Source organism: Borostomias antarcticus (genome assembly GCF_949987555.1).
Source record: "Borostomias antarcticus genome assembly, chromosome: 21".
Lineage (NCBI taxonomy): Eukaryota > Metazoa > Chordata > Actinopteri > Stomiiformes > Stomiidae > Borostomias > Borostomias antarcticus.
In genome coordinates this window covers 19,402,627-19,464,286 of record NC_140254.1, presented here as the reverse complement: position 1 = coordinate 19,464,286, position 61,660 = coordinate 19,402,627, and the positions used below count along the sequence as shown (strand labels likewise).

The 61,660-nt window shown below is 47.1% G+C and overlaps 2 protein-coding genes across 3 annotated transcripts; both read right to left on the bottom strand.

Moving 5' to 3' along the window:
- Window positions 1-12,191: 12,191 nt before the first annotated feature.
- rp9 (RP9 pre-mRNA splicing factor) lies at window positions 12,192-18,954 on the bottom strand. Of its 2 annotated transcripts, none has more exons than XM_084455416.1 (6): window positions 18,801-18,954; window positions 18,269-18,299; window positions 17,477-17,606; window positions 15,824-15,915; window positions 15,273-15,361; window positions 12,192-12,718 (listed from the first exon to the last, which is right to left on the bottom strand). In XM_084455416.1, exons 1-6 carry the CDS (start codon window positions 18,944-18,946, stop codon window positions 12,493-12,495), a joined length of 714 nt encoding a protein of 237 aa, XP_084311542.1. In that variant the 5' UTR covers window positions 18,947-18,954; the 3' UTR covers window positions 12,192-12,492. The 2 variants fall into 2 exon arrangements, with proteins under 2 accessions (XP_084311542.1, XP_084311543.1); XM_084455417.1 differs by having other exon boundaries at window positions 15,273-15,334.
- Window positions 18,955-21,233: 2,279 nt separating this feature from the next.
- rmp24 (ribonuclease MRP subunit p24) lies at window positions 21,234-42,402 on the bottom strand (the record flags this gene model as incomplete). The annotated part of the gene is made up of 5 exons (XM_084455038.1): window positions 21,234-21,404; window positions 22,308-22,495; window positions 36,619-36,842; window positions 37,174-37,196; window positions 42,308-42,402. The coding sequence occupies 5 exons, from the start codon at window positions 42,400-42,402 to the stop codon at window positions 21,242-21,244; spliced, it is 693 nt and encodes a 230-aa protein (XP_084311164.1). The 3' UTR covers window positions 21,234-21,241.
- Window positions 42,403-61,660: the final 19,258 nt, after the last annotated feature.

The following is a 61,660-nucleotide window of genomic DNA, read 5'->3' as shown; positions in this document are numbered from 1 at the left end:
GAGAGGTAGAGAAGGAGAGAGGGAGGTGCAGAGAGAGAGGGATAGGTACTGTAGGGAGAGATAGAGAGGTAGAGAAGGAGAGAGGGAGAGAAGGAGAGAGAGAGGTGCAGAGAGAGAGGGATAGGTACTGTAGGGAGAGATAGAGAGGTAGAGAAGGAGAGAGGGAGAGAGGAGCTGCTCATAAGTTAGCAAGGCTGCGCCTGACGAGGTGAGTGTGTGCAAAGCTGCAGGGTGTGTAATTTACTCACACCTCACCCCCCACCCCCCACGCCCCACACCTCACCCCCCACCCCCCACGCCCCACACCTCACCCCCCACCCCCCACCCCCCACCCCCCACGCCCATGGGTAATGCATCTGAGCCACACACACCACCCAAAAGTCAAACTACCAGTGGTGTCATAACACTAATCTGACACCGGCGGATTACAACATTCAAATCTCAATTCCAGTCATCGAGGAGGCTTATGAATTGAAATAAGAGCTTTCAGTGCTTTAAATACTTTTAAAATATAGTGTCAATTTCAGTTCGAGAGCCCTCGGGGTGGGGTTGGGGTATTTGGGTGAGGTACGGGGTGCGTGGAGGTTTGCTATGACCCACAAGGCCGCCTTTCCCCCGATGCGAGCATTCCTCCAACATGCCGTTCCTTAGGTGCTCATAAAGTTGGGATGATGACGTGTGGCCAACACGCCTAGCGGTCAGGGCCGCCCTAGACTACACACAGCGGTCTCCCAGGTGTGCTGGTCTGGAGCTGGTAATGGTTCATAACTCACCCTTGCCCAAGTGTTATATATTTATTCATATCCATATATAGCATGTACATCATCCATACAGACTGACATCAAACTTTCTTACCCTTATTTTATACGGTATAGAAATGGTACTTATTTAGTAATGTGTCAATTTGTACATTTGTATATTGAGTATTGGAGTCTATCTGTTATTGAGCATAATCTTGGAGTCGGCAGCAACATTTCACTGTGACCGTACATGTATGTTACATGTGACAAAGGAATCTTGATCTTGAAATTTGGCATTATTTCTACTCCATCCAAATCTGGGATTCAAACCGATGACCACGAACACATACGTGTTACAGTATCCATCAGTCCGCCAGGCGGGTGTTGGTGTGGTGGGTTCAATTCCCTGTCACAGACCAACCTGGGATTCGAACCGGCGTCACGACCGGTCGCTGCGGCGACATGTGAAAGTGAAGCTGTCATTCAGTGGATGAGCATCAGCCAGTATCACAGCACCAACCCTGCTGGCCCAACGCCAGTCCTGAACACCGCACCACGTCATGGGTTTGAATCCCATTAGAGGTATCTCTATGACGCCTGCCCCTTCTCAAGTAGCAGGACTGTCAACTGAGAGAAAAATGAGAGCAGAGGGAAAAACCCAACATAACGGCTCCAGCGAGGGTAGTAGAGCTCCAGCGAGGGTAGTAGAATGTTCAGTAATGTTCAGAACTCGCACCCTGGCGTCCGTCGGCAGAACCCGCTACAGGAGCCTCTGCCACGCCGGCGCGGTGTTGATCTCTCTGCCGCTGACGTGATGACCCTGGCATGCGCGCCGCGCCGACATAAGGCGGACATCTCTTCTGGCTGACAGGCCGTGTGAAATGGCTCACAAGCCCGCAAACAGACCACGACATCATCAGAACCAGGGGTCATGTTGTTGCCGAGAAGTGGGGTGTGGCTTTAGGCGGTGTGTGTGTGTGTGTGTGTGTGTGTGTGTATGTGTTTACTTACTACTGTTGTTATGTCCAATTGGTGTTGCATGATGTAGGACTGAGCTCAAGTTAAGCATTTCTGGCAAAGCATTGTAGCCTATAGGGTAAAGCAGGCTATGCCTCACACAGACTGAGAACATGTCATATATGAATAACTGCTATAGCGCTAGATGGTTGACAGACATGTCAATTAAATATTGTAGCCTAGATAAATTTAACAGGGACAGTGCATATTAATAGACACTGCAGTGAATGTGTCAGAATCAGCCAAAAGACGGCTAGTTTCTATCTGCGGTGCCTGGATGAGCATGTCTTGATTACTTAATAACCTAGAGCCTATTAGGGATTCTACAGTAGCTGATGCCAGGACAGGGGTTAACGGCCATTCCTGGTTAAACTATTGCTATTACAGTTTCAGTAGGTTCAGACTACATTTGATGGAGGACAAAATCGCCTATTAGTCACCTAAATAGCCACTTGCAAGCGAAGCTGAGACCGTTTCTAACTCCAGCAGCACAGAAGAGAGGCTCTGTCCGATATCAAGACGAATCACTGTCGAAGTTCGCGCTCTTTAATTAGCTGGCAAACAGAACGAGGCTCCTGCCAAGTTATCTATGGATGCATTCAAACATAGAAAGTCTCCTTTTCACAAGCAACATGGTAAACAAACTGCTTTAGCCTCATTAAAAAGGGCAATTGCAGCATAAACTGCACTTGTTTAACAACAACCAACATACCGAGCCTATGCGGAGAGTTTGTATGAGGAATTCAGTCCAAAACATCACAAGCTGGACTCGCAAACACGCCAACTTCAGACTGATAAAGGAGTGTTTAGGGCTCAAGTCATCCAGAAAAACACAAAAACCCGCTGGGCACTTCTGCAAAGTAGCGCTACTGTCCACGGCTACAACCCGCTGGTACACGGCTGTCCGCACATTTACCAACCAAACAGCCCATTCACAATTCCTCCAGCAGCTCCATTTCACGGTGTAAACATGGACAAACAGATACATAATTCAATTCAGGAAAAGGCGTGAATGTGTCCACCAACCTGGGGGGAGAACGGGGACTTGCGACCAGGCGAGGCGCTGATGTGGGGAGTGAGTGTGTTTCCGACCTCTCCTGTCCTCCTCCGCAGATAGTGCTGATGGACTCACTTCCTCCTTCTCTCTGTCTGCTGGTTGGCTTCAGTGTGTTTCCGACCTCTCCTGTCCTCCGCAGATAGTGCTGATGGACTCACTTCCTCCTTCTCTCTGTCTGCTGGTTGGCTTCTCTCCGCCGAGCAGCGATACGATGCGATCCCGACAAATGAATGAGAAGACCCTCCCAACTGACTGACGGACGGTCGGAGTTCACTCGCTTCTGAGTCCGGGATGTTTGGTGCTATGCGCCTTTCTGCTGCTTGAGATCTTGAAATAGCCCACAGTCAACTTCTATTGACTTGAAAGTCGAGGGGGTTATAGCCTACGAACTGAACAATGGATTTAATAATTAATGGGTATCGATTTGTTCATGCATAGGCCTAGCTAGACAGATCAAGAGTCAGTTTAGGGGGCTGGGGGTTATGATCGTCCTTGTTCAACCATTTATGAGCATCTAGAACCGCTGAATTTGATCAAATTAAGGAGTTAAAAACGAATTTTCAGACCCAACGAATAGCGGTTACAACTTTAACTCAATCATCCTGAATGACTACTGTGCACAGCCAGCATGGTCCAGCATGCTCCAGGAAAATGAACAGTGAGTAACATTTGTAATCATGCCATGATCGTGCTGTACTCACTCCCCTGAGAAATACACGATACAGGGAGACTGTGTGTGTGTGTGTGTGTGTGTGTGTGTGTGTGTGTGTGTGTGTGTGTGTGAGAGAGAGAGAGTGTGTGTGAGCGTGTCTGTGGAGGGGGCAAGGGAGAGGAGACGAGGGAGAAAGAGAGAAAGATATTCATCTGAGTGCTTTGGATCAGAGCCAAGAGCTTTCATCTCCACGGTGAAGCAGCAGGATGAACTAATCCAGGGACCATGTGCATCCATCCCGTCTGTTCCGGGAATATAATCTGTCTGTAATGGAGGCCAATCACACCCTGACAGTATATTCTCTCTCATCATCTCTCTCTCTCTCTCACACACACACACACACACACACACACATACACACACACTTTATGTACATCTCTCTCACACACACAAACACGCGCACACACACACACACACACACACACACACACTTTATGTACATCTCTCTCTCACACACACACACACACACAAACACACACACTTTATGTACATCTCTCTCACACACACAAACGCGCGCACACACACACACACACACACACACACACACACTTTATGTATTGTGTGTCCCTGAAAGCAGTGGTATTCTCATCAGTGCTAGAATAGGCAAAACTAATTCTCTGATACAGTGGCATTGACATCACATGTCATTCGGGTCTTTGAGAGGCTGGTTCTGCAGCGCCTGAGGCCCATGGTGAGTGACTTCCTGGACCCCCTGCAGTTCACGTACCAGGTCCGGATCAGCGTGGACGATGCCATCGTCTACCTGCTCCACAGAGCTCACTCACACCTGGAGAGTCCAGGAGGCACAGTGAGAGTCCAGGGCTGTCTGTCCGTCTGCAGGGCTGGATGTCCGTCTGCACGGCTGGATGTCCGTCTTCAGGGCTGGATGTCCGTCTGCAGGGCTGGATGTCCGTCTGCAGGGCTGTCTGTCCGTCTGCAGGGCTGTCTGTCCGTCTGCAGGGCTGGATGTCCGTCTGCAGGGCTGGATGTCCGTCTGCAGGGCTGTCTGTCCGTCTGCAGGGCTGGATGTCCGTCTTCAGGGCTGGATGTCCGTCTGCAGGGCTGGATGTCCGTCTGCAGGGCTGGATGTCCGTCTGCAGGGCTGTCTGTCCGATGTCGGGATAAGCAACACCGGCGCCCCCCAAGGAACCGTCCTGTCACCTTTCCTGTTCACCCTCTACACCTCCGACTTCAGCCACAGCTCGGGAGCGCGCCACCTCCAGAAGATCTGGGTCGACTCCTCCATCGTGGGCAGCATCAGGGAAGATGATGAGGAGAGGAGGAGTACAGGGACGTGGTCACGAGATTCATCAGATGGTCTGAGGAGTAGGGCTGGGTTTAAAAAATCGATTCATCGATTCTGAATCGATTCTGAATCAAATGATTCAGAATCGATTCATGAATCCCAAAATCGATCTTTTATTTAATGAATGAATGAATAAATGAAGGAATGAATAGATCATTCATTCATTCAATGATTCATTCATTCATTCATTTTTGGAAATCAGTGTTGATACCCAGCCCTTGTATTGATGTGCTGCATAACTTGGCAGTCATGTAATTAAGGTTACAGCAAAAAAAAAAAAAAAGTTTTTAGTAACACTAACCGAATCGATATTGAATCGAATCGAATCGAATTGAATCGTGATAATCGATTCTGAACCTTGTGAATCGGAATCGATTCTTGAAATTCGACTCGATACCCAGCCCTACTGAGGAGAACCAGCTCCAACGCAACATCAGCAAGACCAAGGAGGCCAGAGAGAGAGAGGGACAGGGAGAGACCAGAGAGAGAGGGGGACAGGGGGAGAGACCAGAGAGAGAGGGACGGGGGGAGACCAGAGAGAGAGAGAGGGGGACAAGGGGAGAGACCAGAGAGAGAGAGAGGGACAGGGAGAGACCAGAGAGAGAGGGGGACAGGGGGAGAGACCAGAGAGAGAGAGAGAGAGGGACAGGGGGAGAGGAAGAGACCAGAGAGAGAGAGAGAGGGACAGGGGGAGAGGAAGAGACCAGAGAGAGAGAGAGAGGGACAGGGGGAGAGGAAGAGACCAGAGAGAGAGAGAGAGGGACAGGGGGAGAGGAAGAGACCAGAGAGAGAGAGAGAGGGACAGGGGGAGAGACCAGAGAGAGAGAGGGCCGGGGGGAGAGGGAGAGACCAGAGAGAGAGAGAGAGGGACAGGGGGAGAGGGAGAGACCAGAGAGAGAGGGACAGGGGGAGAGGGAGAGACCAGAGAGAGAGAGAGAGAGGGACAGGGGGAGAGGGAGAGACCAGAGAGAGAGAGAGAGGGACAGGGGGAGAGAGACCAGAGAGAGAGAGAGAGGGACAGGGGGAGAGGGAGAGACCAGAGAGAGAGAGGGACAGGGGGAGAGGGAGAGACCAGAGAGAGAGAGAGAGGACTTCATAAGGAACAATAGTTCCCTGTTGGTTCTAGCTTCTAGATATCTATGTGTCAGAAGATGATGTTTCACAAATTACAAAGTATCAAAATTAATAATTGTTTTAATTAATAAAATATAGATTAAATGTATCAAAGATGTCTGATTCAGTAGAAATCTGGTTCAGAGCTCGACGTCAGATCAGACCTCAGATCAGATCAGAGGACGTAGAGATTCTAGACACTTTATACTGTACATCAGACTCTATACAGTAACAGTGCCTGAGCCTTCCTGTGTGTTCCCGAGTGTTGTGTGTGTGTATGTATGTATGTATGTATGTATGTATGTATGTATGTATGTATGTATGTGTGTATGTGTGTATGTATGTATGTATGTGTGTATGTATGTATGTATGTATGTATGTATGTATGTATGTATGCATGATTGTATGTATGTATGTAGGTAGGTAGGTAGGTAGGTAGGTATGTTTTTGATATTTAATACATATTTGAGTATTATTATACATACAATATATCTTTACAGACTGTAGGTATGTGTATGTACTGTATGTATGTATGTATCCTATATATCTACAGTATGCATACTGTGTATATATATATATATATATATATATTTTTTTTTTTTCCCTTGTAATTTAATTGTATCTATGTATATTATCTATGCATGTTCTATATCTATTCCTCTGTACCTTGTCACACTGCTGCTGTACTTTTCCCACTGCTGAAACCCCAATTTCCCCCCACTGGGATTATTAAAGTATTTTATCACAGTAAATTGCTATGCATTGACAAGCTACTGTATCTCCAGTCAATCTGGGCTACACCCTGGCTACTATCAGCTGGAGAGATCATGGAGATGGTAATGGAGAGATCATAGAGATGGTAATGGTGAGATCATAGAGATTATAATCTCCTTTTTTACTGAAAGACCTTCAACAATCTCTGGAATGAAGCTAAGCAAGACCATGTGCTTCAAAACCACTGCATAATCCAAAGGATAATCTCAATACAATGAATCTGCCTGTTTCACTGTTCAATAGCCTTTTATGTATTCTACCAAAATGAACACCCATTGTATCCATCAACAGGCAATATTGCAGCTCAACTTCAACCTCAAACGTCAATGTCTTAACTCAAACCCTAGCTCTGTACTGTGAAGTATACGTACACATTGTGTAGCTATGAAATGGTATGAGAGCATACACACTAACTCTTGTAATCATATACTATACTGTAGGCTTAGTAATGACACACAAGACTGAACTTGAAGACTAGCAGTGCTCATATGAATCAAGCTCTTTCAGACCTACTGTATACGCACATGTCTAGGCCCACAGGGAATGCATGCGTACGTACGTACAGGGTTAGGAGTTGGTTTTGGACTAGGTCCGAGACAAACTGGTTAAATTTAGAGGCTTTCAAGGTGTTGCTCTGGTAGAGAAGTCTGTCTAGAGTGTGTGTGAGGTTCATGTGTGTGTCTAGAGTGTGTGTGAGGTTCATGTGTGTGTCTTCGTGTGTGAGGTTCATGTGTGTGTCTTCGTGTGTGAGGTTCATGTGTGTCTTCATGTGTGTGTGATGTTCATGTGTGTCTTCATGTGTGTGAGGTTCATGTGTGTGTCTTCATGTGTGTGTGAGGTTCATGTGTGTGTCTTCATGTGTGTGAGGTTCATGTGTGTGTCTTCATGTGTGTGAGGTTCATGTGTGTGTCTTCATGTGTGTGTGAGGTTCATGTGTGTGTCTTCATGTGTGTGTGAGGTTCATGTGTGTGTCTAGAGTGTGTGAGGTTCATGTGTGTCTTCATGTGTGTGTGAGGTTCATGTGTGTCTTCATGTGTGTGTGAGGTTCATGTGTGTGTCTTCATGTGTGTGAGGTTCATGTGTGTCTTCATGTGTGTGAGGTTCATGTGTGTCTTCATGTGTGTGTGAGGTTCATGTGTGTCTTCATGTGTGTGTGAGGTTCATGTGTGTGTCTTCATGTGTGTGAGGTTCATGTGTGTGTCTTCATGTGTGTGTCTTCATGTGTGTGTGAGGTTCATGTGTGTCTTCATGTGTGTGTGAGGTTCATGTGTGTGTCTTCATGTGTGTGAGGTTCATGTGTGTCTTCATGTGTGTGTGAGGTTCATGTGTGTCTTCATGTGTGTGTGAGGTTCATGTGTGTCTTCATGTGTGTGAGGTTCATGTGTGTGTCTTCATGTGTGTGAGGTTCATGTGTGTCTTCATGTGTGTGTGAGGTTCATATGTGTGTCTTCATGTGTGTGTGAGGTGCATGTGTGTGTCTTCGTGTGTGTGTGAGAGAGAGGGGAGGGAGCAGCAGAAACACTCGCTGTTTCAAAGCTGCTGATTCGCCGGAGGCCTTTGGCCGTGGCGCCTGGAGGGGGGGGGGGGGTGGGCGTTGCCATGGAAAGGAACAAGGGATGGGGGGGAGATGAGGAGATAGAATGACGCTTTTGGTTACCAGGAAACTCAAACACACACACACACACACACACACACACAGCCTTTGGGTTCAATTAGCCTACATAAAAAAAAAGACTAATCAAAATTTGAACAGACTCTTGTCCTCTTCTGGGGCTGCTGCTGTAAGAGCCCTCCTATCAAGATCATTACCAGAAGCATGAGATACTTCTGCTGTGCTTCTCGGGTCGTGTTTGAGGCCCGTGTCTAATGGCCCACTCATTAGGGAGGGGCCACTCACTCTGGAGAGCTCTCTGATGCGAGTGACAGAGTGATGTGAAGTTTCCCCTCTACGATGGTCGCGGGTAAGTGTTATAGTTTTGGGTGTAACGGCTGAGGTTGGGATGAGGAGTGGCTGGAGCGAACTGGAGGAGAGGGTCACTTCATCTCGGAGTGTGCGATGCCGACAGACATGAGTGATGCGTCCATCTGAAGTGGCCTTTAGGACCAGGAGGGTTTTGAGGATCAGAACAGAGCAGGGCGGAGTTTCCCAGAGGCATCGTAGCGCTACGATGAACGTAGCGCTACGATGCATTACATTACATTACATTACATTACAGTCATTTAGCAGACGCTTTTATCCAAAGCGACTAACAATAATTGCATTTAACGTAGGAAGAGCCAATGTACTACTACTTGCCAGAACTCACAAGTGCATCTTCTTTCTAAAACAAACAAGTGACTAAGAGCATAATCTAGTGCTGAAGCAAAGTGCAAGAATCACAATCTAAAGTACAGTGCAATATAATATAATAAGTGCTTAGGTGGGAGGATTGTTGTAGTACTTCTTGAAGAGATGAGTTTTGAGCCTGCGACGAAAGATGGGCAGCGACTCTGCTGTCCGATGCCTCTGGGAAACTCAGCCCGGTTCTATTCCTTGGGTCAGAGTACCAGCATAGTCGAACAGTGTTTCCTACTGAAGGAGCTGAGTTGAACTCATCTTTTTCTAATCAAGAAACTTGACAATTATGGGTTACGGTCTCTGTAGACTTAAGCAATTGACCACGAGAGGCAGTGGGTTACAGGGGATTTTACCACAGCTACGGGGCGTTGTTAGGCCCAACGCGATAACGGGGGGGGGAAAAAATCACCTCAGCTCACTTTTGGATGTCATATCAAAGGGTGTGCACACTTGTGTACATATATTTTACATTTTGATTTTTAATAAATTAGCACAAATATCTAAAAACCTGTTTTCACTTTGTCATTATGTAGAATGTCGAGACAAAAAATGAACTCAATCTATTGTAGAATAAGTCTGTGACGTAATAAAACCAGGAAGGTCAAAGGGGTGTGCAGACTTTCCGTCTTGACTGTACACACACACACACACACACACACATGACCTGAATGTACTGTATAGGACACACCACACTCACATATCACGCCACACACACACACACACACACAATACACTCTGCATACTCACTGTATAGGACACACCACACTCACATATCACGCCACACACACACATGGACACACCACACTCACATATCACGCCACACACACACATGGACACACCACACTCACATATCACGCCACACACACACACATGGACACACCACACTCACATATCACGCCACACACACACATGGACACACCACACTTACATATCGAGCCCCACACACACATGGACACACCACACTTACATATCACGCCACACACACATGGACACACCACACTCATATCACGCCACACACACACATGGACACACCACACTCACATATCACGCCACACACACACATGGGCACACCACACTCACATATCACGCCACACACACACATGGACACACCACACTCACATATCATGCCACACACACACATGGACACACCACACTCACATATCACGCCACACACACACACACATGGACACACCACACTCACATATCACGCCACACACACATGGACACACCACACTCACATATCACGCCACACACACACACATACACAATACACTCTGCACACTCACTGTATACTGCCCACTGACTGCACTGCTTTTTGTATGTTGTTCTTTTTCTTAGCTGATCCTTTTTTGCTCTTTGCACTGTCCTGTCTCGTCCCTGCACCCTGTCCACTGTCCTGTCTCGTCCCTGCACCCTGTCCACTGTCCTGTCTCATCCCTGCACCCTGTCCAATGTCCTGTCTCGTCCCTGCACCCTGTCCACTGTCCTCTCTCGTCCTGCACCCTGTCCAATGTCCTGTCTCGTCCCTGCACCCTGTCCACTGTCCCGTCTCATCCCTGCACCCTGTCCAATGCCCCGTCTCGTCCCTGCACCCTGTCCACTGTCCCGTCTCATCCCTGCACCCTGTCCACTGTCCTGTCTCGTCCCTGCACCCTGTCCACTGTCCTGTCTCGTCCCTGCACCCTGTCCACTGTCCTGTCTCGTCCCTGCACCCTGTCCACTGTCCCGTCTCATCCCTGCACCCTGTCCACTGTCCTGTCTCGTCCCTGCACCCTGTCCACTGTCTTGTCTCGTCCCTGCACCCTGTCCACTGTCCTGTCTCGTCCCTGCACCCTGTCCACTGTCCCGTCTCATCCCTGCACCCTGTCCAATGCCCCGTCTCGTCCCTGCACCCTGTCCACTGTCCCGTCTCATCCCTGCACCCTGTCCACTGTCCTGTCTCGTCCCTGCACCCTGTCCACTGTCCTCTCTCGTCCCTGCACCTTGTCCAATGTTGTCCCATGTTCCCCATGCACCACGACCAAAAGCAAATTCCTAGTTTGTTGAAAAGCTGCATGGGAATGAAACTGATTCTATCCCTTTAAGAAAGGAGACGGCACATTCTAAACATACAATACAGATAAAAACACTTTTCCATTTGAAGCACGGGGTCAAATACATATTTAACCTCCTCCACAGAGAAAACATTCATGAAGCACATCCCCTCCTCGTTCTGGGCGCTGGATCTGAATAAAACATGTCAACTCCAACTGCAATTTATTCCAAATATTTATATACATTCGTAAGCATTCAAACATCCAACCCCCTGTGGGAAAAAAAAAAACAGGCAGCACTTAAACCGCTAACTCTTTCCCTCCATTTGACACACAAACCTGCAATCAAGTTATGTGATATTCAGCACATTGATAATGGGGGGGTGGAAAAAGCAAAGCATGAGGGAGAACAGTGTCTCTGTCACGCTGGGTTCCCTAGCATGTGACCCTGCCGGATCATTCACAAGTTCATCTCTCATATCAGATCCATTCCAAACGGGCCGACTTCAAACGCGGGTCGGCCCAGAGCCCTCCACGCCACTAAACCATGCAGCTAACGCTAGGGGCTTTCTGAACTCTCCACATGCACACGCATTTTTTTGAGGTTCTAGGCACAAGCTCACGTGCGTGTGCGCGTCAAGCTCACGTGCATGTGCGCGTACACGCACACCCTCCATATGCTCTAATGTAACATTATTGACTAAACTCCTCTGGACAGGAAAAGGAAGAAGTCCCTCCTCCAAACTGGAGGAAAGTAAATGACTCTCGCTACGCAGGTCGACAGGCAGGTAAGCCATCCAAACATTTCAAGTTGTCAAAATAATTGGACACACTTATTGCAGTCCTGCGACTTTGACAGACTACAAATTTATTTCATTTTTACTGTCAGAGCACTTTATTTTGATTGCTGTCGGGATGTAATGAGAATTGCAAAAAAAAAAACAATGACGTGTTTCTTCCGAGCCAAACTGCATACTCCACCTTTAAACATGATAAAGAAACAGCTTCAGCATTCCTCTGGGAATCATAAACACACACACAGCCGAGGAGGTCAGAAGGCCAGCGGCCCCCACCCATCGGAGGGATATGGTGTCATGTCTTTGTTCATAATATTATGATTTCACAAATTGCTGAAAACGATAAGCTGTAAGTGCACTTCCCTCAATCCCACAATTCATTGTTTTTGCATGTTCATGTCTGAATTCAGCGATTCCACGGCGTTGCCCGCTACGTGGAAACCATCGGGGCTCAAGCTCTGGAGTATCGTCCATATGGTGCACTGCAAACCCCTGACCGATGGGCCCGGCCCACTACAGCTGACCAACGGGCCCGACCCACTACAGCTGACCGCTAGTTCTGTCTGATCCCTCGCGGTGCAATAATACACGTCGGCGTCGGTCAGTCAGTCCGAGTCGGAGCCGTCGCTGGTTTTGGACGACTTGTGTTTTCTCTTCCTCTTTTGCTTCTTCTTCTCTTTCCGTTTCTTGTCCTTCCCCTTCTTCCTCTTCTTCACGCTGTCTCGGCGGCGGCGGCGGTCGCTGGCGGAGGAGGAAGACGAGGAGGAGGAGGAGCCGTCCGAGTCGGAGGAAGAGGTGGTGTCCTGCAGGAGCTGCCTGAGCTGCTCGATCCTGCAGGGGAGAGACCAGAGAGAGAGAGGGACAGGGAGAGACCAGAGAGAGAGAGAGAGAGGGACAGGGGGAGGGGCAGAGAAAGAGAGAGGGACAGGGAGAGAGCAGAGAGAGGGACAGGGGGAGAGAGCAGAGAGAGAGAGAGAAAGAGAGGGACAGGGGGAGAGGGAGAGACCAGAGAGAGAGAGAGAGGGACAGGGGGAGAGACCAGAGAGAGGGAGGGAGGGAGAGAGAGAGAGAGGGACCGGGGGAGAGAGAGAGGGACAGGGGGAGAGAGACCAGAGAGAGAGAGGGACAAGGGGAGAGAGAGGGAGGAAGAGAGCGAGGGAGAGAGGGGAAGAGAGCGGGAGGAAGAGACAGATGGGAGAAGGTGAGGAACCAGAGAGAGAGAGAGGGAGGGAGAGAGAGAGAGAGGGAGGGAGAGAGAGAGGGAGGGAGAGAGAGAGGGAGGGAGAGAGGGAGATGAAGTGTTGGAAGGAGAGAGACCAGAGAGAGAGAGAGAGAGAGAGAGGGAGGGAGAGAGAGAGGGAGGGAGATGGAGTGTTGGAAGGAGAGAGACCAGAGAGAGAGAGAGAGAGGGAGGGAGAGAGGGAGGGAGATGGAGAGGGAGGGAGAGAGAGGGAGGGAGAGAGAGGGAGGGAGAGAGAGAGACCAGAGAGAGAGAGAGAGAGAGAGACCGAAGGAAAGGAGGAGGGAGAGAGACATGAAAAGGAGACGTGGTGAGGATCACACACACTCGCATGCACCAGCACACTTCCTGTTCACCAACACCCATTTCATGTTTTCATTTCAGAGAAAAGTTGAATTTCATGAAATGATTGACGATTCGGTCCAGAAGATTCCGCTGCTTCTAAATGTGTTAACAGAGGAGGAGGAGGAGCTCTGGACCATCTAAATGTGCTAACAGAGGAGGAGGAGGAGCTCTGGACCATCTAAATGTGCTAACAGAGGAGGAGGAGGAGCTCTGGACCATCTAAATGTGCTAACAGAGGAGGAGGAGGAGCTCTGGACCATCTAAATGTGCTAACAGAGGAGGAGGAGGAGCTCTGGACCATCTAAATGTGCTAACAGAGGAGGAGGAGGAGCTCTGGACCATCTAAATGTGCTAACAGAGGAGGAGGAGGAGCTCTGGACCATCTAAATGTGCTAACAGAGGAGGAGGAGCACAAGGGAGAGCCAGCCACCATCTGTCCAGGGTGGGGCGTGCATTATGGGCCTCGTCTACAGGTGTCTGCAGGTGTCTATGTAGGTCACCACCGCTCATCTGAAAAAGTGATTCTGCTGCTCGCAAGGCAAGTAGTAGTAGAGACCTGGGAAGTTAAATATTGTTCAATAAAACATGAGTCTCTCATCGCAGAAACTCAATGATGAACTCTGGAATGGGTGGCGTCCGCTTTCTTTGACTAGACGTCAAAAAGATCCACCGAGCTCCCATCGACAGATGGAAGACTGAAAACACGGACCGACTTCAAACACTGTTTGAGACGTTCTCAAACGTCATTAACCATTCATCTGCTGTGCGTTTTTCTTCTTGATAGTTGACATCGTCAGCTAAGAAGTGCGCAGTAATCCCTGGGACTGGTGTACTGTTTCTAAAGACGTTTCTAAAGATCATATTACAGAGGCTAAAGATTCCCAAGGCAGAGCTGGTTGATGCTGCTAGGGAAAGGGATGTCTGGGGCCCCCTGCTGGAACTGCTGCCTCCGCGACCCGACCCAAGATAAGCGGATGAAGATGAGAGATATTTCAGAGGCATGTGAAAAACCACAACAGGCCTACACGCACGCCACCCAAAACACCTCTTGTCCTGTGCTGTCGCGGAGGTAATACATAATCCTGACTAATTTCAATGACTATGTCACTTAATATACACACCTTGGAACTGGGGCTAGAACAGATGAAAAATCCTGGATGTTTTGCTTGGCTACACAATAGAATTGTAGAGAGTGGTCAGACTGTTAGCATGGCTTCAGATAGCGTGGTCAGACTGTTAGCATGGCTTCAGATAGCGTGGTCAGACTGTTAGCATGGCTTCAGATAGCACAATGAAATCAATAGGCAGATACTTGACTGAGGCACTGTCCTTGAAAACAACCTCCACAGACCAGCAGACAAAGGAGGGCCTACAGTATCTCAACAACCCAGCGATCTCTCCCACACACAGCGCTGCTCAAGCACCCCTGCGTCACGCTGTGTTTTGGGCATCGGGGCGCGCAGAGAAGCATCCACTCTTACGAGTTTCCCAGAGGCATCGTAGCGCTATGATGAACGCCGTAGCTCACGATGAACGTAGCGCTACGATGCCTCTGGGAAACTCAGCCCAGGTCAATAAAGTAGCCGAAGTCAGAAAAACCAAGAAAGGTTTAGGTTTCGGAGAGACTGTTCTATTTTCTCCATGTGCTCATCCAGCATTGATACTACAAATCAACAGCTAAATGACTACTTCACCACGCAAACACACATTCTTATTAGTGCAGCCGTTTAGCGTTGCAGAGAGAGAGCGTCTTCCTGTGAAGTGTGATGGTATATTAGATGGAAATAGAAGGACAGGTACCTCGTCTCTTTCTCATTCCGTTTGTTTTCCCTGATCAGTTCATACATTGGATCTTCATGAGCCTGCAAGAAAATGACAGCTATTATCAGCTGTTAATGAAGGAAAAGAGGAATGAAAATGCAGCACATTTTCTGTTCAACAACGGAGTCTATTTCTTTTCTGAATGACTTCACTTCAACTCAAAACATTTCCAACCACCGGCATTGCTTGCCGCGTCAGCACTCTGCAAATCGGCTTGTACTCACAATACAAGTTATGAAAATGTGATACACTTGCACTTATGCTAATCTCTGCAGTGGCTGTGTGTGTGTGTGTGTGTGTGTGTATGTGTGTGTGTGTGTATGTGTGTGTGTGTGTGTATGTGTGTGTGTGTGTGTGTGTGTGTGTGTGTGTGTATGTGTGTGTGTGTGTATGTGTGTGTGTATATATATGTGTGTGTGTGTGTGTGTGTATATATATGTGTGTGTGTGTGTGTATATATGTGTGTGTGTGTGCGTGTGTGTGTGCGTGTGTGTGTGTATGTGCGTGTATGTGTGTATGTGCAGACTCACCACTCTGAACTGCTCCAGTTTCTGGTTGCCTTTGATGAAGAAGGGACACTCCCGGTCCCCAGTCCTGTGACCGTAGCGCTTGCATCTCCAGCCTGGGAGACGGGTCAAAACGCAGCATCGTTTGAGTCCTTCTGACACTCGACGGAAAACACTAAAACAGTGGATGATCCCAGTGCTTCAGGGGAAGACTGGTGACCTGTCCAGGAGCTGGACATCAAGACGCCTCATGCTACAGGACAAGGGTCACTTCTCACTTCTACCTAAGGGCTTTGGGAACAATATTGTCCTTTTTGTGTATCATTCTCACACAAACATGCACTACACCCTTTCCCCTATACTCTCACCAAAAAAAGGTTTGTTTGCCCCCGTTTCTTGTCTAGACTCATCAAACTAAATGTCTGCCAACTTCTTGGGCTGTATAAATCTCTGAAAAGCAATTCAAAATCTGTGATGAGAAAGTCAACAACCCGCTCCAAAGTATTATCTGAACTGGAACCAATCACGCTTTCAAACTCCAAGGTGGAACAATTGAGGAGTTCTAAAGTGTGTGTGTGTGTGTGAGAGAGAGAGAGTGTGTGTGTGTGTGAGAGAGAGAGAGTGTGTGTGTGTGTGTGTGTGTGTGTGTGTGTGTGTGTGTGTGTGTGTGTGTGTGTGTGTGTGTGTGTGAGTGTGTGTGAGTGTGAGTATGAGTGTGAGTGCGAGTGTGTGTGTGCATGCTTAGGGTCCCTCTTGGCATACAACGATAGCGAGTGGGATGTGGGCAGGAATTAACTGCAGGAAATAATGAGGGTTCTTTCTGGGGACAGCAGTGGACAGAAGTTAATCTCTCATTCAAATCACTCAGTACTCTGAACTCATTACTACGATGGCTCTGCACACAAGAGCTCGCAGTTCCCCTGAATTAAACACACTCAAATAGTGTTTAATAGAGCTCTGTAAACTAACTAGCTCTCTAACTAACCTACAATACTGCCGCTCACAGCAAGCAAGCTAGCCATGTATGTCACTCCTAGCTCAGCGACTGACTACAGTACTGTACCATGCATACCAATAACCTACCAAACAAGCGTGACAATTATTTGGGAAAAATAGCTGGCTAGCACAACCAGTTTCTTGGCAATTGACATCTGGTTGCTAACAAAGTCAAGGTAGGCATTTATTTTGGTTGCTAGTGCTGATTTGTCGCTATGGAATAGCAGGTGGTATCCAGGTGTGGGGAATTTGCTGAAAGAAAAGATAAAGGACACTTTCCATTTCACTTACAGCTCCCAACCCATGTTAACTATGGGATGCCATCGCTGTTCTCCCAGGGAATGTGTTCGTCATTCAATACTCCGTAGTAACGTGATTAGGAACAGCTTTTCTTGGAGTTCACTAACATCGAATTAAAAGACACTGAAATAGTTGGTATTTATCCCCTGTTTCTCGATGATGTGACCGTCACACCCACAGCCATGCTAGTCAGACTGGCTCTTCTAATTCACAGCCCTGCTGGTCACTAATCAATTTCTTCAGGTTTCTTGGCAGTAATCTCACGTTTCTTGGCAGTAATCTCACGTTTCTTGGCAGTAATCTCACGTTTCTTGGCAGTAATCTCACGTTTCTTGGCAGTAATCTCTCATCTCAACGTTTCTTCGTCCTCCTTCTACTCACACTGCATGACTTTCACCTCCTTCCCCAGCGGCATCCAGAGGCCCTTGGTGGGCGCGTGCGCCAGGAAGTCCCTGGCATTCTCATTTCCCGGGGCCGCGGGAATGCAGTCCTCCGGCTTGTCCTCCTCCTCCTGGAAAAGCAGGAGTCAGCCAGCTGTGTACCTCAACTAGACATCTTCCTCAGCATCAACTACAAATGTGACAGCCGTGCAATCATGGTGTTTGGGTGGGACGATAATAGATATGCCTGAAATGCAAGTGGTAATCTGAAGCAGGTTTCCAAGATTGAGGCTAATTCTACTGGCACTACAGTTACTCCGTTTTAGCAGTGCAACTCAAGAGGTGAGTGAATTACATTACATTACAGTCATTTAGCAGACGCTTTTATCCAAAGCGACTAACAATAATTGCATTTAACATAGGATGAGCCAATGTACTACTACTTGCCAGAACTCACAAGTGCATCTTCTCTCTAAAACAAGTGACTAAGAACATAATCTAGTGCTGAAGGCAAAGTGCAAGAATCGCAATCTGAAGTACAGTGCAATATAATACAATAATATAATACAATAAGTGCTTAGGTGGGAGGATTGTTGTAGTACTTCTTGAAGAGATGAGTTCGTCGCAGGCTCAAAACTCATCTCTTCAAGAAGTACTACAACAGGGAACCTGCTTCAGATTGCCACTTGCATTTCAGGCATATCTATCATCGTCCCACCCAAACACCATGATTGCACGGCTGTCACATTAGTATTTGAATTACAATTAGGTTTTTGCTAAATAATGCATTTACCTTTATAAGTCCAGGAGGAGGTTTCTCATAACTGCATGGAAGAAATGAGAACAATGTTGAGACTCTGTTGTAGTAATTCTGAACAAATGAAGTTTAAGAGGAAGCTGGCTACAGTATTAGTATATATCCTGCACACATGCATGTTTGACACAGAGTACCTGGTCTACAGTAGCCTATGTATGAGCTAACAGCTAGCTAAACTAGCCTCTACCCCTTAGATAGGTAGCACTCCCAATGCTCAGCTCATAGGAAGATGACACACGCCAGCTAGCCGCCATGTGTGCTTCATCTGGTGAACTAGGTCACTTAATAGCTATCTTATACAGTAGATATCTAGATACCTAGATAGATAGATAGCTGATATATAGATATTATAAGCTAAAGCTAGCTAGTAAACCACAGGGCTTGCTGTCAGCTCATAGGGTAACTAGCACCTTATGCTAACGTTACTAGCTAACACACACAAGCTATTCATTATGAATATACACGTTTAACACCAAGGCCATTAGCTAGGATATCAAAACATACTTACAATGTCTCCACATGCTTCAGTTTCTGCACTTCTTGGTTGAGTTTCCTCGCTTGTTTCTTGAGTTTCTCAACATCATGTTTGGATTCCTTGTGCTTCTTGCGGTCTCCCCTGTCCTGGTGATCTCTGGATCGCTTTCTATCAGACATCACATCGAAGAGTGGGTCTAGCTATGGTTGATAGCTATGATACAGCCTGTATCTACAAAACACTCTGAGAAAATGCATAAAGTCTATTTCAGAAGAGTTCTGTGTGAATGTGAAACACGTTTGCTTGCTAGCTCTGTCTCGGCTGTGCTTTTGCAGCACTTCCTGTGTAGTTTACACTGATTTTAAAACCCAGCGCCACCTGCAGGTAAGAAGTCAGATGTGGACTGGGTTGATGCAGATGTGGACTGGGTTGATGCAGATGTGGACTGGGTTGATGCAGATGTGGACTGGGTTGATGCAGATGTGGACTGGGTTGATGCAGATATGGACTGGGTTGATGCAGATGTGGACTGGGTTGATGCAGATGTGGACTGTGATGCAGATGTGGACTGGGTTGATGCAGATGTGGACTGTGATGCAGATGTGGACTGGGTTGATGCAGATGTGGACTGGGTTGATGCAGATGTGGACTGGGTTGATGCAGATGTGGACTGGGTTGATGCAGATGTGGACTGGGTTGATGCAGATGTGGACTGTGATGCAGATGTGGACTGGGTTGATGCAGATGTGGACTGTGATGCAGATGTGGACTGGGTTGATGCAGATGTGGACTGGGTTGATGCAGATGTGGACTGTGATGCAGATGTGGACTGGGTTGATGCAGATGTGGACTGTGATGCAGATGTGGACTGGGTTGATGCAGATGTGGACTGGGTTGATGCAGATGTGGACTGGGTTGATGCAGATGTGGACTGGGTTGATGCAGATGTGGACTGGGTTGATGCAGATGTGGACTGGGTTGATGCAGATGTGGACTGGGTTGATGCAGATGTGGACTGGGTTGATGCAGATGTGGACTGGGTTGATGCAGCCAGGCTAAACCACAACAAGCAACACAGGTTTGCACAAATGGAAAATGTGTCGGAGGTATGTAGCACACAACAGACCCCCGATACAGGAAATGTTTCATGGAAATTAGTCTAAAAGTGTATGTTCTTCAATTGGGTTCTTCTTTGGGATAGGAACATTAGTGATAGTGCGAGGAATTCTCAACAAAGCCACCGGCATGCAGACATTACACTGAACTACACTTCACTGAAAAGGTTTTATTTCAAAGAAGGTACAGTATAGAAGGAATACAAATGTGAGGTATTTCAATATTGCTGTGCAATGATACAGACCCACACATTACTTAGACAAACAGATCCATATCTTAATAAATCAACCAATACTAAATTCATTATGAGGTTTGATAGGTCAAATATCCCAATAGACATGGTTGCTGTACATTTACAAAGTTGCCTTTCATAATAAACAACTGAACTAAACAATTACCTAAAGGTCTTGACATTTGGTTTGTCATACAGTCTTGTCACACAGTCCTCAGACTCAGGCAAAATCAGCCTGTACAATGTAAACAATTGATGCATCCGATTCTAAAATGATAATTTCAAAAATATTTTTCATAATTAATTAATTATTATATACAAGTAGAAAACCAACGGTGGCATGAGGATGTGAAGATAATTGTGCCACATGTATACATGTTTGTAAACAGCTGTACGATTGGGCCCCGCAGGCCAAGTGACGTGAGATTGAATTACAAGACACATCCCCCGTGTGGCGAAGGCCACAAAAATCAACCGAGAAAATGGATCACCGTCAAGTCAAATCTCAGCGTGTCCAGTGTGACAGGGAGGCTCAGGGCACGGCAGAGGGCGCCTGTGCTAAATAAACTAGAGGAGGAAGCTAAAGAAACATGCCCCTCTAATTAGCTCAACAGGAGGCACTGTAGCACCGACTGACGGACACCTAAATTACCAACCAGCCCCCTCCCGACCAACCAGCCCCCTCCTGACCAACCAGCCCCCTCCCCACCAACCAGCCCCCTCCCCACCAACCAGCCCCCTCCCCACCAACCAGCCCCCTCCCCACCAACCAGCCCCCTCCCCACCAACCAGCCCCCTCCCCACCAACCAGCCTCCTCCCGACCAACCAGCCTCCTCCCGACCAACCAGCCCCCTCCCCACCAACCAGCCCCCTCCCAACCAGAGCTGCTAATTGATAAATTCCACAAGGGGCATTCTAAGCAGCCCGGGGAGATTCCAGTAGTATGCTGCTGGTGCTGGTGCTGGGTTAGCTCAGCTGTAACCTCTTTAACGCAGAACCACAAACCCCCGTGTTTTCCAGGGTGTTTTCCTGGGTGATAGAGGGCTTGGGTGTGCCCTGGTAAAGAAAGAAAGCAGAGTTTGTATGTAAAAGAAATAAACTGCTCAGGTCGGGTTACAGGGCCACTCAGAGCGAGGACAGGAAGTCTTTAAGGCCGGCCTTCTTGGTCTTTTGTCTGTCCTCCAGCATCAGGAAGCTTCTGAGTCGAGCGAAGGGCGACTTCTTCACGCTGGCGGGCGTGGAGGAGGAGGAGGAGGAGCCGGTGCCGGTGGCGTCTTTGGAATTTGACCTGGAGATGGGAGGAGGGAGGAGGAGGAGGAGGAGGAGGAGGAGGGGGTAACAGAATGCAGTTCATGTAAGATTGTCTGAAGGGTTAACTTGTCAGTGGTTGCAAACATTCATGAGAGGATGTAACTATATATAAAGGGTGTGACATATTAGTACACTTGTCTATTAGTATACTTGTCTATTAGTATACAGTACTTGTCTATTATTATACTTGTTTGTGGCGCATCTGAAGAGTCTCACACGGCCTCTTCTCCTCGCCACCTTTCCTTCATCTACACAGACCTATATGAGTATAGACCTGCCCCAACACTGACTTAACACTGACCTAACGGTATAGATCTGACCTAACACTGACCTAACGGTATAGACCTGACCTAATACTGACTTAACACTGACCTAACGGTATAGATCTGACCTAACACTGACCTAACGGTATAGACCTGACCTAACACTGACCTAACAGCACAGACCTGACCTAACACTGACTTAACAATGACCTAACGGTTTAGACCTGACCTAATACTGACTTAACAGTGACCTAACAGTATAGACCTGACCCAACACTGACCTAACACTGACCTAATGGTATAGACCTGACCTAATACTGACTTAACACTGACCTAACGGTATAGATCTGACCTAACACTGACCTAACAGTATAGATCTGACCTAATACTGAGCTAACAGTATAGACCTGACCTAATACTGACCTAACAGTATAGATCTGACCTAACACTGACCTAACAGTATAGACCTGACCTAACACTGAGCTAACACCGAGCTAACACTAACCTAACAGTGTAGACCCTGTGCACTAGCTCCCAGCTATCCTTCAGATCAGTATGTACAGTATGAAGGTGAGTAGGTCAGGGTGCAAGCCCAGGTATGAAGCAGCTTTATTTACCTCGCTGTACGGAACGGAGTCTTGTCTTTGGGGGTCTTTGGGGTGGACATGTTGGATGGGTTGGGCGACCGGGGGGGCTTGCGTTTGCTGGCGCTCCCGGGGGTGCAGTGGCTCCTGGAGATGGCCATTAGGTCCCTGCTCGTCCCGTTGTACCTGGCTGTATGGTTGCACGTGTGGCAGGTAGCCATCTTGGATAGAAAACACAGAGGGAAGAAATTGTAAACATGAGTTTTCAAACTTTCTTTTTCAGGAATCAAAAATGCGAGACGCAAACAAAAATGTTATATCGTTAGTGTGTGCTTGTTATTCTAAATATTCACACAGACATTGTTCGATATGTCACAAAAACTGTACCTGGCAGCTGCCTACACACAGCCTAACCCTAGAACAATTCAGCCTCATCAATGGGGAATCTCATTCTATTTTATGGGTATCCTCTTAACCACGCCTAAAAGTCAATGTTTAAATCTCTCTCAATGTGCGTAACTCCTGAATCCAGCTCATTAGTGAAATTAAATTAGATTCCGGTCCCGACTCGACTATATTTCCTAACAGCTCATTCGGTCATCACATCTATTCAGTGCTGCCACCAGCTGTCTTCTCTGCGGTTTCTCTCTCAGAGACACGGAGGGGCTTGTGGTGCCTTCCAGTTGCCTCGGTAACTGGGACTTTCCTTGTGTCTCGTTAACGCCGTACACATACAGACAGTACTGTCCAACTTCCATCAGCGGACAATGTTGCGACGTTGTTTGTACGCACAAAATTGTGCATAGTGCGTTGTTATCAACTGGTATTGCGAACAATGACTGAAGTGTTTTTTGTTTTTTTTGCCTTGTTGTTTCTGGAATGCAGTCAACTCGGATGTGATGTCATTCCCAACTCCAAATTCCTACTTCCTACTTCCCCAGGCAACTGGAAAGCAGCAGCACTGTTGGCGCCGGCGTGCCCCATCGATGGCTGTGACAAAATGGCCCCCGGGACACTGTAGCATAGTGCCAGCAGCAACCAGGGTGGCTGAGGGCTAAAATCATACAGGCTCATATGCCCTGGGTCACTCTCGCTCCGCTCACTCCTCCATGCTGGCTCACTTAAAGGTGCCGTATGCAGCTTGGCCTAGAAGCACTTTTTATATTTTTTATTTCAATAAATACAGTGCTCTGACACTAAAGTGAAATAAATCTGTGGAAGTCACAGGACTATAAAAAGTGCATCTAATGATTTTGAGTTACCAACTTGTAATGATTGGATGGCTCACCTGCCTGTCAACCTACCTACCTGCCTAGAGAGGGTCATTTGTTTTCCCCCAGTTTGGAGGAGTGGCTTTGGAGGAGCGGCCTGAAGGGATTTTGTCAGCTGCATTTTTCAAAATCTTTCAAATCTTTCCAGGAAATCACATACTGCACCTTTAAGAGGGTGCCTCACGTAACAGTTACTCAATGCCTCAAATGTAAAATAAATAAATAAATAAATAAAATAAGCACCTCAATCCAACCCTCAAAAGTTTTTCTGAACTTTTGCATTTAAAACAGCCTTGCTACGAGACTGTTTTTGTTATAGAGCATCAAAAAAAATGCAATGACTGTACCCGCAAACACAATGTTCCTATGACATATCTGCCTGTATGGCGATGGACGCCATCACTTCACGTACAGCCACTGAACTCCCAACTGTAGGTCACTGTTCTCATGATTCAAGAAAACAATTGGCATGCCAGCCCTGTCCACGCCAGCCCTTCCGTGCCGTGTCTGTGCCCACTGGGAAAAGGGCATGTGGTGCTTTACGAGCCGGACTATTAACAGCTCTCATAACGAGCCTCTGCTCGCACGGAGCACTGAAAATGTACAGTACGCACCCCCGTTTCTCACACACACACGCATGTCCATTAATACCCATCAACCCAGTACCTATCGGCCACGAGCCTGGGGGGGGACACATCAAAACCCACGAAGAAGAAGAACCACCCAGAACCTTCCTAACATTAATACCCATCAACCCAGTATCTATCGGCCCCGAGCCTGGGGGGGGACACACATCAAAACCCACACGAAGAAGAAGAAGAACCCAGAACCTTCCGAACATGCATGCCTATTAATAACCATCAACCCAGTACCTTACTTAACACGCTGTCCATCATTACCCATCAACCCAGTACCTTACTGAACACCGCTCATAGGTGTTGACTGATATATCATGCGACATAGCACAACAAAACCTTTCCTGACTGAGAATCAACCTAGAATCAACCTAAAATCAACCTAAAAACAACATAGCAGAAAGAACCAGCCTATGTAATGAAAGCCCCTGAGGGTCCATCATCCCCCCTCAGGTTCTAGCTGAAGCACATGACGGGGGTGACACACAGTAAGAGAGTTTGTCCCTGACTTGGGTAACAACATGTCTTCAAACAGCACATACTGTCCCCGTGTCATCGAAGGTGAACGATTGCCAAACTGAAACTAGGCAGAAGCAACCAATATAGTCCCAGCTAAGAAAATCCACCCTGTGGACAGCGCTGATGGCGTGGGAAACTCACCGATATGAAGGTAGCCATGTCACAATCTAACAGGTGTCTGGCGGAGTTGAGTTTCGTTGAAGCAGGCTGACCTAGCAGAGCTCTATGTCCCTCTGTCTGAGAGTGTGTGTTTACTGGGACCCACCAGCGTGTTCGGCCTTATAAAGCCCCGCCCTGACAGCTGCTCCGCCCCCTCCGCCATCACACGGGGGCGGAGTCTGAAGATGAGGCCACTCACACCGGGGGGGGGGGGGGGCGTCAGGGTTTGCGTTGTCGCTGGCGACACTTACCACACCCCCGCCCCATAACCTAAACCAAACACACACACACACACACACACACACACATCTGGATTAAGTACCGGAAAAAGTGATAACAGACCAATATGTGTGCAAGTGGTGCCGTGTTCAGTTAGGTGGCGGTGGACAGATGCCAGCCCCATGTGGATGGTTGTTAGATGGTCCATGGCGAGGCCCTTATAGGGACATTAGTGGCTGGGGATGATATCCGGAGGGCAACACTATCTGATCTGCTGTGTGTTATCCAGAGTGGAGCATAGGCAGGCGGGGAACTCGCATAAAATAAATCAATGCATTTTACACACTAAAAAAAGACCACCCCGAAAAATAATTTGGAGCAAGACGTAAGAGAAGTACAATAAACCTCTGTCGTACGTTAGAGACTTTTATCCAAAGCAATTTACAACGCTTGCATTTAATGTAGGAAGTCATTGTACCACCACTTGCCAGAACTCACAAGTGCCTCTCCTATCTAAACAAGTGAGTGAGTAATCTAGTGCTTAAGTATAGACTCTGAGCATGTTGTAACAGAGTCTGATCATGTATTTAAGCAGTTTTGAAATAATTATGTTGAGGGAATGGAACTAAACTAACAGGAGAATGGTGTGCACTTCCAACCACTTGATTTCATGATCTTTATCGAGTCATTTTACAACCAAATGTTTTCAGGATCTTTATCAAGTCCAATCCAATAAACACTGAGCCCATGAGACGAGATGTACAGATGAGATGACTTCACTAAACCACTAAATAGGCCAGTCCTGTGGAAACCACTGCCCAGCGATGGGACTTGGATCTAGATACAGGACTTGCGTCTAGATATGTTGGAAGAGAAAGCCCACAGTAAATGGACAGCACTTATATAGCGCTTTTCCACCATAGCGGCACTCAAAGCGCTTTACAATGGCCTCTCATTCACCCGTTCACACACACATTCACACACCAATGGCGGTAGCTGCCATGCAAGGTGCTAACCTGCTCATTGGGAGCAATTTGGGGTTAGGTGTCTTGCTCAAGGACACTTCAACATGTGGACAGTCGGAGCTGGGATTCGAACCGCTGACCCTTCGATCATTGACCGACCCGCTCTACCAACTGAGCTACAGCCGCCCCTCATAGGCATACAGCTGCCCCACAGTGAAAGCCCAACAACAATAACATACTCATCTCTACCCCTATGCCTACAGGGCTACTCGCGCTACTTGCTAAATACTTAGACGCTCACGCCGATAACAACAGAGATGAAGTGTTGGAAGTGTGAACGGGTCGTGAACACCGGGAGGTAGATGATGGAGGCGTGGCTGGAACGATGCTTGTGATCACTATACTCCTCACTGGCAGGAATAAACTCTGCTGATGCTACAGACAAGCAGGCTTGTCAAACTCCGGGCCGCTGCCGTGAGGGCCAAGGACTGGGCCGGGTTGCCCTTCCTACCTAATCACACAACGTATGAGAATCTTTACAGCTCACTTATCTGGCCCCCGGGTGATTACTGTTTTTTTTGCTTCCCTCTGGAATATGTAGAGAGTGGGTCGTATGCCCACCTCCCTTGTTCTCTGTAAAGTGCATTGTGTTGCCTCTGGGTATGAAATGCGCTATACAAATAAAGCTTTGATTGATTGATATGAGTACAATCATTAGTGAGAGAATATTATTCCACAGGTAGAGTACTAGCTACTGGACCTGAGTCACACTGGTGGCTTCGTATTACAGGTGGCTAGCGAGCTAACCTAAATGAGAGACTGAGACAAGAATAGAACGGAATACACTGGAAGGGAACAGAACAGAACGGAGCGTAACGGAACATACTGGAACAGAACGGAAGAGAACAGAACAGGGCCCGTGTATTTATCAAGCACAACAGATTGAGCTGCCTATTCAATGTGATTATACGGAGAGGTGGGGACCTCATCCGAGATCAGCGCTCACGTGAGACATACGGGCCCAGAGAACAACGGTTCTAATAGGTCATACTTCTTCTTTCCTGAGGAGGGCACGGGCACGGCTGACCTAGGAGCAGTCTTTAGCCCCGCCCCCTTGCGGAGGCACCTCTGGCCCACACCAGCTGGTCGTGTCACCGCCATGACGGGGTATAATAAAACCTTCCTCTGCCCAGTGACAGCCTGCGTGGGTTAGGGTCAAGAGTCAGCGTTGGCTGGCATGTAAGGGGAGAAGAGAGAGAGAAAGAGAGGTTCGTTCTACCCTCTGCTACTTTAAGGTTCTGACCCGCCATAAGTCCAGCCCAGCGTCGACGCAAAACAATGAGTGGCCCCCTCAGTGCGCCCAGTAATAACATGGCTCAAAACAGCCAATATCTGCCACCCAAATATCTGGAGCCGCCATCCCGTGCGTGACCCCTGAGTGACCCCAGACCTGTGATGTGTATTGTCCCGCTGAATAGCGCCAAGTGAGCTGTGAACGACGTCCGCATTAGTCGGCTCAGCTCGTGTGAAGACCTGCTGATCCTGGCTCAGACGGGGGTAGAGTGGTCTAGCATATGTGAGGCCTATACAGTTATAGGGGAGGGGAGTCATGCGTCTCACACCCTGACGGCCCTATGGATAGATGACCCTATGGATAGATGATGGCCCTATGGATAGATGATGGCCCTATGGATAGATGACGGCCCCTATGGATAGATGGTCCTATGGATAGATGACGGCCCCTATGGATAGATGGTCCTATGGATAGATGACGGCCCTATGGATAGATGATGACCCTATGGATAGATGATGACCCTATGGATAGATGATGGCCCTATGGATAGATGATGGCCCTATGGATAGATGATGGCCCTATGGATAGATGATGGCCCTATGGATAGATGATGGCCCTATGGATAGATGATGGCCCTATGGATAGATGATGGCCCTATGGATAGATGATGGCCCTATGGATAGATGATGGCCCTATGGATAGATGACGGCCCTATGGATAGATGACGGCCCTATGGATAGATGATGGCCCTATGGATAGATGATGGCCCTATGGATAGATGGTGACCCTATGCGCTCGGGGATCTTGAGGGGGACCTTTTTCACAATCAGAATCAGTTTATTGCCATTGTACTTTACATACATAGGATTTATTTCCGAACACCGTGGTGCTTACAACAAAGTGCAAGGACAGGACAGGACAGGACAGGACTCAAAGTGCAGTGACATAAACATACTTTAGTGCAAAAAGTAGCAGTGCAATGGACTACGAAATGCAACGGACTACAAAAAGTTGGTGAGTAAGTCCTGGATAAAAGTCCGTAGGGGTTGCTCCCCTAATACTAACAAGTTAATCTCTGGTGTAGGAGGTCTTGCAGGACACAACACACACAGTGACACAGCAAACCACAGCGCCATGGCTACCACGGTCGGCGCCATCTTGCCCAGGTTCAAGTTAACGGTATTAAAAGTACAGTACTCTTCAAGGAATATGTCTTCTCTCCAGCTGTGGGGCCTTTAGGCAAAGGAAAACATGACTTTGTCGAGTCACCACACACAAGCGCACGCGCACACACACACACACGCGCACACACGCGCACACACGCGCACGCACCAACAGGCAGACAACCAAGTGAGCCTATGACGTCTCCCTGTGCGATATTTCCTGGCAGTCCATGATTATCGACCATGCCAGGAATGTCAACAGCAGCTGCCGTGTTATGAAATCCTTCCAGGCGGAGCTAGGGGCATCTATGTCCATGGGGCGGCTGTAGCTCAGTTGGTAGAGCGGGTCGTTCAGTGATCGAAGGGTCAGCGGTTCGAATCCCAGCTCTGACTGTCCACATGTCGAAGTGTCCTTGAGCAAGACACCTAACCCCAAAATTGCTCCCAATGAGCAGGTTAGCACCTTGCATGGCAGCTACCGCCATTGGTGTGTGAATGTGTGTGTATGGGTGAATGAGAGGCCATTGTAAAGCGCTTTGAGTGCCGCTAAGGTGGAAAAGCGCTATATAAGTGCAGTCCATTTACCATTTATTTACCATATGTCCCGACACCTGCCGCGTTCACTGAGGCCTTAAAAACAAACCTCCCTCAGGACCGGTATCTCTCAGTGATACAGCATGTAGGGTCACAGGGTCACCGTGCGCTGCTGCGGATGTGCTCGGCTCGTAATGTCTCCACTCCTTCCTCACAGCGCCTCCACTTATGCGATACACGCCGAATTAATTCAACTGACGCCAAACTAAGCTCCTTCTCCGCTGGAGTCGTGTCAGGAAGTCCGGGCTGTCAACGGCACGTGACGTTAGCGTAGTTTACGGTAGGTCAGCGCGTCCGGCCCCCTGGGGTTTTAGCCGCAGTGTGAAACCGGAGACCTGAGCTGTTTGGAATCGCTCCCTCGTTCCCTCACTCCCTATTCCCTATATAGGGTTCACCATGTAGTGAACTAACTAGGGAACGGAGAAAATGTAGGGTACATGCACTGTTCCCTGCAAATCAAGGTGAATTGTGGGTAATAAATAGTGGACTATATAGGGAACGAAAATTCCGTGGAGAATTCGGACACTACAAACAAAATGGCTGACGCCCTATATAGTGCACTATATAGTGAATAGGGAGCGATTCCGAACACAGCTCTGGAGCTGAGCTGAGCTTTGTGGCGCCCGCACGCTATCCCAACTGACGCCGGCAAATTCCCAACACCCAACACTCTTAAGTCGGCGTCTGTTGGAACGTTGGAAGTTTAAATTTCAGCTGCAAAATCCAGCCAGCCAGCGGCAAAAGTCGCCAGCAAACAAGGCGCGTCGATCCAACGTTGGTGTTGGTTGGTCAAGTGAGCAGGCGCCTTAACACCTCTGCTTGCCTGAGGAGGGTCCCCACCTAATCCCCCAAACACCACTGACCACAAACGACGCCTGCCGTGGACACACACACACACACACACACACACATGCATGCAAAACATACAACAAACACATGCAAACACAGGAAAAAAACTGTTATGCAGTAAAATACACACGCACACACCTCAAACTACTGAAATGCACAGATGCAAACGCATCACTACAGACACACATACAAACAACAAAAACACATTCCCACACACTAATCAATTGTGCAGATCGGCTATTAATAGGCCTGGCTCCACGATCAGATACACATCTCTCTCTCTCCCTCTCTCTCTATTCCTCTCTCTATCCCCCTCTCTCTCTCTCCGTCTCTCTCTCTCTCTCTCTCTCTCTCTCTCTCCCTCCCTCCCTCGGCTGGTTGGTGTGACCTTGGTAACAGAGCACTGCTGTCCTTCACTACGACAGCGCCGACACACTGCTGCAGAGAGTGTGTGTGTGTGTGTGTTTGTGTTTATTGATAGAGAGAGAGGGAGAGGAGTGAGAATGAGTGAGTGTGCAAGTGACGAGTTAGGGAATGTAAGTAAGTGAGTGCGTGAGTGTGCGTGTGCGTGTGTGTGAGCTAAGGGAATGGATTCAGGGAACATCAATACACTAACACCAAAAACAGAGGAAATAACTGATCAATGCATACACACACACACGTACAGTACGCACGTACGGAATTACAAACACACCATGTCTGTGAACATGGCCTGGCCAGGACTAGCCTATATCACCCAGACATGTGAACATGGCCTGGCCAGGACTAGCCTATATCACCCAGACATGTGAACATGGCCTGGCCAGGACTAGCCTATATCACCCAGACATGTGAACATGGCCTGGCCAGTACTAGCCTATATCACCCAGACATGTGAACATGGCCTGGCCAGGACTAGCCTATATCACCCAGACATGTGAACATGGCCTGGCCAGGACTAGCCTATATCACCCAGACATGTGGACATGGCCTGGCCAGGACTAGCCTATATCACCCAGACATGTGAACATGGCCTGGCCAGTACTAGCCTATATCACCCAGACATGTGAACATGGCCTGGCCAGGACTAGCCTATATCACCCAGACATGTGCACATGGCCTGGCCAGGACTAGCCTATATCACCCAGACATGTGAACATGGCCTGGCCAGTACTAGCCTATATCACCCAGACATGTGGACATGGCCTGGCCAGGACTAGCCTATATCACCCACACATGTGAACATGGCCTGGCCAGGACTAGCCTATATCACCCAGACATGTGAACATGGCCTGGCCAGGACTAGCCTATATCACCCAGACATGTGAACATGGCCTGGCCAGGACTAGCCTATATCACCCAGACATGTGAACATGGCCTGGCCAGGACTAGCCTATATCACCCACACATGTGAACATGGCCTGGCCAGGACTAGCCTATATCACCCAGACATGTGAACATGGCCTGGCCAGGACTAGCCTATATCACCCACACATGTGAACATGGCCTGGCCAGGACTAGCCTATATCACCCAGACATGTGAACATGGCCTGGCCAGGACTAGCCTATATCACCCAGACATGTGAACATGGCCTGGCCAGGACTAGCCTATATCACCCAGACATGTGGGTGCTGGATCGGAAGAACGGAAAATCCCCAGAGAACTGGATTCTGTTGGGAGCATTCAGAAAAGTAACAAACTGTACATGTCATTCAGAAATGAACAAACTGTACGTCATTCAGAAATGGAACAAACTGTACATGTCATTCAGAAATGGAACAAACTGTACATGTCATTCAGAAATGGAACAAACTGTACATGTCATTCAGAAATGGAACAAACTGTACATGTCATTCAGAAAAGTAACAAACTGTACATGTCATTCAGAAATGGAACAAACTGTACATGTCATTCAGAAATGAACAAACTGTACATGTCATTCAGAAATGGAACAAACTGTACATGTCATTCAGAAATGAACAAACTGTACATGTCATTCAGAAATGGAACAAACTGTACGTCATTCAGAAATGGAACAAACTGTACATGTCATTCAGAAATGGAACAAACTGTACATGTCATTCAGAAATGGAACAAACTGTACATGTCATTCAGAAATGGAACAAACTGTACATGTCATTCAGAAATGGAACAAACTGTACATGTCATTCAGAAATGGAACAAACTGTACATGTCATTCAGAAATGGAACAAACTGTACATGTCATTCAGAAATGGAACAAACTGTACATGTCATTCAGAAATGGAACAAACTGTACATGTCATTAAGAAATGGAACAAACTGTACATGTCATTCAGGTAATGGAGCATGTCATTCAGAAATGGATGGACCTAAAACTAAGCGAATGGGTCCCACTGCCTACTGTCAAAGCTTGCATAGCTGCTGTGATAAATGACTCCGTTGGTACTCGTCACTGTCTGGAGGTGTAATGATGCCTTGACTTGAAATGCCCCATTTGATTTGTTATTATTATATATATATATATTTTTACCTCCCCCTGTTATGTCATGGCTGCAACTCTTTGCTGCCATTACTGGCCAGGTCTACCCTGTAAAAGAGATCTATGATCTCAATGGTACTATCTGGTTAAATAAAGGAAAAGAAAAAGAAAAAAAGAAGGAAGATATGTCATTCAGAAATGGAGCATGTCATTGTTTGTTTATTTATTTTGTTTGTTTATATTATTTTTTTCTATTGTCAAAGCACTTTGAATTGCTTTACGAAAGGTGCTATATAAATAAAAGTTGATTTGATTTGATTCAGAGATATAACATAGATGTGATTCAGAGATATAACATAGATGTGATTCAGAGATATAACATAGATGTGATTCAGAGATATAACATAGACGTGATTCAGAGATATAACATAGATGTGATTCAGAGAGCAAATGAAGCCAGGCTCTATCAGACACATTATATAATCTCTCACAATACACAATACATACATACATTTTAGCCTCTCTTACTCTGAAATGTAATTTAATGTAATGTATTGCTTTATAAATGTTCTTAGCCGGTAGACAAACATACTCCTGGAGCTTGCTCGATCGCCTTGTTGAGAGGGGTCAGGGAAGAATTTTTACAGCTCACTTATCTGGCCCCCGGGTGATTACTGTTTTTTTGCTTCCCTCTGGAATATGTAGGGGTGGGTCGTATGCCCACCTCCCTTGTTCTCTGTAAAGCGCATTGTGTTGCCTCTGGGTATGAAATGCGCTATACAAATAAAGCTTTGATTGATATGATTTCCAATTGACCTCCTGTTAACCTCTTTCACTTTTTCAGGTTTGTTTTCCTCACATAAGTAAACTAATAAAAGAGTCCTGCCAAACGTTATCCCCCTGAAGTGTTGGGAAATCACCATGTTTATGGAGACCAGGTGGCCTTGGTTGGTGGCGGGGCGGATTGGGGGCAGAGCGGAGATCCCTGGCAGAGTTTGGACGCCCGTGCTTGTTCACCACGCTAATTTCCCAGGGCGGTGACCGGTCAAAATAATCTGGCACGTGCCGGAGGGTGGGTGGTCAGCCTATATGGGAAATCTGATACGGCAGCCATGAAGATGCCACGTCGCCAGGTCTTGGTCTGCTAAAAGCGTCTGCTAAATGACTGTAATGTCTTGGGGGCAGATTGTAGCGTCGTGATAATCCTCAACCCTGCCCCCCCGCCTACCCCCCCGATGCAAGTCATGCACCAGAGGCAGAAATAACCCTGATCTACCGCCGTGTGATTGGCAGGAGTGTGTTTACTCATGTTTTATACATGAGTGTGTGTGAGTCAGTGTGAGTATGTACTCAATCTCCTACCAATCCCTGCAGATCAAACGGTCATTAACCCGGCTGGCTAGGGCTAACCGCACCAGCTGCCGTGACTGTGTGTGTGTGTGTGTGTGTGTGTTTGTGTGTTTGTGCGCGCACATGCTTGAAATACCTCTCCAGACCCCAGTCGAATCCACGCACGTGCAGCAGCGCGGAGCGGGCCTTTCCACCTGAGCGGAGGTGGGAGGGGCTTCCTCGGGGCGCCTGTTGAAAATCCCAAGGCCGCCGCCGCCGCCGCCGCACCCCGTGGCCTCACACCAGGGTTATAATAGTCTTGCTTTTTTCATTAGTTTTTATTTTTATATCGTTTTAACTTTTTGTGTTCAATTTCAGTTTAGTTTTAATTAGTTTTTAAAGCAGATTTGCTAGTTTAGTTTTTATTTTTTGATAATGCTTAGTTTTAGTTTAGTTTTTATTAGTTTCAGTATTAGTTTTAGTTGTTTTTTTTCTGCGCTAGCCTCGTGAGACCATCCTGATCTCGTGAGCTCATGTTGTTTCACTCTGTGCAAAACAAACCATCTGGCGAACGTACAATTTTTGTTTATTTTAGTGTTTTGTTAGTTTTGTAAACACACAATACAGTTTTAGTTAGTTATCGTTTTTTTGTAAAGCCTAGTTTTTATTTTTATTTCAGTTAGCTAAAATGTTTTTCACACCTAGTTGTTTTTTAGTTAGTTTTCGTTAACTATAATAACCTTCCCTCACACCTCTGTTATGGTCTCGCCTCTCTGCGCCCTCTCCGGGTGGGGGGGGTTTGGAGGGGGGGGGGGGGGGGGGGGGTGTCTCTGACCAGATACACAGCATCAATCCTCACCTCTCAACCATGAAGATGGGAATGTGTGTGTGTGTGTTTGTGTGTGTGTGACTTCCAAAACACATTTCCATACCTCCCCCTTCTATATAGGGCCACAGCAGGCATAAACACAGCTGCTTTAAAAATATCCCCGGGGCGTGTCAGACCAGCCAGGGGGATAAACATCCTGGACTCACTCAGCACAGACACACAGTTAATACAGCAGATTCACACCTAGGGTTGAGAAATTGTGGGAATATTCAAAGTTGGAAACTTTCCATGGGAATTTATGGGAATTATCTGGGAATTTGGAGGTTATTTATACCAACTGTATTTATCTTGTCATAAACAGACATTTTGCTTTGTCATAAGCAGACATGCAGGCAAACATTTCTAATAGAATTTTTTAAAATGACATGTTTTGCTTAATCTATTTGTGAGTAGAACTTTAATGGATTCTACAGCCCTCTTAGTGTGCAGGATGCTAGGAACTAGCTGTGCATGTGATGGATGAATGCACAGTACAGGGTTGAAATTCAACTGAATTTGCATTAAATCAGGTTGTTTTAACCAAGATCACGCTGCAAGATCTAGAATTGCATTTTATGTTTTTTCTCCAACTAGGCTACATTTAGGTTCCCCATTATCACAGGGCGGCTGTTGCTGCTACTTGCATTGATTGATGCATTTATCACTGTCATCCTCTCTGAATTGTAGTAAACACTTACATACTCCCTGTAGGTGGGGCGGCTGTAGCTCAGTTGGTAGAGCGGGTCGTTTAATGATCAAAGGGTCAGCGGTTCGAATCCCAGCTCCGACTGTCCACATGTCGAAGTGTCCTTGAGCAAGACACCTAACCCCAAATTGCTCCCAATGAGCAGGTTAGCACCTTGCATGGCAGCTACCGCCATTGGTGTGTGAATGTGTGTGTGAATGGGTGAATGAGAGGCCATTGTAAAGCGCCGCCGCTCCCTGAGGGTGGTTAGTTGAATCTGTTTGAGAGTTTGTCACACAACAGCAACCCTGTCTGGTGTTGGAATCATGGTTGTGAGCTGAGATAGTTTAACTTCCCATGGTAAATTTCCGGAAAGTTTCCGGAAATTTACCGGAAATGTTCCACCCCTTTGCAACCCTATTTGCACCAAATGATTTGTGTGTATTTCTGTGTTATGTGCATGACGTATAGACACGTGTGTGTGTGTGTGTGTGTGTGTGTGTGTCCCCGTGTGTAGGAGGCTCACACACGTGGCCGGGGTAGCCAGCTAGCTTAGCAACGCCAGGGCCCGCGACCCCACCAAAATACCTGTGAGGATTGGCTTACGAGGGAGCCATCACGCGACGAGGGAGAGAATTAGCGACATTCAACAAGACGACGAACACTCTTGACAAACGGCGTGTGTGTGTGTGTGTGTGTCTGTGTGTGTGTGTGTGTGTGTGTGTGTGTGTGGAGGGGGTTGCTTGGCCATGGTGCGCTCCACGTGAGGGGCTGTCTGTGCAGGCCGCTGCCCTACATAGCGAGGTCAAGTCATATTGACATGTGGCATGAGGCTACGTGGAGGCACAAGCTCCACCCCTTCATCCTGGAGGATCCTCGTCTACTGTGCAGATCCACATTCCGCAGATCCACATTCCACATTCCTGAGGCCCCATTCCGCGGATCCGGAATTCTAATTATTGTTTTCCAGGTAAAAGTGCATTTTACCTCCAGGGGGGTCCCCTGGTTTTAGTAGCTATAGTTAAAGTCCCAATGATTGTCACAAACCTGACCTGAGAGGTGGTGAAATTTGTTCTCCGCATTTCCCCCATCCCCTGGGGGAGCGGTGAGCAGCAGCAGTGCTGCACTCGGGAATCATTTGGTGATTTAGCCCCCCAATTCTAGCCCGTGATGCTGAGTGCCAAGCAGGGAGGCAATGGGTACCATTTTTTTAATAGTCTTTGGTATGACTCGGCCGGGGATCGAACTCACGACCTCCCAGTCTCAGGGCGGACACTCTAACCACAAGGCCACTGAGCTGCTTTTTTCATTTCAGTGCGATTTTAAATTACAGGCAATTATGACATCACTGACCAGGACTGAGGGGGCCTTCCTGAACCGCCGGAGGAGGTCTCTCTGAGTCAGGCTGAGGCGCTTGCCCCGCCCCTCCCGCCTTAGCACGCTCTGGACCCTCGCCGACGCGCGCCGCTTGGCCCGAAGCCGCACCCGGTAGTTGCCGGGCTGACGCCACTGGAAGCAGAAGGGGCAGATCTCTCCCTCCGGAATTGTGCTCTCCAGTCTCTTCACCTTCCCCGGAGCTGAGGGAGTTCACAGGAGAGAGTTTGTGTGTGTGTGTGTGTGTACAGTATGTGTATGTGTGTGTGCACAAGCAGGTGTCAAAATAATCACAAAAAGCCAATTGCGACACATTGCTGTACTTGGGATGAACGGTCTTTGTTTCATCAGCAATGGAGCTGGCTCTGTCTGGGACCAGAAGGAGCCTGGGTAGGGAGCTGTGTGTGTTTGTGGGACGAGGCTACTTCCTGTGTCCTAGGTGCTATCTGTGCTATACTATTGTGTCAAAAATTAAATAAGCCTAAAATCTGAAAATCCACACATTTAAATATACAATGTAGAACTTTAACTTACTTTTGATATTCTGATGCCTTCGCCTAGAAAGAAAAACAAAAAGGAAGGTTGGATTTTGTTTGAAAGTACATGCAGCATTGTGTGTCGCATCAGTGATTTGGGGCAAAGCTGCGTAGGCCACCATAGATATTCTTCTCTTATTCATCATCTTTACTTCTGCCATTGGAGTCTATGGAAGCCTGTGGAAACGTTTGGTCAAAAGTTGTGAAATTTGGCACACTCATTTGGGGCAGTCCCATGATCCTTGTCACCAGGTCTCATGCCAACACCTCGAACACTCTAGCGCCACCAACATGTCAAAGTTGGAGGTGTGTTCATGCATGCAACTTTTGACCCATTTGCCCAATGTTAAAAAAGGATGTAGCGTTGGATTCCTTGGCTCAAGGAATGACCAACGCATCACATTTTATGAAATGTTTCACCTAAATTGGCACACATCTTCATAACATGCCTCACAAGTGATCAGATGGATTTTTGATTTTCGAAAGTATTCGCCCGTCAGAGCCAACTGATATTGGTGGCAAAGTCGGCAAATAAGAGATGAGGTAATATCTCAGCAAAATCTTAATGTATCAAAACCAAATTTGACGCACAGATCGTGGACAGTCCCGTGATTTCTGTCACAAAGTCTCATGTCGACACCTTGAACACTATAGCATCACCAATGTGTAAACGTTGGAGGGGTATTTATGCTGAACCATATGCCCGATCCTGAAAAATCCTAAGGTACCATTGGAATCCTGTCCGAGTTCAACGCATCCTATGACATCATTTCCACCATATTGGATTGTCCGCCATATTGGATTTTATAAAACAGTCTAAAAAATGTTCACAGGCCACATTTTTCCAATCTTTACCAAACTTGCCACAGATTACCTTCAGACCAAGCTTCACAAAAGTGATCAGATAGATTTTGGATTTTCGAAAGAATTCGCCCATCACAGCCAATCGAAGTGAGGTCATATTTTAGTTAAATCCAATCTTTGCTCAATTCACACAAAACTTGCTATCAATGTTTACAGCCGTGCTTTTAACATGATCACATCAAATTGCCATGTAGTCTGCCCTGCTGCCCCCCTCATCCCTGCGGAAAAAGCAAATGAGGTTGCGTGTACATGGGGTGCAGCTCCAAGGGACCGAGTCCACCGACAGCCCCCTCGCCACCCCACAGCCGTACCATTGTGTCTGCTTCTCATTTTAGAATCCCCGCGGACGCTCGGACAAACACTTCCGCTAAGCCCCCATTCGCTACGCCTGAAATTAGCCCGCGTGCTGCTAAAAACCGCCTGCTGACGAGGCCTTTGGGGAGGGAGCGGACAGCACTCGCGGCCAAGGGGCGAGGAGAAGTGACGGCGGGGTGAGGAGAAGTGACGGCGGGGTGAGGAGAAGTGACGGCGGGGGGCTTAATCTCTGGGCTGACGGATGTCATAACGACAGCGGTTTGTCGCCCTTTTCCCGGCTACCCCGCCCTCCGGGACGTGTCGTACAGTATTCCGCGCGGCTGATCTGATCACGCCTGGCTCACAGACCAGTGATCTTCCCTAATCTGAGGCTTACTGGCTGGACGGACGACACTCGCTGGCATGGGAGACAGCTGAGTCACTGGACACCAGGAGAGATGCGGGGAAAAGGGGGTAAAGTGACTGACTTTCGGGACGCTACGAATACCGAGGGCAATCCTTCACACTCTTTGTAAGGATGTTTGCCAAACTTTAAAAAATAAAAAAAAATTGACCTGAGGAAAATCCTTTAGGGAATTGGAAAAGTAGCCGTGTGTTCAGTGGAGTAGGAGAGTGTGCACGGCCTGCTTCACTTTGGTTGATGACAGGTTTTTAACCCATCCATTAAGCTGAAGTCTGATACGATCGGAGTATCGAAGTCTTCTATCACCGCCACCCCATTACACAGGTGTGGAACTAGAAGGAAGAAATAACTGCCAACGACTTTTCACCTCTCACACTTTGAGAAAATAGAAAACCAAATTAAAACATCCAAACGGCATCTCACTCCCCCCAGAAGCAGACATGAAAACATTCCCAATCTAATATGAGGAGCTCTTGGGGGTGTGATGTGCAAGGAGCCCGAGTAAATCCAATTAAAATAACTTCTCATGCATCTCGTTTTAAGCGCAAACTTCACTTGTGAGCAGATAAACATCACGGAAGTCTGGGACTGAGACTACAGGGACGGTAGCGATCAACAAAGATGTTGTTTAATCTAAGAGAGGGCCCTGGATTACTGCACCACAGACACCCGATGGAAATTATGGGATGCCTTGTTGACACCTGATTTGCATATTTACAGGGTCCAGGGCAACAGCGTGGCTAGGGATGAGAGTCTGTGAGTGTGTGAGAGTAGAGAGAGAAGATTCCTAAGCAGGTTCTATGACATTGATTGTTCAGTACGGGGTCAGCCGTGTGTCAGTGGCAGAGTGGCGACATCGACACCACAAGTGCCTCGGGGGTCTGACGGTCCACTCATGTGCTTTCGTCAGTCGCGGGGGGCACAGGAGGGGGGGGGGGGGGGGGGGCTCCACCTGTCATTGTCGGCAACTCGGCGGTCGGCATAGCTGTGTAAGTATGCTGAGGGGAAAGCGTGTTCGCTGGCGCTGTGAGTAAGACCACGGACATTTGTTATAGCCTCTCTCTCTCTCACACACACACACACACACACACACACACACACACACACACACACACAAGGGGGGCAAGGACAGGCGCACAAGGCAACACAATTCGCCTCTGACAAACATGAGGTAGTACATACAGTACCAGTATTGAATAATGATGACCGCCAGGCCAAACACGCTGTGGGGCGACGCACAGCCACAAGCGTAACTGGAGAGGGCAACGACACGGCAAAGCCCCTGAAGTAGGCAGAAACGGTCAATAAATAAAGCGAAGAAAAGTGACAGGCCGTCCACACGTTTGCAGACAAATGTAGGCTGAGGTAATTTGTCGTGTTGTGGTTTCCTTCTGGGACTGGTTCCATTTCAGCCTCCCTCCCTAATTAAGACACTAGCCTAAACAATGACTTCAACTTTGACTTTGACTGCATGCGTTTGGCTTTGGTGGAACTCGCCGAGTTCTGTTGCTTGAAAAATACGCCACTCGGCGTACTGCGCAGCCCAACTCTCTACGGCAAGGACAGCTGCAATATCTGACAGGCCGATCTAATATCATCTCTCCTAATCAGTGCTTTCGACAGCGACGAGTCTGGCGAATATCTGAACAGGGTAAAAGTAGCCATGCGGTCTAAATACATCTGCGTATCCATCCTGACCAAGGTTCCAATAATAAAAGGTTTATTTTCATTTCAAATTCTTAAGCACAGATTTCCTGGCTCTCAGGTGAGAGTCAAACCAGGCCAGAATATTTGGGAGCTTTGGGCCAGGTCCAATTCAAACACGAGCAGCAGCACTATCATGGGAGTACAGTACGCCTGGATGGACACACACGCACACACACGCACACACACAGCCTAATAACCTACTTGCTTGATACACACACACACATCCATTTTAGCATAAATGCTTTCAGGATTACATTTGGCTCTCAATTTGTATGGTGATTGAAGTCACCATTGTGTGAAATACAAAGCCAACTGACAGAACAAAGAATAAATAAATAGCACATCTATCCCTCCTCAGCCTGAAGAAACAACAATGAAGCCATGAAGAACGAGAAACTGCATTCATGAATGATGAACAAACAATAGAAAGATGGCAGTTACGCCATGTACAACTCTGTCATATCCCAACAATATTTTTCTCAGTTACAGTACGGTAATGAAGAATGAAGGGCATGATGTGGCCTGGCTATTACTCCATCATATTGACCTTGAAATCAGCACACGTACAACAGTCCTCCAGTCATGATGCCACTAGGCCTAAAAGCCCGTCCATGGATGGCCTAGGCTCAACTTAAATCACCTCATCGAATCTCCTGTGAGCTGGGGATATCACATTGGCCCTATTTGCAACGGCACAGACCCGGTCAGAGACGTGTAGCAGATCTCCCCGTACCCTCCGTTTCCAGATGATCCCGTCTCAGAGCCTAGGAGCCGGGGTATCTCTCGCCTGGTCGGCCCGGCTGACCTCACCAGGCCCCCAGCTCATATAGAGGGTTTTCACAGGCGGCCATGTTGGAGGTTTAAGCTTAGCTTTAGGCTAACTTGCTAGATAGATAGATCAATAGACACATAGATAGACCTATCTAGCTAGCTATCTATCTACATTCAGTAGCCCTCCAGCATTCAGTAAACCTCCAACATGGCCGACTGATGACAGGCAGTGAAAACCCTCTATTCCGTTAACCGGGCGAGGTTGTGACACTGAAGGATACAGTCACAGACATGAGGTTGACACACAGGCCTAATTCTGAGTACAGCACAATTTAGAAACAGGCCAATGTTGGCACAGAAATCAACCCCTCCGGCACCGAACACGATGGAGCAGTTTTGACAGGAAGTGACTCCAGAGAGGAAATGCTTTAGGCCTCATCAGCTATGAGGTCTTGAAAAACATGAGCTGCTTCGCAAACTGGCACAGAGAGATGGCACAGAGAGATGGCACAGAGAGATGGCACGGGGGGGAATCAGCTCACAGAGATGGCAGGGTACCCCTCCCTGGGCATCAGCTCACCGGCTGCCTGCTAGGGGTGTGAACGTGGCCAAATAGGTGAATCACCAGTATGCATCCGTGGGTGACAGACACAGAGAGAGAGAGAGAGAGAGAGAGAGAGAGAGAGAGAGAGAGAGAGAGAGAGAGAGAGAGAGTGAGAGAGAGACAGAGAGAGAGAGAGAGGGAGAGAGAGAGAGAGAGAGAGAGAGAGAGGGAGAGAGGGAGAGAGGGAGAGAGGGAGAGAGAGAGAGAGAGAGAGAGAGAGGGAGAGAGAGAGAGAGAGAGATGGATGAGGAGGTTGGCTGATGTGGATGCAAAAACATGTCTTCTTGGGATGGCCTTTATGTGACATAAGCCCTATACTACTATTAAAGAGAGAAATTACGCATTATTTTTCAGGAAACACGACAACTGGGTGACAACTTGACCAGCTGCGCCACCAAGCGGTACAAACGAGTCACTACATAGAATGATGCAAAGTCATTTTCTTTAAAAATAACAAACAAAACTTACATGAGAAATCGTGATTGCTCCGGACAAAGATCTTTATAAAATCTCGAAGCCTTCGTTAGAAAGGTGAATCCCATCGCTGTGATACCTGGAAGCATGTTTCCTACTACGGTGGCTCACGTGTTGGGCTCTACGTTATTTAGTTCATCTAAACGCTCTTTTAAAACACGAGAGGACAACCGTGAGGACCAAGAAACACGTCAAAGTATCTCCAGAAGCTATACCAGTAGGCTAAAACCTAACGTTAATGTACTGCATATCGTTATGTTGCTACAAAACATAAAGCAGCACGAAGCAAACTATTTTCCAAGTGCAGTCTCACAGTGATCACGCAGTAGCCTAGTGAAGCATTGTGGGTAAGTGAGGAATTCTGCCACTCGATGTAGACAGGTTTCACACACAGCCTACAAGTAGCCTACAAATTATGATCGTATGCAAGGCTACCCTATTTAACGGGCTGTCTGTAGAAAACAGACACAACCTAACAGGCTAAATGTATACACGGTGCATTTCTCCAGCTGCTGTATAGGCCTGTTACTATTACTGTATAGGCCTGTTACTATTACTGTATAGGCCTGTTACTATTACTGTATAGGCCTGTTACTATTACTGTATAGGCCTGTTACTATTACTGTATAGGCCTACCAATTGGACTCAATAAATAGGAAAGGCCTGGACTATGTATTTGATCTGAAAATATGGGGGGTCGAAAATATGAGGGGTTGGGTAGTCCTAGTTTTTATGTGCTTTTTGGGGGGTTGGATTATATGCCAAGGTCAAGTAGCCTCTTTAACGCACTGGATGAATAATAATATTATTAACCTACAGTACACGTGAAATGAGAAATGTCGCCTAACCGCGGCACAGTCAGCAGATAATAAGGCTCGCTGGCCAGACAGCATTCACCGTAGAGGCTGTTTCCCCTGCGATTACTCACACTTTGATCGGCCTATTTCATTTATTAGTGATGGGCAGTCCGACTCTTTTCAAAGATTCGGTTCCTTCGAGTTGATATCCTAGCCTACATCTAATTGTATCGAACCTTTCGAGTTGTTATACTTTTTGCGAGCGTCGCAGCCCAGTACACGCACGTTTCTGACCCCACAAAACATCTCTCCGGTGCAAAGATTGCGTGCATTAACCAGCCAACATGTATTTACACTAATGAAGATAACATTTGCCTCGATTTGCAGTGTATGTTATTCTGTATTCAAAGCTATAGCAATAATCCAGTTCGACACAGTAGATAGTTCAACCGTTTACTCTGGCACACATACTGACAACGCATAGGCTACACACGCACCACACTAGGCTACACACGCACCACACTAGGCTACACACGCACCACACTAGGCTACACACGCACCACACTAGGCTACACACGCACCACACTAGGCTACACACGCACCACACTAGGCTACACCAGATGATTCCATAGCGACCTACACTATGTGTCAATTCTGTCAAAGGTGCAACTGGTGTGTGCATAACCTGTATGTCTCAGTCGTCGAGGGAGGAAGGGTGGAATAGTGGAATAGCCTGGTAAACCAGACTAAAAAACGTTTTAAAATGTGTTTTTTTCGCGATGAGTCTGGTTTACCAGGCTAGGGGTGGGCAGTAGAATCGGACCTTCGACAGACTGCTCGGTAGGTCTATGTATCGGACACTAAAAAGAGTCGTTCAAAAAGATTCGTTCGTTCATTTTCGCCCATCACTATATGAGATTCCTGTACAGGGTGACGGGCTACACATGGCAGCGGATATGAAATGTGATATTTTAAAGAGACCGGAGGAGACGAGCGCGCCGCGCGCAAAGGACAGTCCTCAGAGCGCAGCGGCTCTGAACGGAGCAACACGGTCTCTGGGAGCCCCGCGGGGGGCAGGGAGGTGGGCGGGCATGAAATGAACTTACAGTCACTCACGCGAACGCGAGTGAAAGCTTTCTAGGGGACACGGGCTGTGGCGTGCGCCTCTTTGCCTCGATTCCTGAAAAGCCCCGTCAGTCGCCTGTCTGCGGAGCCGCGTCCAACACGGAACGCATCTTCTCCACGGCTGTCCCGTCCAGTTACTGGTAATGTGTTCGTGTATGATTGCGGGTGATAGCATGCATGGTGGGATAAAAGCATGGATTGAGTGAAAGCAGCCTTAATGTTAGGGATGCATGGTTGCGCACGAGGAACGGGACTTTGACCGCAGTGTGCGGTGCGGGTAGCCTATCTCGCGCACCCCATGGATCTCTCATTACATGGTGGTACAACTGTAATGTTGACTAGCCTTGGATATGCAAGTGATGGACTCTCACTTTGTCCTAGAGAGTAAATGTTCCACTTTATCAGGGGCATGCGGTCCGAAACAAGACAGAAATAGCCAAGAGCAGCTGTGCGTAATGTCGCCCGAACACGGATTTTCTCTCACTTCTGATGCTAGACTGACTTGCAATATCTAGTCTCTAGTCCATCTCGTTTACATGGCGCGTGTCTTATGTGTTAATGTGTGAGTTTAAGTCCGTCAGGAGAGTGTTCGTAACCGTACAGTAGCCAACGGGACGCGCGCTCTTTCGTGTCCCAGTGGTTTGAACGGATAACCCATACGCCCGGCTCACACGCTTGCGTTTGATGCGTCAACATTGACGGATGGCGGAAGGCGTTTCTGCCGCACGCAACAACAACCAATCACATTGTCCAAAACTGCGCTCGCAACAGCCGAGTATATTCTCCGAACCTGCTAGCGCGAACTATTTTGAAAACCCACCCGGCTTTTCGTTTAGTGCTGTCATGGATGCTAATCTGGTCGAACGTGTGGCGATCGTTTATGCATTGTGGTTGAGTCAACGTGAACGTGGTGCCCGCAGGTATTGGGTACATCCTATCCTGAAAACAAACAATTCAAACAGCGATTGTCCTCCATCTTGGTATCGAAAAATGTGAAAATCCCGCCTTGCGATGACGTCTTTCTCCGTCAAGACATCTGATTGGTCGGCAGCTCCGGCAACGCATCTGAAAGTTGAAATTCTTTAACTTTCGACGCTAGCAACTAGCAGACAACGCAGGCAACGCAACGCACCGGGACAACAACGGAACCAGAATGCCATTCGGCTGCGGCCATTGAAAGTGAATGGCATCCGTCAAAGTTGACGCATGAAACGCAAGCGTGTGAGTCCCCGTCTCAATCCGTTACGCCCGGCTCACACGCTTGCGTTTGATGCGTCAACTTTGACGGATGCCATTCACTTTCGCTGCCGCACGCAACAACAACCAATCACATTGTCCAAAACTGCGCTCGCAACAGCCGAGTATATTCTCCGAACCTGCTAGCGCGAACTATTTTGAAAACCCACCCGGCTTTTCGTTTAGTGCTGTCATGGATGCTAATCTGGTCGAACGTGTGGCGATCGTTTATGCATTGTGGTTGAGGCAACGTGAACGTGGTGCCCGCAGGTATTGGGTACATCCTATCCTGAAAACAAACAATTCAAACAGCGATTGTCCTCCATCTTGGTATCGAAAAATGTGAAATCCCGCCTTGCGATGACGTCTTTCTCCGTCAAGACATCTGATTGGTCGGCAGCTCCGGCAACGCATCTGAAAGTTGAAAAATTTTAACTTTCGACGCTAGCAACGCAGGCAACGCAACGCACCGGGACAACAACGGAACCAGAATGCCATTCGGCTGCGGCCATTGAAAGTGAATGGCATCCGTCAAAGTTGACGCATCAAACGCAAGCGTGTGAGCCACCAGTTATTCAGGCGCTGAACCTGAAGAATGCGGAGGAAATATCTGTGGGCGCTTTGTCGGTGACGATAACGGATGACTTTGAGATTATGATGATGCACTCTACCCGGTCTAACGTAGCCATCAGTGTTATGCACCAACTGACTAGTGTATGGGTCGTATGGGTATATATATATATATATATAGTCTCCCTCTATTGACTATTGATGTAAATTCACAAGCATATAATCATGTACAGTATATCTTCAGTGCAGTTGTGCTGTGTGTAGCTACTGAATTTACTCCAGAGTAAACTATACATGTATATATAGGCTACTGTATATTTATTTGCCCAGGGACTGCGGGTGGAAATTAGCTGTTTTAGCTATAACCTTGTACAGTGCATCTCTCCCTATTCTATAGGGTAAATGTCTACTGTACCTTGTCCCTGTCTTAAAAATAAATAAAATCAATCAATCAATCAATCAATCAGATTGTGAACAGGCCTTCATCCAGGATCCTGATGGTCTGAGGGAAGAAGCTCCGTCTGAGTCTCTCTGAGTTGGTTCTGTGTACGCGGTTCCTCCTCTCTGACCTGAGCAGAGAGAACAGGCCGTTATCCGGGTGACTGAGATCCTTCAGGATTTTCCTGACCCAGGTTCTGCACCGCCTTGTGGTGGGGCGGCTGTAGCTCAGTTGGTAGAGCGGGTCGTTCAGTGATCGAAGGGTCAGCGGTTCGAATCCCAGCTCCGACTGTCCACATGTCGTAGTGTCCTTGAGCAAGACACCTAACCCCAAATTGCTCCCAATGAGCAGGTTAGCACCTTGCATGGCAGCTACCGCCATTGGTGTGTGAATGGGTGAATGAGAGGCCATTATAAAGCGCTTTGAGTGCCGCTAAGGTGGAAAAGCGCTATATAAGTGCAGTCCATTTACCATTTACCATTTGTGTAGATGTCCTGGAGATGTGGGAGACACACCCCTGGTGTGGTACGTTCTTCTGACCGCTCCTCTCTCTGCAGTCCCTCCCGGTCTTGCATGATGCTGCTCCCATACCAAGCGGTGATGTTCCCAGTCAGGATGCTCTCAGTAGTCAACCCATGTCTAGAAACTCCTGGGTATCTGGGGAGACGCTGGATTTCCGCAGACGTCTGAGCTGGAACAGCCTCTGTCTTGACTTCCTCACCACTATGTCCGTGTTTGTAGCCCAGCCCAGGGGTCGGGAACCTGTGGGCCCGGAGCCACATTTGGCCCCTTGACAACTGTAATACAATTTACAATTAGTAGCCTAATACTGTATAGATCCTAAAAAATAGCCTAACATAGCCTAATGTAAATCTACTGACACAACTGGGTTAAATAAGTATACAGAAACCAACCGAATAATGTGGCCTACCCGATTTTTTTTAATGCACCCAAATTTGACCTGTCCGACAACAGCTCATGGATGAATCATGAGAGTAACGAGGTCCAGTTTAGCTGCACGTAACAGAACAACAGAATGACAAAGCAACATAACAGAACAACAGAATGACAAAGCAACATAACAGAACAACAGAATGACAAAGCAACACGAGTAGCCTGCGATCGACCATATCCACTTGGCAGCATTTCGAAGATAACCCTGCTTGAAAGATCTCATTTTCATCTTGCTGTGGTGGACAGCAGGAGTGACCTGTTTCTCTCCTTCCAGAAGAGGACACGTCAAGTACACCGTCAGCAAACAAAACAACGCCAACCGCAGCAGCGGTGACCAAGCAGAAGTAAGAGCTGTAACGCTACACCAACTCCAATAGTGCTGAGAGAGGAAGGAAAGCAAAGCATTGTGGAGCTGTGTGTGTGTGTGTGTGTGTGTGTGTGTGTTTGTGTGTGTGTGTGTGTGTGTGTGTGTGTTTGTGTGTGTGTGTGTGCGGGTATGTGTGTGGGTATGTGTGTGTGTGTGCGTGTGTGTGTGGGTATGTGTGTGTGTACGTGTGTGTGCACGTGTATGTGTGGGTATGTGCGCACGCGTGTGGGTGTGTGTGTGTGTGCGCATGCGTGCATGTGACTACATAACTCTTGGGGACGTATGATGTATCATCATGTTATGCATCATCACAACTTGAAAGCTCACTTAAATCAAGGTGGACTTGCTTTGGCGGTGATTGATTGAGTTTAGGGATGTTTCCAACTTGAATTTGCCTTTTAGGCTAATTTAGCTAGGATGCTGGCACACTGTTAAAAGAGTTTCAATCAATCAATCAATCAAAGCTTTATTTGTATAGCGCATTTCATACCCAGAGGCAACACAATGCGCTTTACAGAGAACAAGGGAGGTGGGCATACGACCCACTCTCTACATATTCCAGAGGGAAGCAAAAAAACAGTAATCACCCGGGGGCCAGATAAGTGAGCTGTAAGAGTTTGGTGTAATTGAGCGTTTGAATCAACAGCTAAGAGTAACTAGTTCCCTTATTCAGAGTAACTCCACAACCAAGTTCATAGTGATCGCCCAAGATCCCGCAACCTCATCAGTCTACCGTAGCTCGATAGAGATCCGCCCGATCAGAAAACAATCGGACACTCTGTGTTCTATGAGGCAGGTACGGGCGGGTGACGACAGCGAGCGAGAAGTGATATATGGTTCGCTGATCTGATTGGTTGAAGTTAGCTTGCGATAGACGGCGATAGACAGATGGTTCATCAAATCACCTGCCAAGTAGTTTTGAAAGCGCCTGCCCTTTTCCAGTTTTCCACAAAGCTTTCCCAGATGGTTGAGTGGAACAAACCATCTGCCGCATCAGTCTACTCCATTTTATGCCCAATCTTTTTGTTCAAATAGCACCCATCCTGCCTCCCGGATTACTATAACTCATTAGCGCCTGCATCAAATGAGATGTTTAAGATCTCAAGAGCTTGTTGGGAGCCACTCTATCTCAATTCAGCGTTTGGATGTGTGCTTCCAGACTGCTGCTCGGCTCTCTCCCAGGTGATGGGAACATTTATCCTCTCACTGCATTATTTAGCCTCCGCTACTTGCATTGATTGATGCATTTATCACTGTCATCCTCTCTGAATTGCAGTAAACACTTACATCCCTGTAGGTGGGGCGGCTGTAGCTCAGTTGGTAAAGCGGGTCGTTCAATGATCGAAGGGTCAGTGGTTCGAATCCCAGCTCCGACTGTCCACATGTCGAAGTGTCCTTGAGCAAGACACCTAACCCCAAATTGCTCCCAATGAGCAGGTTAGCACCTTGCATGGCAGCTACCGCCATTGGTGTGTGAATGTGTGTGTGAATGGGTGAATGAGAGGCCATTGTAAAGCGCTTTGAGTGCCGCTAAGGTGGAAAAGCGCTATATAAGTGCAGTCGATTTACCATTTACCATTAGTAAACACTTACATACTCTCAAACCTGCATAGGAGAACAGAGGTGTTGACCTGGTCCAAACCTTCTTTGAGAATTCAAGTGCATTAACTGTCAGATAGAATAGTAGCCTCCATCCAGTGAGCTGGTTTCTATAATCATTCTCTCAAACTGATTCATAGTGAGTACTAAAAGACAACCCCTATTCACCTGCCATTAAAATGTGTTTTTGGGTGATCTGATTGCAATCAGATAGTACTAAACCACATGCAAGTACAAGTGTAATTGCACCCAAAACACATTGAGGACGGATTGTGATCTGATTGGCCAAACCACCTCTGGAGGTGGTCAGGAAGTGACCACATTGAACACAAGTGTAAATGCAATTTTCAGTCCACATACAGTAATCTTAAACCGATGTGACGTTGGGTTGTTTGAGCTGGATGGAGCAATCGGATCTCAATCGGATGTCAATTTGGACACCGGAGACACATTAAAACCAGGTGTAAATGTAAATAGGTTAAATCATATAGATACAATCTGGATACGAGACACATTTTAATGACAGGTATAAAGGGGTAAGACATCATTACATTACATTACATTACAGTCATTTAGCAGACGCTTTTATCCAAAGCGACTAACAATAATTGCATTTAACGTAGGAAGAGCCAATGTACTACTACTTGCCAGAACTCACAAGTGCATCTTCTTTCTAAAACAAGTGTCTAAGAACATAATCTAGTGCTGAAGGCAAAGTGCAAGAATCACAATCTAAAGTACAGTGCAATATAATATAATACAATAAGTGCTTAGGTGGGAGGATTGTTGTAGTACTTCTTGAAGAGATGAGTTTTGAGCCTGCGACGAAAGATGGGCAGCGACTCTGCTGTCCTGACATCACAAAAACATGAATTGAAAACAATCTGTCACTTTTATTTCCAACATTGCCAGTCTCAGGGGTCAGTGTGGTAGGCAATGGGAAAGCAATGCTACAGCTACACTGTACCTCAAGGGACTTTGAGAAGGTGACAGTGTGAAGTAGCCTTAGAGGCTCTCTAGTTCTGAGGGCTGCCAGGTCCGCTCCGCTGTGCTGTAGGGCTGCACCATTATGACAAAAGATAATAATTGCGATTATTTGCTTCAAAATGGTAATTGCGATTAATAATTGCGATTAATATTTCAAAGTAATAGCTTTAGCTCTGCACAGTTTGCATATGACCTGCTGGGCTTGAGTGACATCATCTTTTTCGCAACCACTCAGCGGGAACGCATGTGATTGGTCAGACAGCATAAGCGCCTGTGATTCGTCCGTGTAGTCCTAGCACACTCGATTCAAAGCAAAATTATTAATCACATTAATTGCGGCCTTTTGCGATTAGTTAATCGCGGAGGTCATAATCGCGATTACGATTAATTCACGATTAATTGTGCAGCCCTACTGTGCTGTTCTCCTGACTGTAGAGGACACCTGAGCTCCGGAATGAGATGAACAGGTTCTCCCAACGCGTTAGCCACCCTCCTCCCAGCACCTCTCTCCAACAACGTCCCGTTAACGTGTCCCACGGTGGAACAGCAAACCTTTTAGAGACTCAGCAGGGCGGTTTGAGGCGGTTCTGTATCTCCCCTGATGTCATTCACCGTGTGAGAGCAGGAAGAAGAGGACGGAGAAGGAAGAAAGCCACGCCGGGGTAGAATACCCTGTACAATACTCGCTTGGCCTTGCAGAAGCAGGTTTTCAGAGAACAAAAATGCGGTGTTTGTTTGTTTGTGTGTGTGTGTGTGTGTGTGTGTGTGTGTGTGTGTGTGTGTGTGTGTGTGTGTGTGTGTGTGTGTGTGTGTGGAGCAGCCAGACAAACAACGGTCTTGCCAGAAACCCCGTAGTGGAACACAGAGTCTTTGAGAGAGCATGGGGGTGATATCTGATTGAAACCAGCAGCCTTTAAAAGATTTTTCCTCTTCTGAAACGAGGGTAGTGTGAATACAGTATGCTTTTGATAATATCAATATTCTTTGCACCAACCACACCGACAATCTACATTGACAACAATTGATGTATGGAATGTGGATTAACAGAGTTGGCGTTGATTTAAGCACTCATAAACATGGATGCATTATAATGGCTTTGTTGAGCTATCATAGTGCGTGTACACCATGTGTTCTCATTAAATCTATCCAGATGATATCGACTGGAACAGACAACTGTGCATTATTGTGCAGATCTACATGGAAACGCCCCAAAGCCCTCATTATACAATCTCATTTGCTATGAAGTCACTGCTTCCCTGCTAGGCTGCCTTGGAGGCTATTTCATATAAAGATCTGTGTCTGTTTGTTAGCCTCCCCGGTAAGAATAATGAATAGCTTCTCATCAGAGGCAGTTGGCGGCTAATACTTAAGCTCTTCCCCAACGTCCAAACTCCAGACAACCAACTCATTTGCCATGCTTGAGTGTCTTGGGCAGGGGTGATATAACTCATGGACAAACGCACAAGCACGCACACAGTCACACACTAAAGTAAGTACTCACACCACTTCACTTTTTCAACATTTTATGTTACAGCCTTATTCCAGAATTGATTAGTCATTTTTCCCCTCAAAAATCTACACATAATACCCCATCATACCCCCATATCACACGTACATGAATATTCACTCCCTTTGCTATGACACTCAAAATTGAGCTCAGGTGCGTCCTGTTTCCACTCATCATCCCTATGGTGTTTCTACAACTTGATTGGAGTTCACCTGTGGTAAATTCAATTGATTAGACATTATTTGGAAAGGCACACACCTGTCTATATAAGGTCCCACAGTTGACAGTGCATGTCAGAGCACAAAGCCATGAAGTCAAAGGAATTGTCTGTAGACCTTCGACAGGATTGTATCCAGACACAGATCTGGGGAAAGGTCCAAAAAATGTCTGCAGCATTGAAGGTTCCAAAGAGCACAGTGTTCTCCATCATTCGTAGATGGAAGATGTTTGGAACCACCAGCTCTTCCTGGAACTGGCCGCCCAGCCAAACTGAGTAATCGGGGGAGAAGGGTTCTGGTCAGGGAGCTGACCAAGAACCAGATGGTCACTCTGACAGAGCTCCAGCGTTCCTCTATGAAGATGGTAGAACCTTCCAGAAGGACAACCGTCTCTGCAGCACTCCACCAATCAGGCCTTTATGGTAGAGTGGCCAGACGCAAGCCACTCCTCAGTAAAAGGCACATGACAGCCTACTTGGAGTTTGCACTTAAAAGACTCATGAGAAACAAAATTCTCTGGTCTGCTGAAACAAAGATTTAACATTTTGACCTAAATGCCAAGCGTCACGTCTGGAGGAAAACAGGCACTGCTCATCACCTGGCCAATACCGTCCATAAGTATACTGTATCTAGAGAGAAAACAGGAAAACCCAGAATAAGAAATGTATAAAAGAAGAACTGGTTTCGTTCAAAGATGGGGCGGAAGTGTGGGACGACGGGCGCGTTTGTTTCGGGCCTCGTGGGAACCAAGAACACAGTCTGTGGTGCCATTTCTGTCACCGCCTTCCTTCTGTATCTGGTCTAAGTGTTGGCTTTCCCTCACCATCCATTCAACCCCGTCATCAGCATGCAAAACCAACTCGCTCATTTATTCTTGAAACCCAATGACGATCCGCGATATCGCAGGCTTCTTCCCAGAGAGAAGTGAAGCCATTGTTTCGCCAAGCACAATGCACCATTGTAAATCAGTGGTATGAGTCCGCTAGATAAGGGATGCTGTCTTTTACCATGGGATCGTTCGGTTTAAGCCATTCCTGGCACGTATCAGGTCCACTCCCTACTATGATTGTCCTGATTACAGAGAATGAGTGGGACTTATTAACTTACATCAATACTTTAATTAAGAGTCACATTAACTGTGTGCCACATCTCTTCAATGTTCCGCCCAGGAAACTCGTTTAATTTCCGTTAATCCCATTGTTGCAATGAAAGGCAATTCAGATGAATGATAAAATCCGGGTGGCCTCGTTCACTCCAGAATTGCCTCAAGCAGTTTCCAATATAAAACTCTCTCCAATATTAGAGTCTGTTTTTTGTTGTTAGGAATTCCAATTAAACAGGGTTATGGTGGAGTCAATTAAACAGGGTTATGGTGAAGCCAATTAAACAGGGGTATGGTGGAGTCAATTAAATAGGGGTCTGGTGGAGTCAATGTTATGACTCCTGCCTATATCTTCACTGCAGAGATCAGAAATGACTTTGAGTTAAGTGCCTCAAACGACCATCGTCATCATCCCCCACCCACTCTTTCTGAACACTGCATACTGTACACCTCCACAGAATCATCCAGACATTGGCCGCATTCGCACCCCAAGCTGCTCACTTCATTACCTGTTTTAATTCAGTCCTGGCCCCACCGGTTTGTCCTGGATAGAAGGGGAGGAGGGGGAATTTCACTGCAGGCTCTTCTTGCCTTTTCCCTCCGCCCGGTTTGTCCTTCCACTCTGTGTCTTCTGTGAGCTCATATCCCTGAAGTCTGGAATCTAGGTTGGAGCCATATTCAGTCTGCTAGTTATGAGAGAGAGAGAAATAGAGAGAGAGAGAGAGAGAGAAAGAGAGAGAGAGATAGTGTGTCTGTGTTCCGTTACCAAAAAGGAAGAGATTATTCAAGGATGTCAACGTCGTATAGCGTTTGATTCTTCAGGGTGCGTACCATTGGGGGAGGGATTTGGTGTTGGAAGGATTGGGGGAGTTGAGAATGAGTGGAAGCTGAGTTGGAATGGGATGACTTTGAGAGTCATGACATTTTCTGACCTTTTGGAGTGACAGAAACTGGATAGAGTTCACACTTCTGACATTTCATGAGTCAGAGTGGATGACTGTCACAGAGAGATAGAACAGAGAGTGGGTGTGAGAGAGAGAGTGGAGAGAACCTCATCCACCATTCATCCATTTTCCTATGAAACAGCCCAGGCTGACAGAGATCAAACCCACCGTGTGGAAGTCAATCTGCCTTCTCTCTCTATACAGGCTGCACTCAAATCTGCTCAACGCCGTTATTCCACCCAAAAACACAATGAACTTCCAGGGTTATTATTACTCCCCCCCCCCCCTCCCCCTCCCCAATAATACACCTCACATCCGCCTCAGGACCTTCAGGACACAAGTACATCCAGGACTGAGAATTAACACCCGCCACCCGCCAAAGGGGTAAAATTTCCATTTGGCGACAACATTTCGGAGGCTATCCGCCACCGTGGAAGTGAATGTAATGAATAATTGAATTACGACCATCGTCATCGAAACAGATGTAAGCCTATAATGTGACAAAAAAAGGCAATTTATTATTTTGGTCGGTAAAAAATATACTTTTTTTCATCTACCAGTCCCCTTGGCAGGTGAGCCAAAAAGTTAATTTTAAGCCCTGAGTACATCTCTCCTTCTCCTTTTCCCTGTGAAAAACTGCATGAGTCGTTAACCTTATAGTCAGGCAATTTGGGGCAGGGGACACCCCCCCCCCCCCCCACCCCCCCCACCCCCTTCCCGCGTGTCTGACAGGCGGTAGGGGAGATGTGGTAGCAGGGACATCGTCCCCAGTAAAGGGTGGAACGGGCTATTTTCACTGCCCTAATGATGAATGTGGTGTCTATGACATTCTCTCCACGCTTTTTTCCCCTCTCTGACTCTCCTTTCACTCGCTCTCTCTTTCTCTTGCCTTTCCCTCTCTCTCTCTCTGCTCCTCTCTTCCCTAAACTTCATCTCTTTTTTCGAAACTCAACTTTTTCTAACCCAAAGACTTCTTTCTGTCTATGTCTGTCTCCCTGTCACACCCTGTCTCTCTCTCTCTCCTCCCCATCCCTCTCCTCCCTCCTTCTCTCTCTCTCCTCCCCATCCCTCTCCTCCCTCCCTCTCTCTCCTCCCCATCCCTCTCCTCCCTCCCTCTCTCTCTCCTCCCCATCCCTCTCCTCCCTCCCTCTCTCTCCTCCCTCCCTCTCTCTCCTCCCCATCCCTCTCCTCCCTCCCTCTCTCTCTCTCCTCCCCATCTCTCTACTCCCTCCCTCTCTCTTCTCCCCATCCCTCCCTCTCTCAGTTTGGACTGTACAGAGAGGCAGCTGTGGAGGAGCTGTGGAGTGACCTGGAGGTGACCGGAGACCGTGACTGGGCCAGGGGGTGACCGGAGACCGTGGCGGGGCCAGGGGGTGACCGGAGACCGTGACTGGGCCAGGGAGTGACCAGAGACCGTGGCGGGGCCAGGGAGTGACCGGAGACCGTGGGCCAGGGAGTGACCGGAGACCGTGGCGGGGCCAGGGGCTGCAACACAGGACATGGGCCCTGCCTCTCCTCCCCCTCGTGTCTTGTGTTGCAGCCAGTGGAACCGCTGCTCAACTGCTGCGTCACTTCAGGCAACGCTCAGAACGCCAGGGTGGAACCGACCGATCCGGTCAGCCACGGAACCCAACGTTCTCCCAAAACTCTCTCTCTCTCTACCTGATGACCCAACGTTCTCCCAAAACTCTCTCTCTACCTGATGACCCAACGTTCTTCCAAAGGTCTCTCTCTCTACCTGATGAGATATTCTTTACAAAGTTCTGTCTTTATAGGACACTTTCTCTCTGCCCAAGGGAGAAAAAACTTTATTCATCTGCAGTGTATTTCTCTTCATAGTTGGGGTTAGTTTGTCTTTAGTCTGGAATGAAACGCTACAAAACGTGGGCATAGGGGCAGAGCCAGCGTCTACCCCTCAAATCTGTCTGCAGTTCAACATAATTTCATCTGGATACGTTCCAGATGAAATTATGTTCAAGACTGAAGACTATGTTCAGAGTCATGACTGAAGGAAAAACTGACCCACCCCATTAAAGGTACGCAATGTAGTTTTTGACCACTAGTATGCACTCTAGAGCAAATTTGAGAAGAAGGTTGTCCCCGAAAATCGCGTACTACGTCATTGCGTCAATATGCAGAGCACATAATAGTGACGTTTCACACATCTTTGTTGTTTTCAAAACATTAGCTAAATATCATTTTGCGAAGAAATTACAAGGTAGGAAAGACATTCAAGTGATTCAACATGTTTATTAGACTACAAGGAACCATATAATCAAGGAATTTCGAAAATAAACAAAGAACGGATTGTTTTGATTCACGTTTCGTTGGGTACCTTTAAATAAGAAAACTGTAGCTAGCCAACTCTGTGAAGTGAATTAACGTGGAAGAAAGTCCAAGTTGCCTAAATCACACTTTATGTGGCAGATATATCGACAGCTCACATGAACGCAGGACTCGTTAGAAAAGTGGAAAGCTGCAGTCAGTGACCAATCAGAGGCCAAATCAGCCTCCCCGCACAGCCCACTATCTGCACGGGCCAATCATGCTCGCGCACTTAAAATCCAACAGTCTTTTCATTGGTGTCCTGTCCATGAATACCCCAGTTTTTTCCCCAGAGGTTTTTGCCGCAGCAAGAAGCAAGAACTCTGGGTATTCAGATTAGTCCGACATTGACTGCTCAGCTTGGGGACCATTAAAGGTGCAGTATGCATTTTAGCTCAGAAGCACTTTTTGGTTATATTTTTTGCAATTCTGATTACATCCCGACCGCAATCAATAAATAAAGTGCTCTGACACTGGAATGAAATAATTCCGTAATTATGTAATTATGTACAAATGTTGCAGGACTGTATTAAGTGTGTCCAATCATTTTGAGTTACCAACTTGAAATGATTGGATGGCTTACCTGCCTGTCAACTTACCTAGCGAGTGTCATTTGTTTTCCCTCAGTTTGGAGGCGGGGCTTTGGAGGGAGGTGGAGGGAGGCCTTAAGGAATTTTGTCAGTTGCATTTTTCTAAATCTTTCACAATTTCTAAAGTCTAACCGGAAATCACAAACTGCATCTAACTAGATAATAAAGCACATTACTTGCGACACATCAGATCATTTTTTGGTCTTCCGAAAGATTCGTCTTTCTGGGCATTTTGGAGTAGCCATACCTCCTACGCAAATTTGCCATGGTCACATTTAACACATTTAAGGTAAAGTTAGGTTATATGTGTGACAGTGAACAGTTGACTTTTAAACACTAGCATCTCTCTTGGTTCCACAAGGGATAAAACAAAACACTGGATGAGGCAGACAAGGTCAACAGTGATGCGCTTGGATGATGAGGCGAGGCACCGGGGAGAGGAAATGCTCCTCGACGGAGCGCCAAGCTCGTATAATACTCCTTTATCTCTTCCAAGGTCACGGATGATAGCAGCGACGGAGAGGGACAAGATTGCACCCCCCCCCCCCCCCCCCCAACCCTGGAGGAGCGGGAGGAGAGAGGTAGAGGAAGGGGAGGGCTGGAGAGGATGAGAGGAGAGACGAGAGAGAGGCCTGGAGGAGGAGGGGGGAGATAAGAGGGAGGGGGATGGAAGGGAGTACAGATGGGGGACTCTGCTGAAACATCTATACAAGAAGTAAATATATTCTCCCCACATCGGCACACTGTCGACCAATAAGACTTGCCCGTGAGGGGGTTGGGGGTGGGGGGGGGTGAAGTTATTTTCTGACAGGAGTGTCACTTGATTGGAATGTAAATCCAGGTCCTCCAGCAGTTTGCAATCTCGTCCCCCTACATTGGCCTTCATCTAAGGGACTCGGGAGAGTCAGCTCTCAGTCAAAGTTATGTTGCCAATCGAGTTGTCTTGGTTGTATCAGTAGCAGAACTATGATTATCTCCTACTGTCTGTGACATCTTTATGCCAGTACGGTAGAGTATTATATGACCCCTCATACATACTCTGCCTACTGCAACATGATGTACAGTAGGCCTACTCTGTCATTCAAACTCCACCCACAATCCACAACAAGTGCACAGTGAACCTGTCCACCCCCACCCACGATGCATGTCGTCATCATGTACAGTTGTTGAATGAAACTGAATTGATTGAAATCTTGTTGATCTAGCGGTCAATAAAATCGACCAAATGTCAAGAGGTGGACATCGGCCAACTGACTCTAGCTATGCTTGTTTTGAGCAGTTTGGAGTCAAATAGGGTTGGTACAGTATAAGCACAGAGAATATCCACCACCATTCATTCTCTATGGTGGCCAGTGTTCTGACCATTTATGCTGCCAGGTCGAAAAATACTACCGTAGCGTGAATGGATTGCAGAGATGTTAAAATAATAGAGTATCAAAATGCTCCCCATATTCTTACAATATACATGGGAGTGAGTAGTGGTGTAATATTACATTATTCTGTAGTGGGAGTATAGACATGGGAATCTCTAACCCCCCCATTTGCTACACTGGTGCCAGAACTGGGATGGTGAGGGACTTGGTGACCGAGAGTGCCATCGGAGAGGCGTGTGAGGACATGAGGGACACGCTCTCCCGGACAGAGGAGGGGATAGTGTAACGACCCTCTGAGGCTCGTTAACCTCCGCTAAGGGAACTAGTTTAGTTGTGGTTAGCGAGCTGGGAGTGGGAGGTCGCTGGTTCGATCCACGCTCGGGGCGAGTTCTCTACAACCCCCCTCCGTTTGCTACAATACCACGGTTTCATGATATCACAGTATCTCTGGGCAAAAACAAAACAGGATGTATTTTACTTTTAAATAACATTTGGAACATTAGTAAACGTAACGTAGCTTCGGCTGGTGACGGGTGGGGGACAGTTGCACACTAAGGAGTACAGAACTTAGAACGGTCTCTCTAAAAGCCGCTTGCTAAAGCCCTTACTGTTGAGTCCCCTTCAGCACCTCAGCCAGTGTACTAATATCATGGTGAACATGCTCAGCCAGTGTGCTAATATCATGGTGAACATCCTCAGCCAGTGTGCTAATATCATGGTGAACATCCTCAGCTAGTGTGCTAATATCATGGTGAACATCCTCAGCCAGTGTGCTAATATCATGGTGAACATCCTCAGCCAGTGTGCTAATATCATGGTGAACATCCTCAGCTAGTGTACTAATATCATGGTGAACATGTGGAATCTGGCGGCAAAGAAGGCCATGGGGAGGTACTGTAGCACGCTAGGACTAGTCATTACTGTAGAACGCTAGGACTAGTCATTACTGTAGAGCGTTATAGGACTAGTCATTACTGTAGAGCGCTAGGACTAGTCATTACTGTAGAGCACTAGGACTAGTCATTACTGTAGAGCGTTATAGGACTAGTCATTACTGTAGAGCGTTATAGGACTAGTCATTACTGTAGAGCGTTATAGGACTAGTCATTACTGTAGCACGCTAGGACTAGTCATTACTGTAGAGCACTAGGACTAGTCATTACTGTAGAGCGTTATAGGACTAGTCATTACTGTAGAGCGTTATAGGACTAGTCATTACTGTAGAGCGCTATAGGACTAGTCATTACTGTAGAGCGTTATAGGACTAGTCATTACTGTAGAGCGTTATAGGACTAGTCATTACTGTAGAGCGTTATAGGACTAGTCATTACTGTAGAGCGCTAGGACTAGTCATTACTGTAGAGCGTTATAGGACTAGTCATTACTGTAGAGCGCTAGGACTAGTCATTACTGTAGAGCGTTATAGGACTAGTCATTACTGTAGAGCGTTATAGGACTAGTCATTACTGTAGAGCGTTATAGGACTAGTCATTACTGTAGAGCGTTATAGGACTAGTCATTACTGTAGAGCGTTATAGGACTAGTCATTACTGTAGAGCGCTATAGGACTAGTCATTACTGTAGAGCGCTATAGGACTAGTCATTACTGTAGAGCGCTAGGACTAGTCATTACTGTAGAGCGTTATAGGACTAGTCATTACTGTAGAGCGTTATAGGACTAGTCATTACTGTAGAGCGCTATAGGACTAGTCATTACTGTAGAGCGTTATAGGACTAGTCATTACTGTAGAGCGTTATAGGACTAGTCATTACTGTAGAGCGTTATAGGACCAGTCATTACTGTAGAGCGTTATAGGACTAGTCATTACTGTAGAGCGTTATAGGACTAGTCATTACTGTAGAGCGTTATAGGACTAGTCATTACTGTAGAGCGATGGACTAGTCATTACTGTAGAGCGTTATAGGACTAGTCATTACTGTAGAGCGTTATAGGACTAGTCATTACTGTAGAGCGCTATAGGACTAGTCATTACTGTAGAGCGTTATAGGACTAGTCATTACTGTAGAGCGCTATAGGACTAGTCATTACTGTAGAGCGTTATAGGACTAGTCATTACTGTAGAGCGCTATAGGACTAGTCATTACTGTAGAGCGCTAGGACTAGTCATTACTGTAGAGGGTTATAGGACTAGTCATTACTGTAGAGCGCTAGGACTAGTCATTACTGTAGAGCGCTATAGGACTAGTCATTACTGTAGAGCGCTATAGGACTAGTCATTACTGTAGAGCGTTATAGGACTAGTCATTACTGTAGAGCACTAGGACTAGTCATTACTGTAGAGCGTTATAGGACTAGTCATTACTGTAGAGCGTTATAGGACTAGTCATTACTGTAGAGCGCTATAGGACTAGTCATTACTGTAGAGCGCTATAGGACTAGTCATTACTGTAGAGCGTTATAGGACTAGTCATTACTGTAGAGCGTTATAGGACTAGTCATTACTGTAGAGCGTTATAGGACTAGTCATTACTGTAGAGCGTTATAGGACTAGTCATTACTGTAGAGCGTTATAGGACTAGTCATTACTGTAGAGCGCTAGGACTAGTCATTACTGTAGAGCGCTAGGACTAGTCATTACTGTAGAGCGCTAGGACTAGTCATTACTGTAGAGCGCTATAGGACTAGTCATTACTGTAGAGCGCTAGGACTAGTCATTACTGTAGAGCGCTATAGGACTAGTCATTACTGTAGAGCGTTATAGGACTAGTCATTACTGTAGAGCGTTATAGGACTAGTCATTACTGTAGAGCGTTATAGGACTAGTCATTACTGTAGAGCGCTATAGGACTAGTCATTACTGTAGAGCGTTATAGGACTAGTCATTACTGTAGAGCGTTATAGGACTAGTCATTACTGTAGAGCGTTATAGGACTAGTCATTACTGTAGAGCGTTATAGGACTAGTCATTACTGTAGAGCGTTATAGGACTAGTCATTACTGTAGAGCGTTATAGGACTAGTCATTACTGTAGAGCGTTATAGGACTAGTCATTACTGTAGAGCGCTATAGGACTAGTCATTACTGTAGAGCGCTATAGGACTAGTCATTACTGTAGAGCGTTATAGGACTAGTCATTACTGTAGAGCGTTATAGGACTAGTCATTACTGTAGAGCGCTATAGGACTAGTCATTACTGTAGAGCGCTATAGGACTAGTCATTACTGTAGAGGGTTATAGGACTAGTCATTACTG

Excerpts from the sequence above, each read along its gene's own strand:
- rp9 (XM_084455416.1), bottom strand. The coding sequence starts at position 18,946 with ATGTCTGATAGAAAGCGATCCAGAGATCACCAGGACAGGGGAGACCGC. Across the intron at positions 17,607-18,268 it reads CTCCTCCTGGACTTATAAAG|GAGGAGGAGGACAAGCCGGA; the intron begins GTAAATGCATTA and ends CTGCTTTTCCAG. Across the intron at positions 12,719-15,272 it reads CGGAATGAGAAAGAGACGAG|GATCGAGCAGCTCAGGCAGC; the intron begins GTACCTGTCCTT and ends TCTCCCCTGCAG.